We start from the raw sequence: 72,089 nt of genomic DNA, 5'->3' as shown, positions 1-72,089 counted from the left end.
GTTGATCTTATGTCATTAGCTTCTGTTATACATATATGTTGCTTGCTGTTAACCATTTTTATAATTGCCTATTGTCATTCCACCCAGACGCATTGCCTCTGTGCGCTGTCCTGGTCCTGGGGTCGTCGCGGCGTCCGGCTACTGCAGCCACCATGGGGATGAATAGTTTCCTCCCTCTGGTTGTCTGTGGTGCCGGTTGCCGGCGCCGACCCTATGAGAGCAGGATATCACTGAGCATTGCGCCGATTGGTGTATCATGTTGTACTATTCTATACACTGCATTACAATAAGACTATGATAAAACAATCTTATGGGATATTATTATGTTTGTGGCCGGTTGTTCTTATTTCATGCCATTAATTTTTGTTATATAATATACATACATGTCTTTTAATAATTTTTTGTTTCTATTATTCATCGTTCTTTCACCTGGATGCGTTGCTTGTGTGCGCTGTCCTGGTCCCGGGTTTGTCGCGGCGCCCGGCTACTACAGTTGCCACGGGGATGACTCAGGCTCCTCCCTCTGGTTGTCTGTGGTGCTGGACCCCGGCGCCGACCCTCTGAGAGCAGGATATCATGGAGCAATGCGCCAACTGGTGTATTACGTTGTTACTATTTTACATATTTTGCTACATGTGACTACAATGCAGCAATTCCATTGGGTGGTTTCGGCAGGTCCTTCTGTGCACTATGCTTATTCTTGCCAGTCACATGACTATATCATGTGACCGCTTATGAGAAATGGCATTGGTGCAATATTTGTAAGGTCCTTCTCTACCTTCTTTATTTTTTACTTCCTGATATGTAAGCAAATTCATAGGGTTACTATTGGTCCTCTGTTCTAACGATACCTCCTATCTCATTATATGCGCAACATGTTAAACAACGGTCCTCCATTAAATGTTAATTATACGCACTATATAGGGAACTTCTACTGCCGCACTAGCCACGCCTCCTAACGAAGCTCATCGGGCGAAACGCGCGTCGAGGCGCCAGGCAGCTCGGCAGCAGGATCTACCCACCTCTTATAGACCAGCTATGGCCACAGGTATAACAAGCTAACATATTATGGTGTCACTTTTTCTAAATTGCTAAGACAGTGGTGCAAACCAGTTAGCTATTGTTATGAACCCTTTAGTCTATTATGACCCAATAGCCATGGCGGTCTAAATATTCGGTATCCCAGATTGGGGCCGTTTATAGGTACTCCATGTGGTGTGGTTTTTTATCTTGCTTTCGCTGCCTGGCACAGCAGTTATATATTTTCTGCTTCTTTTGTCTGCTACTGGTGCTGTTCACAAGATTATTGTATATATGATGTTACTGTCTAATACTACGCTTAAATAAAGTTTGTTATGTTTATAAACTCTGGTTGTTTTACCTCCATTATGATATATAGTCCTCCTAAAATATTACTTTTGGTATTGGGAGAAATTTGGACTATATTGCTATAGGTTTATATGTTCTCGTGTTGTTTCGGAGGTATACACTAATTTTGGAAGAAAATTTATAGGTTGTGCTGTTCATATTATCTGTTCTTTACAGATCCTTCCACTTGTTTTATGGATTATAAAAAACGTGATAAAGCCTGGGTCTCCAAACTCGGGACAGTATTTGGTGAGAAGTCCGTGGCGGATATTGAAACAGTTGACATAAAAGATTTGAAGCTAAAAATTAAAGAGACTCTAAAAAGGAGAGCTAAAGTGTGGTGGAACAAGGCCGCATTGGAAAATTATTTGCAAAAAAACATAATACCTAGAGGCCTTAGGATACAATTGTTCCCCACCCTTAATTTGGAAGATACAAGTTTTACTTCCAAATGGGTGGAAACTCTTTCTAAATGCTCCCGCACACTTTTGGAATTGTTAATAGGTAATGATAAAAAAACCTTAGAAAACTTGGAACAAGAGATTGAACAAACATGTGAAAAATTACATAATAAATTGAATACTGAGGAATTAAAACATTTTGATACTACATTGGAACAGGATTTAGATAAATGGGAAGTTGAAATTCAACAGAATAAGATAAAGAAATTTCAAAGAGACCTACACGACTATCAGTCAAATAAGGTCTATCGCTGGAAATCTAAGACTATTAAACAGAGAAATCGCTCAGTCTCCATATCGAGTGTTTCATCCACTTCAGAAGGAGAATGTGGAGAAAGTTTTTTAGGCAAACGTTCGAGACCAGGAGAAGAGGATTCACACGTAAATCCGACTTCAGGTCTATATTCTATGACTCCGATAGTCAAAAGACCGCATCGTCCCTACAATTTCAGGGACAAGACACAGCAACCGAAAAAGAAACATTAAAGGTAATCAATTTGTCTAATCATGTATTGACCAAAGCACAATATGGGGTTCTGTCTAGAGGGCTATCCTTTGCTCCCGCTAACAAGTTTGATTATTTTACGGCTGTAAAGGATCTTGAACTGTTTGCACGTAAGCTAATTTAAAAAAAACATTTTAGCCTCGATACTTCTGCCATGACTACTGATACAGAGATACAGGCGCTGTATGATCTGCATGCTCTGGCTAGAGAACATGATGCGGGTGACTCCTCTGATAGCCTCCCAATACCCACGCACCTTTTTCGTAGTTCCCAATCTTTTCCACCATTATCTATTTGTCCTCAAGTGGAGATTTTTGTTAGAATAGTTAAGAGTGAATTCGAACGCCTCCATACCAATATTGACAGAGACAACTTGTCAAATGCCCAAAGAAAGGCCATTAAAGAACTTTCATCCCTCAAGGATATAGTGATAAAAAGGGCAGATAAAGGCGGTAATATAGTCTTATGGCCAGCTTCCACCTATGAAAAAGAAGCCTTTAAACAATTAAACTCCCATATTTGTTACAAACGTCTCAGTTCTAATCCGGTACATCTCTTTAAAGCAGAATTAGATGATATCTTGGAAGGTGGGGTGGAGAAGGGTATTATCACAAATAGACTCAAAGAATCTTTGACACAAATATGCCCAATAACACCGACTTTCTACCTCCTTCCAAAGGTTCACAGAGACCACCAAGAGCCACTCGGGAGACCCATAGTCTCCGGCATTGGGGGTCTCTGTGAACCTATATGCAAGTATATAGACTACTACTTACAAGGATGTGTTGAGACCTTACCATCCTATACAAGAGACACGACTGATATTCTAAGAAAATTGGAAGGTATACACCTGGAGGAAGACATGTTACTAGTGACATGCGATGTGGAGTCCCTATATACCTCTATAGGTCACGACCACAGGATGAGGGCAACAGAATTTTTTCTTACCATGACCAATTTAGATAAAGATCTAATTGATTTTGTGTTATCATTGCTAAATTTTGTGCTTACGCACAATTTTTTTGTATACAAGGACCGCCCTTTCCTACAGCTCCAGGGAACCATAATGGAGGCCACCTGTGCGCCCTCCAATGCAAATTTGTTCCTGCGGCTGTGGGAGAGGGAAGTGGTCCTTGATACCCCTGGTCATGAAAACCTCATCTCGTGGTCGCGCTATATAGATGATATATTTTTCATCTGGCAGGGCTCCACATCGCATCTAAATGACTTCCTCCAGCTGCTTAATAATAATGATTTAAATATCAGACTTACATGGAAATTTAGTGCAACTAGGATGGAATTTTTTGACATTATGATCCTGAAAAGTACAGATGGTATGATAAGTACAGATGTCTTTCGTAAGAATACAGCAACGAACGCATTATTACATGCTGATTCGTCCCATTTGCCTCAATTGGTAAAATCTATCCCAGTGGGTCAATTTTTAAGAGTACGACGTATCTGTTCCGATGGTTCTGCATTTCAAAAACAAGCTGAAAATCTGACGAATAGGTTTAGAGAACGTGGCTATAAAACAAATGACATCAAGAAAGGCTACCTTAGAGCAGCCAATACGAACAGACAATCCTTTTAACCTATAAGTCAGATCAACGACCCCCAAAAAATACTAACTATGAGATGAAACCTCGTTTCATCTCTACGTTTAATTCTAATTGGCAACAAATGAAAGAAATACTATCAAAAAATTGGTCTATCCTTCTTACAGACAAGGATTTGAAATATCATCTTACTCAGACACTTTCCATCACTTGGAGACGTTCTCGTAACCTGGGAGATATTTTAACTCGGAGTCACTATGTCCCGCCTAGAGACAGTCAATATCTGTTTGGTAGTAAAGGTCCACCTTGGGGCTCATATGCCTGTGGAACATGTTCCATTTGCAAATATATCTGTTATGATCCGGTGGTAGGATCTCAAAACTGACCTGATACATATAACCAGAATGTTAGGACAAGTTCTGGGGATGTGGAAGCTATACTGACCGCAATCCTGATCCTATCCAAGACACTAAAGGCAGCCGTGGAGCGTTACCTAAAAACCGAGACGGCACAGCCTGAGAAACTGACTGCCCCTAGAGAGAAAGCAAAGACCTCACTAGCCTCAGAGAAATAACCCCAAAGTTATAGACAGCCCCCAACAAATAATAACGGTGAGTTAAGGGGAAAATACAAACGTAGAAATGAAACAGGTTTAGCAAATGAGGCCCGCTAACACTAGATAGACAGAAAATAGATAGGAATCTGTGTGATCAGTACAAAAACTATCAAAAATTAAGCACGCAGAGAAAAGAAAGAACCCCCACACCGACTCACGATGTGAGGGGCGCACTCTGCACCCCAGAACTAACCAGCAAGCAAAAAATCACATAAAAGCAAGCTGGACTGAACTCATCATATACTGAGAAACGTTTTCAAGGAAATAATGAGCAAAATGAACAAGCAAACTTAGCTTCTCCAGCAGGAGACTGGTCACAAGGAATATTCAGGAGAGCTCCGAATCAGGACTGAATACACCGACAGCAGGCAACAAATGAAGGTCCAGGTGAGTTAAATAGGCCCAGCATAGAAGGAAATGAAGCAGCTCAGCCCAGCCATATCTCTAAAGGCCACCAGAGGGAGCCCAAGAACAAACTCACACAGTACCACTCATGACCACAGGAGGGAGCCCGAGAACGGAATTCACAACAGTACCCCCCCCCCTTGAAGAGGGGTCACCGAACCCTCACCAGAGCTCCCAGGCCGATCAGGACGAGCCGAATGAAAGGCACGAACCAAATCGGCCGCATGGACATCGGAGGCGACAACCCAGGAATTATCCTCCTGACCATAGCCCTTCCATTTAACTAAGTACTGAAGCTTCCGTCTCGAAATACGAGTATCCAAGATCTTCTCCACCACATACTCCAACTCCCCCTCGACCAAAACAGGAGCAGGAGGATCAACAGAAGGGACCACAGGCACCACATATCTCCGCAACAATGACCTATGGAACACATTATGAATGGCAAACGATGTTGGGAGGTCCAAACAAAATGACACAGGGTTGAGGATTTCCAAAATCTTATAAGGACCGATGAAACGAGGCTTGAACTTAGGAGAGGAAACCTTCATCGGGACATAACGAGAAGACAACCATACCAAATCCCCCACACGAAGTCGGGGACCCACACAGCGACGGCGGTTAGCAAAGCGCTGAGCCTTCTCTTGGGACAACGTCAAATTGTCCACCACATGGTTCCAAATCTGCTGCAACCTATCCACCACAGAATCCACCCCAGGACAGTCAGAGGGCTCAACCTGACCCGAGGAAAAACGAGGATGAAAACCAGAATTGCAAAAGAAAGGTGAAACCAAAGTAGCAGAACTAGCCCGATTATTGAGGGCGAACTCAGCCAATGGCAAAAAAGTCACCCAATCATCCTGATCAGTAGAAACAAAACATCTCAAATAAGTTTCCAAGGTCTGATTAGTTCGTTCGGTTTGGCCATTCGTCTGAGGATGGAAGGCCGACGAAAAAGACAATTCAATGCCCATCTTAGCACAAAAGGACCGCCAAAATCTGGACACAAACTGGGATCCTCTGTCAGACACAATGTTCTCCGGAATACCATGTAAACGAACCACATTCTGAAAAAACAGTGGCACCAAATCGGAGGAGGAAGGCAGCTTAGGCAAAGGTACAAAATGGACCATTTTAGAAAAACGATCACAAACCACCCAGATGACAGACATCCTCTGAGAGACAGGAAGATCCGAAATAAAATCCATGGAAATATGCGTCCAAGGCCTCTTCGGGACAGGCAAAGGCAAAAGCAATCCACTGGCACGAGAACAGCAAGGCTTGGCCCGAGCACAAATCCCACAAGACTGCACAAAGGAACGCACATCCCGAGACAAGGAAGGCCACCAAAAGGACCTCGCCACCAAATCCCTGGTACCAAAAATCCCAGGATGACCCGCCAACACCGAAGAATGAACCTCGGAAATAACTCTACTGGTCCATCTGTCCGGGACAAACAGTCTCTCCGGTGGACAACGGTCAGGTCTATTGGCCTGAAACTCCTGCAACACCCGTCGCAGATCAGGAGAGATGGAAGACAAAATCACCCCCTCTTTGAGGACACCAGTCGGTTCAGAAACTTCCGGGGAGTCAGGTACAAAACTCCTAGAAAGGGCATCAGCCTTCACGTTTTTCGAACCCGGAAGATATGAAACCACGAAATTGAAACGAGAGAAAAACAGCGACCATCGAGCCTGTCTCGGATTCAACCATTTGGCAGACTCGAGATAAGTCAAATTCTTGTGATCTGTCAAGACCACCACACGATGCTTGGCTCCCTCAAGCCAATGTCGCCACTCCTCAAATGCCCACTTCATTGCCAACAACTCACGATTACCAACATCATAATTCCGCTCGGCAGGCGAAAACTTTCTTGAAAAGAAAGCACATGGTCTCATCACAGAGCCATCAGAGCTTCTCTGCGACAAGACAGCCCCTGCTCCAATCTCAGAAGCATCAACCTTGACCTGAAAGGGAAGAGAGATATCGGGCTGGCGCAAGACAGGAGCTGAAGAAAATTGACGTTTCAGCTCCTGAAAGTCCTCCACGGCCGCAGGAGACCAATTCGTCACATCAGAACCCTTCTTGGTCAAATCCGTCAAAGGCTTAACCACACTAGAAAAATTAGTGATGAAACGACGGTAAAAATTAGCAAAACCCAAGAACTTCTGAAGACTCTTCACAGATGTAGGTTGAGTCCAGTCATAAATAGCCTGGACCTTGACTGGATCCATCTCAATAGTAGAAGGAGAAAAAATAAAGCCCAAAAAGGAAACCTTCTGGACTCCGAAGAGACATTTAGAGCCCTTCACAAACAAGGCATTGGCACGCAGGACCTGAAATACCATCCTGACCTGCTTCACATGAGACTCCCAATCATCAGAAAAGACCAAAATATCATCCAGGTACACAATCATAAATCTATCCAGATACTCTCGGAAGATGTCATGCATGAAGGACTGAAGCACAGAGGGGGCATTAGAAAGCCCAAAAGGCATCACCAAGTACTCAAAATGGCCTTCGGGCGTATTAAATGCTGTTTTCCATTCAGCGCCCTGCTTTATGCGCACAAGATTATACGCTCCTCGAAGATCTATCTTGGCGAACCAACTGGCCCCCCTAATCCGGGCAAACAGATCGGACAACAGTGGCAAGGAGTACTGAAATTTGACCGTGATGTTATTTAGAAGGCGATAATCTATACAGGGTCTCAGAGAACCATCCTTCTTGGCCACAAAAAAGAACCCCGCACCCAAAGGGGACGAGGACGGGTGAATATGCCCGTTCTCCAAGGACTCCTTTATATAACTCCGCATAGCGGCATGTTCTGGTACAGATAAATTAAAAAGTCGTCCCTTAGGGAACTTACTACCAGGAATCAGATTTATAGCACAATCACAATCCCTATGAGGAGGTAGGGCACTGGATTTGGGCTCATCAAATACATCCTGGTAGTCCGCCAAAAATTCAGGGACTTCAGAAGGAGTAGAAGAAGCAATTGACACCAAAGGAGCATCGCGATGAATTCCCTGGCAACCCCAACTTGACACAGACATTGCTTTCCAATCCAGGACTGGATTATGAGCCTGCAGCCATGGCAGACCCAACACGACAACATAATGCAAATTATGTAGCACACGAAAGCGAATCACCTCCTGATGTGCAGGAGCCATGCACATGGTCACTTGGGTCCAGTACTGAGGTTTATTCTTGGCCAATGGCGTAGCATCAATTCCCTTTAGTGGGATAGGGAATTGTAAAGGCTCCAAGATAAAACCACAGCGCCTGGCAAATGACAAATCCATCAAATTCAGGGCTGCACCTGAATCCACAAAAGCCATAACTGAGTAGGATGACAGAGAGCAAATCAAAGTAACAGACAAAATGAATTTAGGTTGTACAGTACCAATGGTGACAGACTTGGCGAACCTTTTTGTGCGCTTAGAACACTCTGAGATAACATGAGTAGAATCACCACAGTAAAAGCACAACCCATTCTGACGTCTGTGGTTTTGCCGTTCAACTCTGGTCAGAATCCAGTCGCATTGCATAGGCTCAGGTTTCTGCTCAGAAAATACCGCCAGATGGTGCACAGGTTTGCACTCCCGCAAACGCCGATCAATCTGAATGGCCAAAGACATTGACTCACTCAGACCCGCAGGCGTGGGGAACCCCACCATAACATCTTTAAGGGCTTCAGAAAGACCCTTTCTGAAAATCGCCGCCAGGGCGCACTCATTCCATTGAGTGAGCACAGACCACTTCCTAAACTTCTGACAGTAAACCTCTGCTTCATCTTGACCCTGAGAGAGAGCCAGCAAAACCTTCTCTGCTTGGTCTACCAGATTAGGTTCCTCATAAAGCACTCCAAGCGCCAGAAAAAACGCATCCACATTTAGCAATGCAGGATCTCCTGGCGCCAGAGAGAATGCCCAATCTTGAGGGTCACCGCGTAACAAAGAAATAACAATTTTAACTTGCTGAACAGAATCACCAGAGGAGCGAGGTCTCAGAGAAAGGAATAACTTACAATTATTCTTAAAGTTCAAAAACCTAGATCTATCTCCGGAGAACAGCTCAGGAATTGGTATTTTAGGCTCTGACATAGGACTGCGGACTACATAATCCTGAATGCCTTGTACCCTTGCAGTGAGATGATCCACACTAGGAGACAGACTCTGAATGTCCATATCTGCAGCTGAGTTCAGAACCACCCAGAGATAAGGGGAGGAGAGAGACTAAACACAGTGCAGAGAAAAAAAAAAAAATGACTTCAGGATTTCTCTTCTCCCTCTTCTGCTGCATTAACACTTTGTGGCCTGCTGTACTGTTATGATCCGGTGGTAGGATCTCAAAACTGACCTGATACATATAACCAGAATGTTAGGACAAGTTCTGGGGATGTGGAAGCTATACTGACCGCAATCCTGATCCTATCCAACACACTAAAGGCAGCCGTGGAGCCTTACCTAAAAACCTAGACGCCTCTTCACAGCCTGAGAAACTGACTGCCCCTAGAGAGAAAGCAAAGACCTCACTAGCCTCAGAGAAATAACCCCAAAGTTATAGACAGCCCCCCACAAATAATAACGGTGAGTTAAGGGGAAAATACAAACGTAGAAATGAAACAGGTTTAGCAAATGGGGCCCACTAACACTAGATAGACAGAAAATAGATAGTTTTTGTACTGACCGCACAGATTCCTATCAAAAATTAAGCACGCAGAGAATACAAGAACCCCCACACCGACTCACGATGTGAGGGGCGCACTCTGAACCCCAGAACTAACCAGCAAGCAAAAAATCACATAAAAGCAAGCTGGACTGAACTCATCATATACTGAGAAACGTTTTCAAGGAAATAATGAGCAAAATGAACAAGCAAACTTAGCTTCTCCAGCAGGAGACTGGTCACAAGGAATATTCAGGAGAGCTCCGAATCAGGACTGAATACACCGACAGCAGGCAACAAATGAAGGTCCAGGTGAGTTAAATAGGCCCAGCATAGAAGGAAATGAAGCAGCTGAGCCCAGCCATATCGCTAAAGGCCACCAGAGGGAGCCCAAGAACAAACTCACACAGTACCACTCATGACCACAGGAGGGAGCCCGAGAACGGAATTCACAACATATATCCCCAAAACCACTTCCTTTCCAAATGCTAAAGGGGATAAATCCTTCAAGATTGTTCATCACCACATTTCCTGTAATACAGAATGTGTTATATACCACCTTACATGCCCCTGTAATTTAATTTATATAGGCATGACTACTAGAACTCTGAAGGTGCGTATACAGGAACATATACAGGACATTATGAATGCTAAAAAGGCAAATAACGAATATGAGAATCTTAAAAACATCCCCAGACATTTTCATGAGTACCACAGTTGTAATCCAAAGGGCCTTAAAGTCTGTGGCATTGATAGAATCTATATGGGCAATAGAGGAGGTGATGCTAAACGCAAGCTCTTACAAATAGAAACCAAATGGATGGTAACTTTGAATACTGTTGCTCCCTTTGGTCTTAATGAGTCTGTCAGCTTCAAGTCTTTTTTGTGAATATAACTATTGTTAACATCTATGGCACTATTTTAATTAGTTCTCTTTGTTTTTATCTACTTAGCACTGTGTTTTTGCTGTTGTTTTTAACTGTCTGTTATCTTTTATTAGTCTTTCAGATCTGGCACTATCATATTTTTTCATAAAATATTATTCATATTTAAACTTCATCTTCAATCCGGATATATTTATGGTGCTATCTTATATTTTGGAGGCCCATAGAACATTTGGAGCCATTGTCAGTCATTGGACCTATGGAAGCCGCATAAAAAGAAGAACTGTGACTAAATAACAACAGCATTGGTGCTCTATTGGAGCCCAGCATTTTTTGGACTGCTACAATTGATTGTATTTATCAGCATTTCGACTGATCATGTGGCAGTCTACTATATGCTGCCACATTGGTGGGACTCTTGTGCTATTGTTCAATTGTTCAGTTGATCTTATGTCATTAGCTTCTGTTATACATATATGTTGCTTGCTGTTAACCGTTTTTATAATTGCCTATTGTCATTCCACCCAGACGCATTGCCTCTGTGCGCTGTCCTGGTCCTGGGGTCGTCGCGGCGTCCGGCTACTGCAGCCACCATGGGGATGAATAGTTTCCTCCCTCTGGTTGTCTGTGGTGCCGGTTGCTGGCGCCGACCCTATGAGAGCAGGATATCACTGAGCATTGCGCCGATTGGTGTATCATGTTGTACTATTCTATACACTGCATTACAATAAGACTATGATAAAACAATCTTATGGGATATTATTATGTTTGTGGCCGGTTGTTCTTATTTCATGCCATTAATTTTTGTTATATAATATACATACAGGTCTTTTAATTATTTTGTGTTTCTATTATTCATCGTTCTTTCACCTGGACGCGTTGCTTGTGTGCGCTGTCCTGGTCCTGGATTTGTCGCGGCGCCCGGCTACTACAGTTGCCACGGGGATGACTCAGGCTCCTCCCTCTGGTTGTCTGTGGTGCTGGACCCCGGCACCGACCCTCTGAGAGCAGGATATCACGGAGCAATGCGCCGACTGGTGTATTATGTTGTTACTATTTTACATATCTGGCTACATGTGACTACAATGCAGCAATTCCATTGGGTGGTTTTGGCAGGTCCTTCTGTGCACTATGCTTATTCTTGCCAGTCACATGACTGTATCATGTGACCGCTTATGAGAAATGGCATTGGTGCAATATTTGTAAGGTCCTTCTCTACCTTCTTTATTTTTTACTTCCTGATATGTAAGCAAATTCATAGGGTTTCTATTGGTCCTCTGTTCTAACGATACCTCCTATCTCATTATATGCGCAACATGTTAAACAACGGTCCTCCATTAAATGTTAATTATATGCACTATATAGGGAACTTCTACTGCCGCACTAGCCACGCCTCCTGACGAAGCTCATCGGGCGAAACACGCGTCGAGGCGCCTGGCAGCTCGGCAGCAGGATCTACCCACCTCTTATAGACCAGCTATGGCCACAGGTATAACAAGCTAACATATTATGGTGTCACTTTTTCTAAATTGCTAAGACAGTGGTGCAAACCAGTTAGCTATTGTTATGAACCCTTTAGTCTATTATGACCCAATAGCCATGGTGGTCTAAATATTCAGTATCCCAGATTGGGGCCGTTTATAGGTACTCCATGTGGTGTGGTTTTTTATTTTGCTTTCGCTGCCTATCACAGCAGTTATATATTTTCTGCTTCTTTTGTCTGCTACTGGTGCTGTTCACAAGATTATTGTATATATGATGTTACTGTCTAATACTACACTTAAATAAAGTTTGTTATGTTTATAAACTCTGGTTGTTTTACCTCCATTATGATATATAGTCCTCCTAAAATATTACTTTTGGTATTGGGAGAAATTTGGACTATATTGCTATAGGTTTATATAATATTCTACGGAGGTCTGGAGTTGGAATGAGGCTCAAAATCAAAGTGGAAAATGAAGTTACAGGCTGATCCAACTTCAGTGGAAATGCCTCAAGACAAGGAAATGATGCTCAGTAGTGTGTGTGGCCTCCCCGTGCCTGTACTACCTCCCTGCAATGCCTGGGCATGCTTCTGATGAAGCGGTGGATGGTCTCCTTAGGGACCTCCTCCAAGACCTGGACTAAAGCATCCATCAACTCCTGGACAGTCTGTGGTGCAACGTAACGTTCATGGATGGTGTGAAACATGATGTCCCAGATGTGTTCAATCAGATTCAAGTCTGGTGAATGGGCGGCCAGTCCATAGCTTCAATGTCTTCATTTTGCAGGAACTGCTGACACACTCCTTACACATGAGGTCTGGCATTGTGCTGCAATAGGAGGAATAGGAGGGCCAACTGCACCAGCATATGGTCTCACAAGGGGTCTGAGGATCTCATCTCGGTACCTAATGGCAGTCAGGCTACCTCTGGCGAGCACATGGAGGGCTGTGCGGCCCTCCAAAGGAATGCCACCCCACACCATTACTGACCTACTGCCAAACCGGTCATGCTGAAGGATGTTGCAGGCAGCAGATCGCTCTCCATGGCGTCTCCAGACTCTGTCAAGTCTGTCACATGTGCTCAGTGTGAACCTGCTTTCATCTGTGAAGAGCACAGGGTGCCAGTGGTGAATTTGCCAATCCTGGTGTTCTGTGGCAAAAGCCAAACATCCTTCATGGTGTTGGGATGTGAGCACAACCCCCATCTGTGGCCGTCGGGCACTCAGACCATCCTCATGGATTCGGTTTCTAACCGTTTGTGCAGACACATGTACGTTTGTGGCCTGCTGGAGGTCATTTTGCAGGGCTCTGGCAGTGCTCCTCCTGTTCCTCCTTGCACAAAGGCTGAGGTAGCAGTCCTGCTGCTGGGTTGTTGCCCTCCTACGGCCCCCTGCAGGTCTCCTGGTGTACTGGCCTGTCTGCTGATAGCGCCTCCAGCTTCTGGACACTACGCTGACAGACACAGCAAACCTTCTTACCACAGCTTGCATTGATGTGTCCTGGATGAGCTCCACTACCTGAGCCACTTGTGTGGGTTGTAGAGTCCATCTCATGCTACCATGAATGTGAATGCACAAGCAACATTCAAAAGTGACCAAAACATCAGCCAGAAAGCATTTGATATGTGGTCTGTGGTCCTCACCTGCAGAACCACTCCTTTATTGAGTGTGTTTTGATAATTGCCAATAATTTACACCTGTTGTCTATTCCATTTGCACAACAGCATGTGAAATTGATTGTCAAACAGAGTTTCTTCCTAAGTGGACAGTTTGATTTCACAAAAGTTTGATTTACTTGGAGTTATATTCTGTTGTTTAAGTTTTCCCTTTATTTTTTTGAGCAGTGTAGTTAGCAAGGCAGAAAAAAGACATTTGTCCACCCAGTTCAGCATAAATTCCGTCAGAATAAATCCCCAGATCTACCTCCTTCTAAAGACCCTAATAACTGTAAGATACAATATTGTTACGCTCCAGGAAGACACCCTGGCCTCTCTTGAACCCCCCGACTGAGTTCGCCATCACTACATCCTAAGGCAAGGAATTCCTGAGTCTCACTGCCCTAACAGTAAAGAATCCTCTTCTATGTTGGTGGAAAAACCTTCTCTCGTCCAGATGCAGAGAATGCCCCCTTGTGACCGTCACCTTCCTTGGTATAAGCAGATCCTCAGAGAGATATTTGTATTGTCCGCTTATATACTTATACATGGTTATTAGATCGCCCCTCAGTCATCTTTTTTCTAGACTAAATAATCCTAATTTTGCTAATCACTCAGGGTATTGTAGTGCCCCCATCCCCTTTATTAATTTTGTTGAACTCCTTTGTACTTGCTCTAGTACCATTATATCCTTCCTGAGCACCGATGCCCAAAACTGCACACAGTACAAGTGATCCAACCAGGGATTTGTACAGAGGCAGTATAATTCTCTCATCTTGTGTATCCAGACCTCTTTTAATGCACCCCATGATCCTGTTTGCCCTGGCACCTGCTGCCTGGCACTGGCTGCTCCAGGTAAGTTTATCATTAACTAGGATCCCCAAGTCCTTCACCATGTCAGATTTACCCAGTGGTTTCCTGTTCAGTGTGTAATGGTGATATTGATTCCTTCTTCCCATGTGTATAACCTCACATTTATCATTGGTAAACGCATCTGCCACATTTTGGCCCAAGTTTCCAACTTATCCAAATCCATCTGTAGCAGAATACTATCTTCTCTTGTATTGACTGCTTTACATAGTTTTGTATCACCTGCAGATATCAATATTTTACTGTGTAAACCTTCTACCAGATTCTTAATTAATATGTTGAAGAGAATAGGTCTCAAGACTGACTCCTGCGGTACCCCACTGGTCACAGCAACCCAGTTAGAGAATATACCAATTATAATAACCACCCTCTGCTTTCTATCACTAAGCCAGTTACTTTCGGATTAACACACATTTTCCCCAGACCCAGCATTCTCATTTTGTATACCAACCTCTGGTGTGGCACGGTATCAAATTCTTTGGAAAAATCAAGATATACTGATTAGATTGGTTTGACAGGAGCGATTCCTCATAAACCTATGCTGACATAGAGTTAAACAGTTATTCTCATTGAGATAATCCAGAATAACATCCTTCAGAAACCCTTCAAATATTTTACCAACAATAGAGGTTAGACTTACTGGCCTATAATTTCACTGTTGACTTTTAGAGCCCTTTTTGAATATTGGTACCACATTTGCTATGTGCCAGTCCTGTGGAACAGACTCCGTCGCTATAGAGTCCCTAAATATAAGAAATAATGGTTTGTCTATTACATTACTTAGTACTCTTAGTACTCATTGGTGTATGCCATCCTGACCCTGGAAGTAATGTTTCTTAACATATTTCCCAGGAAAATCCATTTTAGTTTAGCTTTTTTATGTTTTATTGTGAGTCTGTAAAAGTGGTGTTAGATTCTGACAACATTGTTCACAGCAGTGACTTGGGAGTCAGAAATGCTTCCAGGAGCTTTCCTCATGCTGTTCCCATGTAATTTAAGCACTGTTCCCATCGATTCCCACAATTACTAGTACCTCTGCAGACTGCCGGGGGGGGGGGGGCACCAAAAAAATGCTCGAGTTTTCCATAGACTTACATTGGGCTCGTTGCTCAGGTTGAGCACCCCAGCATTCCAATTTGCTTGACCTGAGCAACAAGCACCCAAGCATTGCAGTGCTCGCCCATCACTAATAGTCTCATTTAGATGTCCAGTGAAAACTGTTATATTTTAAGCCAATCTGTGAAAAAAAACAGTTAGTATTTATCTCTGTGCTGGTTATCTTCTTTAATGTTTATGTTTTGTTTCTTTTTAGGATGTTAGCGGCATATTCTCTTACAGAATGTACTTAATCCTTTATTTTGTAGTTCATGATTTATTTTACTCACTCTAGGATATCTCTCACACTTTATTTTCTGCAGGTAATTTGCACTATGCTCTGTCCTATGATTTTTTAGTAGGAACATGAAGAGCTTGAAGGCCTTTCAGGCAGCATAGGTCTGAGTTGCTATCGTCAACTCCACCACCTAGGGACCACGAGGTCAGGATCTCTATTCTATAGAGGAACCAGCAGGGTGAGTTGCAGTTTTAAAATATGTTACCTATTTACCTGAGTGAGTTGTTATATAATCGTAACAATAATAAGGATTTTAGGTTCCGGCGGGTTGGGCTGAACAGATAAAAAGTTTGGCTCGGCTACAGAACAATACCTGAACACAAAACCGGACCCCATTCACTTGAATGGGGAACCTGAACATCCATTTCTTGCCATTCTGTAATCTGCATGACAAAGCAGCAAACAGTGCATCTGATCGGCGATAAAATCATTACCGCCTGTCAGAGATCTGTGGTTCCCATGCTGTCAGTTGACAGCATGAGCCCACAGCTGTGACCAAAGGTAAAAAGTTTACCTCCAGTCACAGAAGCAAAGGCAAAGCTGATGGGACTACTAATTCTATCAGCCTACACCTGCTGTCACAGATAACAGCAAAAGCAAGAGCTGGCTGATGGGAATATTCATCACCTAGCACCTTTGATATAAATAAATGTAAAAAAAATGACATGGTTCCCCCTGTATTTTTGATAACCAGCCAGGCAAAACTGACAGCTTCAGGCAACAACCTTCAGCTGTCAGATTTAGAATGGCTGATTATCAAGAGTAGTTGCGTTCCTATGCTCTTTTTCTAATTATTTAAATCATTTTAAAAACTGTGTGGGTTCCCCCAATTTTTGACAACCAGCCAAGCTAATGCAGACAGCTGGGGGCTGGTATTTTCAGGCTAGTAAATGGTCATGGATATTGGCCCTGTTTAGCCTAAAAATAGCAGTTCAAGCCACCCCAGAAAAAGCACATCTCTTAGATACACCAATTCTGGTACTTTGATCAGCTCTTCCGACTTGCCTTGTGGCTGCAGCAATTGGGGTAATATCTATGGGATTGATGTCACCTTTGTATTGTCAGATGACATCAAGCCCATGTCTTAGTAAAGGAGACACGTCTGTAAGACACCTTTTCATTACTAATCTTATAGTCATATTGCAATAAACACACAACAAGAATAAAGTTCTTCATTTGAAATAAAAAGACACACTGTGTTAGGGTTGGCAGATTGTACTAAATAGAAATAAATAAGGCTGCCATCACACTAGCAATATTTGGTCAGTATTTTACATCAGTATTTGTAAGCCAAAACCAGGAGTGGAACAAATAGAGGAAAAGTATAATAGAAACAAATGCATCACTTCTGCATTTATCACCCACTCCTGGTTTTGGCTTACAAATACTGATGTAAAATACTGACCAAATACTGCTAGTGTGACGGCAGCCTAAAAAAAGTGAAGTCGCAACCCGGGGTCCACCGTGAAGAGATGTATAACTGCTGCTAGTGTGAACAATGGCGGAACAAAGCAGAGAGCGTTAACTTTAATCAGACTGCATTAACTCCACACAGTATGAACAGAATGCAAAGCAGAAAGATCAGTTACTTCACTGAGATGTACTGCACTCAATATGCTGAGTACTTTACCCTGCTAAACGTCACAGGGATGGTAGCATGTGGGTTGCACTCACTCTGCAACTAAACTGTGTCAATCGCACACAAGAATGAAGCAGATGCTGAGCTGTTATGATCTGGTGCCTAAGAGCAGCATGAGACGTACTCTGGAGAAGGTGGTACCTGTACTGACCGCAGACCCTGAACTTAACACCGCAACTAGAAGTAGCCGTGGAATGTACCTAGCGCTCCCTAGACATCTCGACACAGCCAGAGGACTAATTACCCCTAGAGATAGAAAAGGGAAAACTATCTTGCCTCAGAGAAAATCCCCAAAGGATAGACAGCCCCCCACAAATATTGACTGTGAGAGGAGAGGGAAAAAACATACACAGACTGAAATCAGAATTTAGCAAAGGAGGCCACTTCTAGCTAAATAGAAAGGATAGGACAGAGTACTATGCGGTCAGTATTAAAACACTAGAAAATATCCACCACAGAAAATACAAAATCTCCACAGCTAACTAAAGATATGGAGGGTATATCTGCATCTCCAGAGATACCAGCTTGGCTAAACAATCCTTATACAGACCAAGCTGGACAAGACAAAAACATGAAAAAGAACTGAACAATAGGATGTTGTGGCATGCTGTGGCATGTGGACAGCAAAAATCAAGGCCAGAACTTATCTTTGTTGAAATGTACTGCAAAGCAGAAGAGACCAGGCAGGGATGTGAATCCTCCAGGAACAATGGACAACTGGCACTGACTAAAGGGTGAAGCAAGACTAAATAGCCCAGTCAAAATTGCAAAAAGTGAACACACCTGATAAATGCTGCGATTCAGAGACAGCAGCGCTACCACTTACAACCACCGGAGGGAGCCCAAGAGCAGAATTCACAACACTGAGCTAAAGGAAAGAACTAATGTGACACTAGGTTCAAAGTCCTGACGCTTTCCCTGAAAGGTGTAGCCTGAGAGTTGGACTTGCTCTGTGACTCAGCTGTGCTAACCACACACATGAATGAAACAGATGCTAAGCTAAGGGTTAACTACCCAATCCTAACCCTACCTTGCTAATGAAAGAACTCTCAGTGTATACAGCGTCACGTGCAAACAGAGTGGTAGCGTGTCCACTCACAAACACCATACTTAAGTGATACTGTTCCTCTGAGATCCTTTTAAACCATCGGCTCCACCCCAAACACTCACGCACAGCAAGCCATGACATCGCTGGTGGGACAATCCTCAGCCGCCACATCACCAAAGCAGCTAACGTCCGACCACCAATGAAAAGATGCCACATCATAGACATGCTTAGTAAGGTGATCTCTGGACTTAGACTCCGTAGTGCAAGGCTGCACCAGAATATTACTGATTCCCATAGACTTGGCTGGAGAGCCAGCAATAACCAAGTGAATATCACGAGCCTGAGTAAGATGCTGGGACTAATGTCTGCGCTGAGCAGCACCTACCTTGGCTGGACCTGAATGGGAGACCACAGCATCAGGCAATGCTTGGGGTCTATTCCGCGCAGTGGGAAAATCCTGACATCTAACACACCATGTTAAATTTTTATTTAACCCTACAATGCGTATCGGGGGCCTTTTAGGCCCCGGTGCTTACTTTTTTCCTATTATCTGCAAAATTACTTTAGTTAGAATTTTGAAACTCTAGGTATTCCTCAAGTATGTCGTTGGTAATATCCAGTTGTTCATATAATTGCTTTGATATGCATTTTGGTGCAACAATGCTTTTTTGTGCTTTTTGGGGGAAAACCGCATCTGTACGGAATGGGGGCCTTTTAGGCCCCTGCTATTTTTATCATGTACTCAGTGTTTGTGTCTCAAGTTACTATATTTGTAGTCAGGGTTGCAGATGGAGTGGCCGGGGGGTGGATCATGCCATGTGAGGATGTCATATGATTTTGGGAAGGAGCGATAAGGCCATGACATTATCTCAGGTATCTTACAAAGCGAAGGAGAAATCTATTATATTTCTCAGTACCATGCATCATGATTGCAGTATTGACAGCAATGAGAGGAAATTGAAGCCAGAAATCATCCTGCATTACAATAAAACTAAAGGAGGTGTAGACAAAATGGATGAAATGGTGGGAGAATATTCATGCAAGAGGCAAACAAGACGTTGGACTGTAGTAATTTTTTCAAATACGCTTGATGTAGCAGCCCCAAATTCATTGATTATTTATGCAGAAACTCATCCAGAATTCCATGCAAGAAAGAAGGACATGAGAAACCTATTCTTGAAGGACCTTTGCCATGAACTTGTAATACCTCACATGATGGAGCGAAGCAACATGAAATGCTTGCCAAAGCAAACTAAAGAAGCAATGTAACGGTGTGGCGTACAGTTTCAGGATATTCTAGGGCCAGGAGAAAGAAAATGAAAGCGTTGTTTCATTTGTCCAAGAAACTTAGAGAGTAAAACTGAGCGATATTGTGCCACTTGTGGGGAAAATGTCTGTAAAGAACATTTTTCTGAAAAGATAACGTGAAAATTGTTTGGAAGACCAATAAAATTGAAAAGAAAAAGTTAGAAAAGAAATGTAGCTGCAGCTAGTTTACTCTAGATTTATATACCTTTGTATGCTTTTCATGTCTTTGTTTGAAATTTGTGAAAAAAATTTTTGGGGTGTTTTCTGCAAAAAATTATAAATAGAATGTTGTGCATTATTCATATCTTATTTTGCAATTTTGAAATGAACTTGTAAAATTTATTTATGAGTTTCTTCATATGATTTTACACGTTACGTAAGACTGTAGATTTGTGACATCACGCATGCTAGGGTTAAAAAAACAAACAACATTATATTCATCTAATGCCCATTCCATTGAAGCCTTTGTCCCTGTAAAACCATAAAATAATACACAACAACAATAGTCAACTAATGCCCATTCCATTGAAGCCCTGGTCTTCTGTAAAACAAAACAAAACAAAAATAACCATATCCCTCATCTGTCTGATGTCTTGTCCCATATAGTAATCTATGTTTGTGAAAAATGGTTTTCAACCTAGATGGTGCCAAAATTCAACTGTCCAGGTTGAAAACCTCAAGAGAATGAGCTGCTGCGAGCACAGCGTCATCAAGATTACTGCAAGTCACTGAGGCTGCATTCCAAGCATTGCCAATGAACTGCGGTGACCTCAGTGAAATCACCACCACTCGCACCGTGAGAATAAGTCCAATGGTGCATTGCTGATCTCAGTGAATTCAACGTGAATTCAAAAGTGACATTTACCCCAAAAATATTACCCACTTGTCACCGCCAAAGGCCAAATGGAAAGAGCCAGACAAAGCTCCAGAATTGGTGCATTTAATAAATGCACCTTTTCTGAGGGGCTGCAGGTTGCTATTTTTTGGCTGGGGGCAATACGCTTGTCCCAAAACAAGCCTGAGAATACCAACCTTCAGCTGTCTGCTTTAGCTTGGCTGGTTGTCAAAAATGGGGGGACCCCACTTCATTTTTTAAATGATTTATCTAAATAATTTAAAACAAAACCAGGTTGGGACCCTTCTAACCATTTACCTCTGGTCACAAGTGCGGGCTTATACTGTCATTGACAGCATGGGAGACATAGTTCTCTGACTGGTGGTAATAATCTCACTGCCGATCAGAGCAGCCGATGTTCGGGGTGCCCAACCTAAATAGTACCACGGACTTCCTGGAGAACTTTACTGTTTTGGTTTGCCCATCTCTATTTGTATGTGACAAATTCATTTATCTGCACTAGTCCAAATGCAGTAGGGTGTGCCTGCTCTGACATTATAAGATAAAGGCCAGGAGCCTTCTAGTGTTATATAGTGAACACTGCAAAGGATTGTGGGAGCTTCCATGTGTGAAAAAGGTCTTAATTAACATTAACATCCTTTCCTACTCTCTGTCAACTAGTCCATGGCTGACAGCTCTTGAAGAGAAGTCCCTCAGCCTCAACCAGTCGTGCTGGTTTTTGAGCTGCATCCCTCATGTGGGGGGCTCTTGGCTCCGTCGCATACCTCCATCACACCGCTTGTTCTGGGCCATGTGAGCACATCATGCACAGAGGGACACAATTCCAGTGACATCATCAAGTGCGCAGTCAGTGGAACAGAGGCCTGGTGTGCACTTCCAGTGATAAAGGCATAATCCGCAGCACAGCATGCTTTCTAAGGGTGGAATGTAGAGGAATTGGGGCTGGTTATGAAGACAAAGTAGTATGAATGCATTATGTGTGTCTATAGAGCTTGCTAGTACAGCTGACAGGCATTGGAAAATTCTGGCCATTCGGAAGCCCCATCAGAGCAGACCCTGTCACATGTGAGTGATTTAAAATGGAGACCGTTACACTTAGTGTACCCCATTCTATGTATTTTAAGGACACAAGAGCCTCTACTGCACCAGTCTCAGTACCTAAAAGGAAGACAAGGAAAACTTCAGCAATGTCAATCAGAGGCATATGGGAGAAAATTATGTGCGGACTGCACTTCTAAGATTGTTTAGGAGGAACAGTCCTCAATTCTATTTTACACACGTGGTCAAAATTGTTGGTACTCCTTGTTTAATGACAAAAAAACCCCACAATGATCACAGAAATAACTTGAATCTGTCAAAAGTAATAATAAATAAAAGATCTATGAAAATGAACAAATGAAAGTCAGACATTGATTTTCAACCATGCTTACATAGAATTTTAAAAAACAAAACTCATGAAATAGGCCTGGACAGAAATGATGTTACCCCTGAAAATGATGTGGCGACAGGGATATGTTAAATCACGGTGTGTCCATTAACTATCATCACAGGTGTCTTGAATCTTGGACTCAGTGAGTGGGCCTGTATATAGGGCTACAGATACTCACTGTGCTGTTTGGTGACATGGTGTGTATCACACTCAACATGGACCAGGGGAAGCGAAAGAAAGAGTTGTCTCAAGAGATTAGAAAGAAAGTTATAGACAAGTAATAGACATGTTAAAGGAAAAAGTTATAAGACCATCACCAAGCAGCTTGATGTTCCTGTGACTACAGTTGCGCATATTATTCAGAAATGTAAGCTCCATGGGACTGTAGCCAACCTCCCTGGATGTGGCCGCAGGAGGAAAATTGATGACAAACCAAAGAGACGGATAATACGAATGGTAACAAAAGAGCCCAGACTTGCAAACAGAAAAAGCACAAAAAGAGGATTCGGAGATCCTCCAAAAATTGAAAAAACAGCAACAAAAGGCAGAGATTCTTACCTGCCTAGGCCTCCAAACAAATGTACTAACAGGATGCAGTGGACCCATGTGGTTAAAATGGAAAAAACACAGGTGCAGCATAACCGATAAGGCAGCCACTCACCAGCTACCAAACTAATGGAGGGGGTGGCTGCTTGGCACATTGCTGCACATAAAAACTTGTATGTGGCGCTGTTCACACAATGGAGATGCACAGCATCCAGGCAGGCCTAGTAGTGACACCCTTCTATTAGATAAGGTGGGCCTGCCCAGCGCTATCCAAATGCACCCCATGTGCACAGACACCACAGTTTACAAGTAAAAATGGGCCCAACTGCACCCCGAAAAAAGTGCAAAAAACACATAGAAAAATTACTATGTGAGGTATTAGTTATATTCTGGCCAAATTACACAAGCTCATAACCCACGTCAAGGGTCCTCATGCTTATGAGTCCTATCTCTAAACAGCAAAAGTACAAAAAGAGGATTCGGAGATCCTCCAAAAATAGAAAAAACAGCAACAAAAGGCAGAGATTCTTACCTGCCTAGGCCTCCAAACAAATGCACTAACAAGATGCAGTGGACCCATGTGGTTAAAATGGAAAAAACACAGGTGCAGCATAACCGATGAGGCAGCCACTCACCAGCTACCAAACTAATGGAGGGGGTGGCTGCTTGGCACATTGCTGCACATAAAAACTTGTATGTGGCGCTGTTCACACAATGGAGATGCACAGCATTCAGGCAGGCCTAGTAATGACACCCTTCTATTAGATCAGGCAGGCCTGCCCAGCGTTATTCAAATGCACCCCATGTGCACAGACACCACAGTTTACAAGTAAAAAATGGGCCCAACTGCACCCCGAAAAAAGTGCAAAAAACACATAAAAAAATTATTATGTGAGGTATTAGTTATATTCTGACCAAAATACGCAAGCTCATAACCCACGTCAAGGGTCCTCACACTTATGAGTCCTATCTCTAAACAGCAAAAGCACAAAAAGAGGATTCGGAGATCCTCCAAAAATAGAAAAAACAGCAACAAAAGACAGAGATTCTTACCTGCCTAGGCCTTTTGTTGCGTTTTTTTCTATTTTTGGAGGATCTCCGAATCCTTTTTTTGTGCTTTTGCTGTTTAGAGATAGGACTCATAAGCGTGAGGACCCTTGACGTGGGTTATGAGCTTGCGTATTTTGGCCACAATATAACTAATACCTCACATAATAATTTTTTTATGTGTTTTTTGCACTTTTTTTGGGGCCGAGACCCCAAAGAACATGATCGGGGTCGGTTTGCACCGACCCCTGCTTTGCGATCGCCGGTAATTGACAGTTTACCGGCGACCGCAAAAAAAAAAAAAAAAAAAAAAAAGCGATCAGTTATTTCTCTGTCCTCTGATGTGATCGCACATCAGAGGACAGAGAAATAGGGGGATTCGGGGACCCTATCATACTCACCCGGGGTTCCTGGGTCCTCTTCTGTCTTCTCCTGCCAGCCGGCTTTTTCATCATGGCGGGCGCATGCGCAGTGCGCCCGCCATCTGCTGCCATCTGCCGGCCGGCAGGAGAAGACAAGTTGGGGCTAAAATTAGGGTTAGGGTTAGGGTTAGGGTTAGAGTTAGGGTTAGGGTTAGAGTTAGGGTTAGGGTTAGGGTTAGGGTTAGAGTTAGGGTTAGGGTTAGAGTTAGGGTTAGGGTTGGGGCTAAATTTAGGGTTAGGGTTAGGGCTAGGGTTAGGCTACTTTCACACTAGCGTTTTTTGGCTTCCGTCGCAATGCGTCGTTGGAGAAAAAACGCATCCTGCAAAAGTGCTTGCAGGATGCGTTTTTTCTCCATTGGCTTGCATTAGCGACGCATTGCGACGGATTGCCACATGTCGCATCCGTCGTGCGACGGATGCGTCGTGCTTTGGCGGACCGTCGACACAAAAAAAACTACATGTAACTTTTTTGTGCGACGTGTCCGCCATTTCCGACCGCGCATGCGTGGCCGGAACTCTGCCCCCGCCTCCCCACACCTCACAATGGGGCAGCGGATGCGTTGAAAAAACAGCATCCGCTGCACCCGTTGTGCGGCGCTTACAACGCTAGCGTCGGTACGTCGGCCCGACACACTGCGATGGGCCGAGTTCGACGCTAGTGTGAAAGTAGCCTTAGGCTTCTTTCACACTTGCGTCGGTACGGGGCGGTCGCAATGCGTCGGCCCGATGTACCGACGCACGTTGTGAAAATTGTGCACAACGTGGGCAGCGGATGCAGTTTTTCAACGCATCCGCTGCCCAGTCTATGTCCTGGGGAGGAGGGGGCAGAGTTACGGCCACGCATGCGCGGAAATGGCGGACGCGACGTACAAAAAAAAGGTTACATTGAACTTTTTTTGTGACGACGGGGGCTAAAGTTATGGTTAGGGTTGGGGCTAAAGTTAGGGTTGGGGCTAAAGTTAGGGTTAGAGTTGGGATTAGGGTTAGGGTTTGGATTAGGGTTGGGATTAGTGTTACGTTTGGGATTAGGGTTGGGATTAGGGTTAGGGTTGGGATTAGGGTTAGGGGTGTGTTGGATTTAGGGTTTTGATTAGGGTTATGGTTAGGGTTGAGATTAGGGCTGTTTTGGGGTTAGGGTTGTGATTATCGTTAGGGTTGTGATTAGGATTAGGGATCGGGTTGAGATTAGGGTTAGGGGTGTGTTGGGGTTAGGGTTGGAGTTAGAATTGGGGGGTTTCCACTGTTTAGGTACATCAGGGGGTCTCCAAACACGACAGCCAATTTTGCGCTAAAAAAGTCAAATGGTACTCCCTCCCTTCTGAGCTCTGCCGTGCGCCCAAACAGTGGTTTACCCCCACATATGGGGCATCAGCGTACTCGGGATAAATTGGACAACAACTTTTGGGGTCCAATTTCTCCTGTTACCCTTGTGAAAATAAAAACTTGGGGGCTAAAAATCTTTTTTGTTGGAAAAAAAATATTTTTTTATTTTCACTACTCTGCATTATAAACTTCTGTGAAGCACTTGAGCTTTCAAAGTTCTCACCACATATCTAGATAAGTTCCTTAGGGGGTCTAGTTTCCAAAATTTGGTCACTTGTGGGGGTTTCTACTGTTTAGGTACATTAGGGGTCTGCAAACGCAACATAATGCCCGCAGACAATTCTATCAAAGTCTGCATTCCAAAATGGCGCTCCTTCCCTTCCGAGCTCTGCCGTGCGCCCAAACAGTGGTTTACCCCCACATATGGGGTACCAGCATACTCAGGACAAATTGGACAACAACTTTTGCGTCCAATTTCTCTTGTTACCCTTGTGAAAATAAAAATTTGGGGGCTAAAAAAATCTTTTTTGTGGGAAAAAAATATTTTTTATTTTCACTACTCTGCATTATAAACTTCTGTGAAGCACTTGGGCATTCAAAGTTCTCACCACATATCTAGATAAGTTCCTTGGGGGGGTCTATTTTCCAAAATGGGGTCACTTGTTGGGGGTTTCTACTGTTTAGGTACATTAGGGGTCTGCAAACACAACATAACGCCCGCAGACAATTCTATCAAAGTCTGCATTCCAAAATGGCGCTCCTTCCCTTCCGAACTCTGCCGTGCGCCCAAACAGTGGTTTACCTCCACATATGGGGTACCAGCATACTCAGGACAAATTGGACAACAACTTTTGGGGTCCAATTTCTCTTGTTACCCTTGTGAAAATAAAAACTTGGGGGCTAAAAAATCTTTATTGTTAAAAAAAATATATTTTTTATTTTCACGACTCTGCATTATAAACTTCTGTGATGCACTTGGGCATTCAAAGTTCTCACTACACATCTAGATAAGTTCCATGGGGGGTCTAGTTTCCAAAATGGGGTCACTTTTGGGGGGTTTCTACTGTTTAGGCACATCAGGGGCTCTCCAAACGCGACATGGCGTCCGATCTCAATTCCAGTCAATTTTGCATTGAAAAGTCAAATGCCGCTCCTTTGCTTCCAAGCTCAGCCATGCGCCCAAACAGTGGTTTACCCCCACATATGGAGTGTCGGCATACTCAAGACAAATTGTACAACAGCTTCTGGGGTCCATTTTCTCCTGTTACCCTTGGTAAAATAAAAATTTGGAGGCAAAAAGATCATTTTGGTAGAAAAAATGCAATTTTTTTATTTTCACGGCTCTACGTTATAAACTTCTGTGAAGCACCTGGGGGTTTAAAGTGCTCACCACACATCTAGATAAGTTCCTTAAGGGGTCTAGTTTCCAAAATGGTATCACTTGTGGGGGGTTTCCACTGTTTAGGCACATCAGGGACTCTCCAAACGCGACATGGCATCCGATCTCAATTCCAGCCAATTCTGCATTGAAAAAGTCAAACAGTGCTCCTTCACTTCCAAGCTCTGCGGTGCGCCCAAACAGTGGTTTACCTCCACATGTGGGGTATCGACATACTCAGGAGAAATTGCACAACAACTTTTGTGGTCTAATTTCTCCTGTTACCCTTGTGAAAATAAGAATTTGTGGGCGAAAAAATCATTTTTGTGAAAACAAATGCGATTTTTTATTTTCACGGCTCTACGTTATAAACTTCTGTGAAGCACTTGGGGGTTCAAAGTGCTCACCACACATCTAGATAAGTTCCTTGGGGGGTCTAGTTTCCAAAATGGTGTCACTTGTGGGGGGTTTCCACTGTTTAGGCACATTAGGGGCTCTCCAAACGCGACATGGCGTCCGATCTCAATTCCAGCCAATTCTGCATTGAAACAGTCAAACGGTGCTCCTTCACTTCCAAGCTCTGCGGTGCGCCCAAACAGTGGTTTACCTCCACATATGGGGTATCGGCGTACTCAGGAAAAATTGCACAACAAAATTTGTGGTTAAATTTCTGTTTTTACACTTGTGAAAATTAAAAAAAATGGTTCTGAAGTAAAATGTTTGCAAAAAAAAGTTAAATGTTCATTTTTTTCTTCCACATTGTTTTAGTTCCTGTGAAGTACGTAAAGGGTTAATAAACTTCTTGAATGTGGTTTTGAGCAGCTTGAGGGGTGCAGTTTTTAGAATGGTGTCACACTTAGAAAATAACCATCATATAGACCCCTCAAAATCACTTCAAAGGTGATGTGGTCCCTAAAAAAAACATGGTGTTGTAAAAATGAGAAATTGCTGGTCAACTTTTAACCCTTATAACTCCCTAACAAAAAAAAAAATTTCTGGCCAGGCCTATTTCATGAGTTTTATTTTTTTTTTTTATTCTGTGGAAGCATGGTTGAAAAGTAATGTCTGACTTTCATTTGTTCATTTTCATAGAGCTTTTCTTTATTATTACTTTTGTCAGATTCAAGTTATTTCTGTGACCATTGAGGGTTTTTCTGTCATTAAACGAGGGGTACCAACAATTTTGACCACATGTGTACATGAAGTCCATGATTAGAGAGGAGGTGCAGGTCACAATCTCTTCTCTTGTTTGGCAGTAAACATCTCAACCTGGTTCCCATTCTAATAGACTGAGATGGGAGATGGAATTGAGTTCTAGAGAGGGCAAACAGTCTCCTGGGTCTGATCAGGATGAAGTAGGGGAAATAGCTACGGACCTCCCCGTGGAGCAGAACAAATATTATATCTCCTCTGAGAATACAAATGAGCTCCTAAAGGTACCTTCACACTAAGCGACACTGCAGCGATATCGACAACGATGCCGATCGCTGCAGCATCGCTGTGTGGTCGCTGGAGAGCTGTCACACAGACAGCTTTCCAGTGACCAACGATGCTGAAGTCCCCGGGTAACCAGGGTAAACATCGGGTTGCTAAGCGCAGGGCCGCGCTTAGTAACCCGATGTTTACCCTGGTTACCAGTGTAAATATAAAAAAACAAACACTACATACTCACATTCGCGTCCCCCGGCGTCCGCTTCCCTGCATTGTGTGAGCGCCGGCCCTAACAGCAGAGCGGTGACGTCACCGCTGTGCTTTGCTTTCCGGCCGGCACTGACGCACTCAGTGCAGGAAGCTCTGAGCAGCAGCGCGGACGCCGGGGGACGTGACAGACAGCAGAAGGTGAGTATGTAGTGTTTTTTTTTACTTTTACAATGGTAACCAGGGTAAATATCGGGTTACTAAGCGCAGCCCTGCGCTTAGTAACCCGATATTTACTCTGGTTACCATTGTAAAACATCGCTGGCATCGTTGCTTTTGCTGTCAAACACGACGATACACGCTGATCTGACGACCAAATAAAGTTCTGAACTTTCAGCAACGACCAGCGATATCACAGCAGGATCCAGATCGCTGCTGCATGTCAAACACAACGATATCTCTATCCAGGACGCTGCAACGTCACGGATCGCTATCGTTATCGTTGTAAAGTCGATTAGTGTGAAGGCACCTTAAGAGCGGTCACGAACACCATGCAGGTTGAAGAGTCTGAAAAGATCCATTATATTCAGGATGAGATGTTTGGAGGCCTCACATCCTAAAGGAAACGTTTTTCACATTAATAATCACATTCATGCCATGATTATAGAACAAAGGTAGGATGCTGAAGAAAGAGTTATTATATCCTGAGACTTTGGGATCCGTCTACCCTTTGAACCGGAGGACGTAAAGGCTTGGGAAAAGATCCCAAAGCTTGATATTCATGTACCCAATATTTCCCAGAAAACTTTGATTCCGTTTGAGGCTTGAGAGAGCTTGGGAGGCCTCAACAGTTATAATGTGGTAAAAATATAGCTGTTACTTCAGTAGCCAGGTCCATGCATCTATGGATAGATGACTAGAAGATCATTTGAGAAATTAGATGTCTAGGGAGGTCATTTTAGGTTTCTTTCCATTGCTTAAATTAGCCACAGAGTTTATAACAGATGCATCTGTGGAATCAGCTAGATTTGCTGTCATAAATAATGCGCTTTCAGATGCTGCTTGTTGCGCTATATGGTTAAAGACTTGAGCTGAGCGAACCTTTTAAGGTTTGATGTTTCTTGCATCGGCGACCTTCCCGATGTTCAATGAACATAACCAAACCACACTGAATTTAATTGGAGGTAAAATCAGACACACAAACAACACATTCAGGGGGGCCCAAAAACTGCCAAAACAGCTCAAATTAGGGGCATACACCAGGACAAGTGGCATCAATTGACCCAGAGTACAATTAGTATAGTTGTGCAACATGTATGGGACAGAGCCTGCGACAGGGCTTGGACCTGCATTTCTAGCATTTATCATTCAAGCATGTAGCATTTTATCATTAATCAGTAACATGTGGATAAGTGACAGGTATAGGCCTGGTGCTCTGAGAGCCCTGCTAAATTCAGGCAAAACACATGAAGGAGACCCAACTGTGAGTCCAAACATTTCCAAACACTAGGAGTAGACATCAGTAAAAGTGGCATTCATTGACCCACAGTAGAAGGGTTATAATAGCACAGCATGGATGGATGGGACAGGGTCTGGGCCAGCATTTCTAGCTTACAAATTGATCAGTAAGAGGTGGATGAGTTAAAGGTGTAGGCCTGGTGCTCTGAGACCACTTCCACTACAGGCAACCCACCAGATGGAGACCCAACTTTGAGTCTCCACATTTCAAAAAAATATCTGCAAGGCATACTGCTGTCCGGCTGTCAATGAAAGGGAGTCAAGTAGCACATCCAGTAACAGAAATTGTCAGTTTTCTTAGAAAAGGATGAGACAGCATTTGTTCAGTAGAGCTTTCAGTAACTCTACCACCTATCCCACCTACACCTTAAACATCAAGCCTATTCCCCCTCTCAATATGCCCTCACTATTTCCCCACTCATGTTGGATGTACTCTTCTCATCTTTTAACCAGCTGTTTCACAACCCTATGCCCAGACCTGTCAGTGACCTGTCACTAAATTACCGTATATACTCGAGTATAAGCCAAGATTTTCAGCCCATTTTTTTGGGCTGAAAGTCCCCCTCTTGGCCTATACTCGAGTCATACCCGGGGGTCAGCAGGGGAGGGAGAGTGGGGGCTGTCTAATTATACTCACCTACTCCTGGTGCGGTCCCTGCATGTCTTTTCCCTGGTGCCGGCAGCTTCTTCCTGTACTGAGCAGTCACATGGTACAGCTCATTACAGTAATGAATATGCGGCTCCACCTCCCATAAGGGTGGAGCCGCATATTCATTACTGTAATGAGCGGTAATGGTGACCGCTCAGTACAGGAAGAAGCAGCAGTGCTGGGGAAGCAGGGACCGCACCGCGCCAGGAGCAGGTGAGTATAGTGGGGAGGGGGAGCGCTGCGCTGTACGATATTCACCTGCTCCCCATTCCAGCCGCCGCTCTGTCTTCAGCATCTTCTGCAGTGACACTCAGGTCAGAGGGCGTGGTGACGTGGTTAGTGCGTGCCCTCTGCCTGAGCAGTCAGTGCAGAAGACGCTGAAGATGAAGCGGCTCCGGAACGAGGAGCAGGTGAATATTGAAAGTGTCGGGGGCCTGAGCGACGGAGAGGTGAGTATGTGATTTTTTATTTTTTTTAAAAAGCAAATGGGGCAAGTGTCTGTATGGAGCATCTTCTGGGGCCATAACGTTTGTGCAGCACTATAACGGGGCAAGTGTCTGTATGGGGCCATAACGATTGTGCAGCACTATATGGGGCAAGTGTCTGTATAGAGCATCTTATGGGGCCATAACGTTTGTGCAGCACTAAAATGGGGCAAGTGTCTGTATAGAGCATCTTATGGGGCCATAACTTTTGTGCAGCACTATAATGGGGCAAGTGTCTGTATAGAGCATCTTATGGGGCCATAATGTTTGTGCAGCACTATATGGGGCAAATATCTTTATGGAGCATCTTATGGGGCCATAATCAACATTTGTGCAGCATTATATTGGGCAAATGTGTCTATGGAGCATCTTATGGGGCCATTATTAACCTTTATGCAGGATTATATGGGGCATATTTTAATATGGAGCATCTTATGGGGCCCATCATGAACTTTATGTAGCAATATATGGGGCGTATTTTGTATGGAGCATCTTATGGGGCACATCATGAACTGTCTGGAGAATTATATGGGGCTCCTGATTCAATACGGATATTCAAAAACATTTAACCTACTGATGTCTCAATTAATTATACTTTTATTGGTATCTATTTTTACTTTTAACATTTACCTGTAGCTGCTGCATTTCCCACCCTAGGCTTATACTCGAGTCATTAAGTTTTCCCAGTTTTTTGTGGCAAAATTAGGGGTGTCGGCTTATACTCGGTTCAGCTTATACTCGAGTATATACAATAACAATCAGTATTTGTTTGCCGAGATGAGTATGGGTGGACCACAGAATTAGCACAAAAGATTTATATGCTGAATTGTGGACTGGTGGCTGGACACACAGTTAGCACAAAGGATTTATATGCTGAAATGTGAACTGGTGGTTGTACCACACAAATAGCACAAAGGATTGATATACTGAAATGTGAACTGGTGGCTGAACCACACAATTAGCACAAAGGATTTATATACTGACAATTTGGAATGGTGGTTGAACCACACAATTAGCGCAAAGGATTTATATGCCACAGTGGTAACTGGTCACTGTACCACAGTGTCAGCAGCACTATGGATTAATATGCTGAAGTAGCAATTTGTGGCTGCACCACAGAATTAGCACTCCAGATTTACAGTGGGGAAAAAAAGTATTTAGTCAGCCTCCAATTGTGCATGTTTTCCCACTTAAAAAGATAAGAGAGGCCTGTAATTGACATCATAGGTAGACTACAACTATGAGAGTCAAAATGAGATAACAAATCCAGAATATCACCTTGTCTGATTTGGCAAGATTTATTTTGCAAATTATGGTATAAAATAAGTATTTGGTCATTAATAAAAGTTCATCTCAAAATTTTGTTATATGTGCTTTGCTGGCAATGACAGAGGTAAAACATTTTCTGTAAGTCTTCACAAAGTTGGCACACACTGTTGGTTTTATGTTGGCTGATTCCTCCATGCAGATCTCTAGAACAGTGATGTTTTGGGCCTGTCGCTGGGCAACACGGACTTTCAGCTCCCTCCAAAGGTTTTCTATGGGGTTGAGATCTGGAGACTGGCTAGGCCACACTAGGACCTTCATATGCTTCTTATGAAGCCACTCCTTCATTGCCCTAGTGGTGTGCTTGGGATCATTGTCATGTTGAAAGACCCATCCACATTTCATCTTCAATGCCCTTACTGATGGAAGGAGGTTTGCTCTCAAAATCTCATGATACATGGCCTCATTCATTATTTCATGTACATAGATCAGTCATCCTGGTCACTTAGCAGAGAAACAGCCCCAAAGCATGATGCTGCCACACCCATGTTTCACAGTAGGTATGGTGTTCTTTGGATGCAACTCAGCATTCTGTCTCCTCCAAACACGACGAGTTTTATTTCTACCAAACAGTTCTACTTTGGTTTCATCAGGCCATATATGACATTTTCCCAATACTTTTCTGGATAATTCAAATGCTCTCTAGCAAACTTCAGATGGGCCCAAGCATGTACTGGCTTAAGCAGGGGGACACGTCTGGCACTGCAGGGTCTGAGTCCCTGGTTGTGTAGTGTGTTACTGATGGTAGCCTTTGTTATGGTGATCCCAGCTCTATGCAGGTCATTCACAAGGTCCCCCCGTGTGGTTCTAGGATTTTTGGTCACCGTTCTTGTGATCATTTTGACCCTATGGGATGAGATCTTGCATGGAGCCCCAGATCGAGGAACATTATCAGGTCTTGTATGTCTTCCATTTTCTTATTATTGCTCCCACAGTTGATTTCATCACACCAAGCTGCTTGCCTATTGCAGATTCAGTCTTCCCAGCCTGGTGCAGGGCTACAATTTAGTTTCTGGTGTCCTTTGACAGCTCTTTGGTATTCACCATAGTGGAGTCTGGAGTGTGATTGTTTGAGGTTGTGGACAGGTGTCTTTTATACTGATAATTTGTTCAAACACGTGCCATTACTACAGGTAATGAGTGGAAGACAGAGGAGCCTCTTAAAGAAGAAGTTACAGGTCTGTGAGAGCCAGAAATCTTGCATGTTTTTAGGTGACCAAATACTTATTTTCCACCATAATTTGCAAAATAAATCTTGCCAAATCAGACAAGGTGATTTTCTGCATTTGTTTTCTCATTTTGACCCTCATAGTTGTGGTCTACCTATGATGTCAATTACAGGCCTCTCTCATCTTTTTAAGTGGGAGAACTTGCACAATTGGTGTCTGGCTAAATACTTTTTCCCCACTGTATAGCAGGATGGGCGACAGATACCAGGATGAAGGAGCCATATAACAAGGGTAAGGGACATATACCAGGATGGGGGAAAATATACCAGGATGAGGCCATGTACCAGGATGGGGGCCATATACTAGGATAGGGACCATATAACAGAATGAGGTCACATAACAGGATGAGAGCCATATACCAGGATGGGGCCAAATATACCAGGATACTCATTTAAATAATTAAAAATATGGCGTGGGGACCCCTCTATTCTTGATAGCCAATCTTGCTAATGCTGACGGCTGAGAGTTGAAGCCCCCAATGTGAGTTTTGCCTGGCTGGTTATCAAAAACACAGGGGATCCTATCCAGGTTTTTTTAAATTATTTATTTACAGCACAGGAGCGGCTGCTGAATACTCCCATCCGCCGCTCCTGCTCTCACTGTTATTAGCGGCAGCAAGTGTCAGCTGATGGGAGCTGTAGTCCCATCAGCTGACAGCAGTGACCGGAGGAAAACTTTTTACCTCCGATCACAGCTGAGCGTTCACACTGTTTTCTGACAGCATAGGGACCATGGCTCTCTGACTGGTGGGAATGAGTTCACCGTCAATCAGAAGCATTACGCCTGTGTTTCCCATGCTGTCACACAGCTTGGGAAACACCGGCTTTTGTGCTGTGTATGTTCACCTATATTTGGCGATTTAATCAACAATTAAATCTGCGAATATTGCAAGTTCGGCAATCGTGAGCAAAAGCGAACATTGAAATATTCGCTCATCTCTAGTCTCAACGCGTTTCCTCTGGCAGCAGTTTCCTTAGGAGTAACTTATGCTAAATTATGGGCGACCATCCCATCTCATTCGCACTATGTCAATGCTGATGTCTGTAGCTGTACAGTGTGTATGGATCAGTGCTGTCTTGTCTTTAAAATTGCAGCGTTCATCACTCATCATGGCATCATTTCCGGTAGTGTCCGTGTCACATCCGATATGTGGAGAGCATCAGCCAGCAGTGACACGCATATGTCATTTCCAGTCAGCGTAGCCTTCAGCACAGAGTTCATAGGCATGAATAAACATCAGGGGCGGTACTAGAGGGATATGAAACTGCTCCCCACAAGCCCTCTCATGCAGACACCTGAGACAGTGTGCGCATTGTCAGCTGCTCTTTTATTCAGGATGTTTATGCTGTGACACCTGAGGGCTTAACAATTCTTGTGTCCTTGTGTAAGTGACTCTGTATAAAAGAGCATGTTAGAGAGGCAGAGTCTCTCAGAAGCAATGATAGTCAGATGGCCACCAATCTGTGAGCAACTTTGAGTAAAGCTGTATAAAAATTTCAGAAAAATATTCCTCAAGATAAAATTGCAAAGATTTTGAATATTCCACCATCTTTAGTACATAAACTTATCAAAAGATTCTGGAGAAATCCATATGCACAAGAGGCAAGGCTGATAGTCAATATTGGATATTCATGATATATGGGCCCTCAAATGGCACTGCATTAAAATCAGGCATGATTTAGTCATGCAAATCACTGCAAGATGCTTCCAGAAATCATTGCTTCTGGATACAATTTGCCATGCAATCTGCAAATGCAAGTAAAATTTATATCTTGCAAAAAAGACGCCATATATCAACACAATCCAAAAAAGCCACCATCTTCTCTGGGCCAAAGCTCCCTTTAAATCGACTTTACACAAATTGGAAAACTGTTCTGTGGTTAGATTAGTCAAAATTTAAAATTCTTTACATGGAAACCCCTGAGGTGGTGTTCTGCAGACTCAAGGGGAGAGTGACCATCCAACTCAATTCAGCACACAGTTTAAAATTCTTTGCAAATATGCAGCTGCACGGAAAATGAGGACTCAGAAGTACAATGAAACAAGCGGTAGTTTAATAACTACATAGAATTCAGAGGGTTAACATGCAATATCAAGTAATAGATAATGAGAAAGTTACTGGCAATGAATTATAACAAAATTCTTGAGGTCTTTGTCTACCTAGCAGTTATTGTCTGTCCCTAACTCTGCCCCATAGCTCTAATCACTGATCTGTAAAATAATAAAACTGGCACTACCACACTTAGAGGTGTGACTATTCATCAACTAAGGATTCTCTAACTTCTCTTAGGACAGATAACATCTGACATATGGAAGGCAAGCGGATTTAGTAATATTAAGGAGTATAAACTGGTTCATCTACTTTCACAGTCTGAGTTGGATCAATAATGGCCTCTTCTCAGCCTCTCAGTCCTCCAATAGCGGTTACTGCTCCAGGACCTCATAGAACCAACTCTCAACTCCTGCTTGACCACAAACTTGCATTGCAGGTTCAGTTCAGTTTCTCAGGCCACCGTGCCTGTTGCTTACTCGATCGGGTGGGTCCTGAAGCAATCTCAATCAGAAGTTCTATACTATTGATCATGCCTTCGTGCTTGTTGCTCAACCGATCAGGACAATCAGACTTCTTGCTCTTCAAATAGGCTCTGCATCCCTAGACTAATTCACCACAGGTGATAGATAACGTTTTGCTGGCTTTCTATAGTTCAGCAAAATGGTGGCCGCAATTGACTGCCATTATGCTGATTTCGTGTACAGTGAATTACAAAAAAAATGAAACTTGGAAGCTACGAGTTTTGTAAAAATTGAGTAAAATTAAATTCCACTCAAATAAATTCACTCATATCATCATTAGGCACAGTTGCTTGAAAGAGACCTGAGTAATGTCAAAAGATTGCTCTTAGTAATATTTTCAGTTAGCCTTCAAAAAATATCAGCCACTGATGACTTTCAATTTAGACTAAATCTCTACATTTTTTGACCATATTTTCTTTAGAATTTGAATAATCCATTGAGTTCTGTGGTTTATGCCTTTAAATCACCCATTGAGCTATTTTGAGAAGTCCAAAGAATTGCTCTATTTTTGGGCCTACATCTAACCCTTTGTTGCAGTTTTTGATTAGTAGCAATAATCACTAATGGACTGATGGCAGAAAAAGAACAAGCAAGCATTATCCTTGCATCATTCATGTCAGAACTTACATTAGACATAGTCAGTGTATAAATCCACATGGAGTTATCCAGGCCAAAGAGGACAACATATAATGCAACAAGCATGATGACTGCTCTTGAAGCTTTGTATTCCACTGATTTCCTTTTCCTTTTGTCTAAGCTCCTAATTTCTCTTACAGACCTTTCATGGTTTATCAATAGGTATACTATACAGCCACTTGTCAATGTCATTAGCCCCACAAAAATGAAATCTCTCGAGGCCATAAATGCACCATTTAAAATATAAGAGAAATAATCTTTAAAATCAATATTGCAGAAAACCACATGAAGTGTGAATGGAGAGGTTGTGAAATTCCCTTTGGCTCGTGATATAGACATGCTGTATGGGTACATTATGAGAATAATAAGCCATACTGTGGATATGATGATAGACATGTTTTGTGAAACCTTTTGCTTCAGAAAAAGCCACCCTCTAGAGTTTGGGGCAATAAGAATGCACTGGTGACAGCTTAGCATACTAGTGATGGCGATACACATGGCTCTGCTCACTCTGTAGGTGTATATAATCAGCATGCACTCTGCATCATTAAATAAATTATTCAGTCCAATTGCCTCCAAAGACTGAGGTAAAACTCGAGAAAAGAGAACAAGAAGATTTGCCAGAGCCAAAACGACAAGCATGATATTTGCTGGAAGAAGCTTCTTTTCTATGATCTTCAAACAAATAAACTGAATCAAGATGAAGACATTCCCTGGTATACCAATAACCATCAAGAAGAGAAAGCCTGCAGCTTTAAGAAGGACTCGAGGATCCATCATTTAGCAGTTATCAGATATCTGAGGGGAGAAAATAATATTAAAACATGACTAAGTGGACATTTATGAATCGAGTCAGATGTAAGTAGCTTTCGCGTTCCACACACGGTTTCCAGGAGGCAGCACCCAGTACTGTAACTGTGATGGTATGGTTCCGATTATGGACCAAATTTACGCCTTTCTGAAAACTTGGTCAAACATTTCAATTAGTGATTTTTACATTTTTCACAAATTCATAATTTGAACCGTTATAAAATTTTTCTTTTGTTGTTTTGCTAGTTTTCTGATTTTTACCTTAATGTGGCTTTTTTGAAAATTTGGGGCAAATTTACTCTACTGTCCCCTTGGAATGATTTTATCTATGTTAGTTTTTTGGCACAATGGTTATTTAAAAAAAAAAAAAAGAAAACTAGCAAAACCTGTCAAAGACAAGAAAATTCTAATTTTTCTTTCACAAAGCACATAAGTCGTTTTGTAAAATTCAGTGTAACAAATGATGAAAACCAAAAGACAAAAAGAAAAATGAATTTAAAAATGCAAATTATATATATTGCATTTATCTAAACAAAACTGGAAACAGATACTGACTTTGCTTCATTTTTTGACCCAGTTTCACAGACTATGGCGGCTGCTCAAAAAGAGAACCTAAGATTCATTTAAATATCTACTGCATACATGAATTAGTTATATATATAAATAATAATTAATGAATAAAGTTTTTCGCTTAAATTACTGCAGCTTTTGTCAACTGTGATATAGTAAAGCAAAGTGCTCCAGATGAAAGTAATAAGTGAAGAAAGCAATTAAGGAAAAATACTTTGTTCAGTTTTGGATTTGATTAACCTATTTTTGTTTTGAAGACCGGAAGAAACATCAGTTATATAAAGTTTTTGTTACATTTAAAACAAATCAAATTTATTTTGAAAAAACTTTTCTGAGATCAATTTAATTAACATATTAACACGTTTATTATTTGTAAAAAGTGCGTGATTTAGTTGATAACCACATATAATTTAGTGCCCTATTATCATGGTGCTAGCTTTTCATTTATAATTGGTGAATTTAAAAAAAAAATAACAATAAAAACTTTAAATATCTTTTTTCAAACATTTGTTCTTTGAATATTATGTTTTCTGTTCTGGCCGAACGCCATATTTAATAAGTCCTAATTCTTTATTCTAGCCCTAGTATATTATCAGAAAAAGGATGTGGTGTATAGCTGCTTGTAATAAAATTTGCAGTGATATCCGCAGCATGCAGTATATTCATATATTGTAGGAGATGATTACAATCCTATAGTATCTGATAATGTAACCAATGTATTTTCTTGGTGGCATGTGCATCAGATTTCTTAAAATTTCACTTACGTCACAGTTAAACACATTAACCTGGATCTTCTTGCTAATTATTCTATTAGCGGGCTAACTGTTATAACCAATGACTATTTTAGAGAACCCATTTATAATAATACTGGTTATGGTATTCACATTTAGCTACTTAAAACTAAATAAACTCATGTGGGAAGTAGTAATAAAGCTGCAAGTCACAAGTCAAGCCGCCATCTATCTTTTTACCCATAACCATTCCAATATCTATAGTGCTCCAGTGCAATCATCTTCAAGACCTGCGTGCAACTATTGATGGTAGAGCCAAATTGATGGTAGAACCAAACTGTACAATGTTATTACCCTGGGAATAGAGAAAAATCTTCTAAAAGTGACTGTAAATCTATACTTTTAAAACTCAGCAGTATGATGTCCACATAGAATCATTGACTCATAGAATGTTAGACTTGGAAGGGACCTCCAGGGCCATCGTGCCCAACCGCCTGCTCAATGTCCAAGAAATATTGCAGATTCATAGCAATGTGTTGTCAAATAAGTGCAGTGTGGTAATTAGCTATGGAGAACACTACAATATGTATGACTGTCGCCTAAACCTAACATTTCAATAAAAAGTATATTAGTATTTTTTAATACCAGATTTTTGGCTATGAACCGCTAGTCAAGCATTCACTTTCGCATTTTTCTCATTTATTAGTGTCCTTGAGAACTGTTGTAATATATACTTGCTTTTCCACTCCAGATTCATTCATTGCTTTATAGTCACATAGGGATTTACGTTCAAAATCTTCCAGTTTTTTCCACAGAGGTTTCTATACAACATAGTATATAGATGGTTAGTCATGGGTTCTGTCCTATGAAAGACATAAAATAATGAGTTGGTTATTGATGCAAGCAATCTTTTATTATCTTCCTTTGAATAAAATGAAGCTCGCAAACTTAATTTGGCCCAAATGTCTTCACAACATCTTGCAAAAAACATAGAAATAACCCAATACAGAAAAATATAGTATACATTTTCTGCACACTGTGTTGACCTTATCTTACCTTACATCAATCTGTACCAATTATGGAAGTGCACTAAATTAGCAAACCATTGACATTTATACATTGTTGTTGCCCGGTAATGATCCACGAGGAATTAATTATGCTATATCATTTAGTAAATGAATGACTGTGAAAGCCTTTAATCCTTGACTAGCATAATCTTAATTAACATTAAACTAATCTTGTTAGCTTGATTAAAAAGACAATAATTACTATCCAGTATTATGATTATTTTTTTGAAAAGTTCTCATGCTAAAAAGTGAAAAGTGCTATTAGATTGAGATATTGCTAATGGAAGATTTTTTTTTGTATTGAATTTCGGTAGAAAATATACTAAAAGAAAACTAACATAATTTCAAAATATATAAACCAAGAAAGAGTATTAGGAACATGCAGACCAAATATTTATTGTAAGCATATATAATTTATTAAATCTTCTAAATAAAGTGCAATTGTTAACAACATAGTATAAAAAGAGAAAAACAAGCAAAGAAAAAAGTTGTAGAACGCCTTGAACAATTTTTTCTTTGCTATTTTATACATGTTCAACAAGATAGCAGATTTACCATTGGTCTAGTGTTAGGAATTGTGGTTCCTTTCACCCAACTGGGAACAGATCGGGTCCAGTGCTATACTACTCCGGTCGCAAGCACCACCATTGTCCTGACCCTGGAGACGGAGCTACCATGCACATAGTGAAACCATTCCAATCTTATGGAGCCTTGCGCCCTGGAGTAACAGGATGTGTGGGGATGTGGGATGCCATATCTCCCATGGATTTCACTGCCCATGGAATATGGCACCCTGTGTTCCACAGTTGCCAGGCAGTGGAGAATGCTGCTTTGTCTGGTACTAGGCAGTGGTGGGATTGCATTTATTCTGCTGTGCCAGTTAGCAGAAACTAGTTGTCTGGGGATCAATGGGTGGTAGTCAACATATGATCATTTCCTTCAGCATAAGGTGGGCTATTTAACCCTGTTCCCAGCTCAGGCCATTTTGGTTTATTGCAGTTCCTATGTGCTTTGGAGGTGAGTGGTGCTGGCAATATTGGTTCCTATCTATCCAGGTTCTTTCTTAGGGTTCATCTCCCTGTCTCTTTGTGTTAGACTTCCAGGGGTTCTTGCAGAGGTACCCACCTGGTTCTTGACTAGACATCCCCGCGTCATCAGATGCCAGCGACCCCGCAACAGTGGGCCTCGGAAGGGTTCTGCCAAAGTCCCCATTTCATCTCTGGGAGTTGGGTGAAGAGTATTCTTGGCATATAGGAGGTAATATAGTTTTTTTTGTCTTAGTTTCAAAATAGTTTCAAAAACTAAATTAATAAAACTGTACACTTTTTCTGCATGCAAATGTAGCAAAATAAATGTTTTACAGTAGTAGGATATACACAAAATATTAAATTACAGTAGTTTGGGAAGTATATTAGGCACTTTCGTTTGTACAGTAATCCATAGACTGGAAAAAAAATATTTTAACAGATAATAGAATGCAAAAGTTTTATTTTTTTATAAAAAAAAACTATTTCCGTGACGTACAACATTTATTACTAGCAAATGACTTTACCATGAACTGATTTTGAAATTATTATTCACGTATAACTGCAAAACCCATGCAATTTTTAGCAGCCCCATGCCATTTTTAAATACAGTATTTTTTCTAACCCAGCATCAATAGTAATTTGTATAGAAAGAGAAAGTATACTACATTTACAAATTTTTGGAATGCATGCATAAAAGGTTTGTATGTATACATATGCATGAGATTAAACCTAAAGAAAAAAACCTGAACATAAGGTCAAAGAGTAATAGGACAAATAGAGAAATTGTTACGAATAAAATACCTTTATTAATAGTGGTAAATAGTACTACACACACATGAGGTGCCCGCACAGATAAAAACACAAAAATAAAATATATGATATCGATATGTATATTTATCTAATGTCCGCCTCACCAGGAGAAAAATGCTACACAGTTAGATAATAATAGGATAAAAGTAGATATACAGTAAATAACAAAGGGCCCCAGAGTACACCTGCTACATAACGTTACCAAATTATATATGCAGTAGCAGCTAAAAGGCTGAAAATGGAGTGAGACAGCACTGTATGAACAACCAAATGTGCAATAAAATAACAAATTGAATAAGATATATTAAAGCATTATTATATGTAAAAAAAATCATAAAAATAGAATGACAATCTAAAAAAAGTGTGGCAATTTATTGTGCAAAGTGCTCAGTGAAATTGCAGAGCATGTGAAAAATAGCTGGTTTAAAAATTTTGCTAATTTATTAAAAAAGTAAAATTGAAATATCACAAGGTCATAAGTATTCAGACCCTTTGCTCAGTATTCAGTAGAAACACCCATTTGAGCTGGTACAGCCATGAGTCTTCTTAGGAATGATGCAACAAGTTTTTCACATCTGGGTTTGGGGATCCTCTGCCATTCTTCCTTGAAGATCCTCTACAAATCTGTCAGGTTGGATGGTGAATGTTGGTGGACAGCCATTTTCAGGTCTCTTCAGAAATGCTCAATTGGGCTTAGGTCAGGGCTCTGGCTGGGCCAGTCAAGAATGGTCACAGAGTTGTTCTGAAGCAACTCGTTTGTTATTTTAGCTGTGTGCTTAGGGTCATTGTCTTGTTGGAAGGTGAACCTTCAGCCAAGTCTGAGGTCCAGAGCACTCTGGAAGAGGTTTTCATCCAAGATATCTGGCCGCATTCATGTTTCCTTCAATGACAACTAGGGTTGAGCGACTTTCATTTTTTTAAGATCGAGTAGGGTTTTGGGAAACCCGATTTTGTCCAGAGTCGAGTCGAGTGCAGTCGGCCGATTATCGCTAAAAGTCGGGGATCGACCGAAACACGAAACCCAATGCAAGTCAATGGGGAAGCATAGTCGGCAGTGAGTGGAGGCCAGGAAAACACCTACAGTGCCCATTTTAATGCCAAAAACATCCATTCTTGTTTCTGAAGCTTGCCAATCTTAATTAACTGTATAATAATAGTTGGGCATAGGGAATTGGGGGAAAGTTGTGGGGGGAGTAGGGCTGGCTCAAGTTTTTCGTGGGCCCAGGAAATGCGGACTACGTCACGGCGGTGTTGCAGGGAAAGGTAAGTATTTAAAAGTTGCAAGTGCTGTGATCCTGAGCAAGCAGGGGGGGGGCCCACTCGTTCGCATTGCCACTGGCACAGGGCCCCTCAAAGTACGGCGGTGTGTTTGCATGGCGGGGGCGCCTCCCACCAGCAGCGACACTTTTGCGTACTCTGAGGGGCCCTGTGCCAGTGACGTCGCCAACGAGTATGCCCCCCCACCTGATGAAGGAACCTGCACTTTCATCTGCACCTTCCTCTTTGTCCCTGTGTAAGGTGGTATAACATGCGGGAAGGGGAACCTTACTTTCAGCAGGGACAGATTCTGGCTGTGTAGAGTACAAGGGGAATGTAGTGGTCTAGGTCAATGTACCAGCAGACTCATTTAGCAGTGGCTGGGCAATGGGCAGGATGAGGAGGAAACAGATATAGGGCCAAAGAATAAAGTAGGCTACATGCAGTTCAAAATTGGTAACAGGACTAAACAGGCGGCATTGCTTTGTTCAGTGGAGTAGCAAACCCAAGAGCAGCAGACACTGTTTCAAGGGCCTAACCACACTAGTAGGCCAAATGCAGTTTAATATCTGATAGTATAGGGCGAAAGCCAGAATGTGGAAGCTCAGCTTTGTTCAGTTGAGGACAACACCAGGGAGGGGCAGACACCTTTAGTAGGCCGGAAAAGCCTATTGCATTTTTTAAAATGGTAATTTGGAGCAGAAGGTTGAAGCTCAGCTTTATTTAGTTGAGGGCAACACCAGGCAGGGGCACACAGACAGACACCTTTAGTAGGCCGGAAAAGCCTATTGCATTTTTCAAAATGGTAATTTGGAGCAGAAGGTTGAAGCTCAGCTTTATTTAGTTGAGGGCAACACCAGGGAGGGGCAGAAGCCGTTAGTAGGCCCTAACCACCATTTTTTTTTTTAAAACCACTTAATGAGAGCCGGAAGGTTGAAGCTCAGCTTTATTTAGTTGAGGACAACACCAGGGAGGGGCAGAAGCCGTTAGTAGGCCCTAACCACCATTTTTTTTTTTTAAACCACTTAATGAGAGCCGGAAGGTTGAAGCTCAGCTTTATTTAGTTGAGGACAACACCAGGGAGGGGCAGAAGCCGTTAGTAGGCCCTAACCACCATTTTTTTTTTTAAAACCACATAATGAGAGCCGGAAGGTTGAAGCTCAGCTTTATTTAGTTGAGGACAACACCAGGGAGGGGCACACAGACAGACACCTTTAGTAGGCCGGAAAAGCCTATTGCATTTTTCAAAATGGTAATTTGGAGCAGAAGGTTGAAGCTCAGCTTTATTTAGTTGAGGGCAACACCAGGGAGGGGCAGAAGCCGTTAGTAGGCCCTAACCACCATATTTTTTTTTTTAAACCACTTAATGAGAGCCGGAAGGTTGAAGCTCAGCTTTATTTAGTTGAGGACAACACCAGGCAGGGGCACACAGACAGACACCTTTAGTAGGCCGGAAAAGCCTATTGCATTTTTCAAAATGGTAATTTGGAGCAGAAGGTTGAAGCTCAGCTTTATTTAGTTGAGGGCAACACCAGGGAGGGGCAGAAGCCGTTAGTAGGCCCTAACCACCATTTTTTTTTTTAAAACCACTTAATGAGAGCCGGAAGGTTGAAGCTCAGCTTTATTTAGTTGAGGACAACACCAGGGAGGGGCAGAAGCCGTTAGTAGGCCCTAACCACCATTTTTTTTTTTAAAACCACTTAATGAGAGCCGGAAGGTTGAAGCTCAGCTTTATTTAGTTGAGGACAACACCAGGGAGGGGCAGAAGCCGTTAGTAGGCCCTAACCAAAGTTGAAGGCCAAATGCAGTTTAATTTCTGATACTATAGGCCGAAAGCCAGAAGGTGGAAGCTCCGATTTAGACAGTGGAGGACAATTTGAATTAGGGACTGCAGACAGACTTAGTAGGCTGTCCCCTGTGGACCATGCATCCACCACATTAACCCATTGCGCCGTAATGGACACGTAATCTTCCGTGGCCATGCCTACAGGTCCATGCGTCTGTTGTCAGGTGCACCTTTGTACTCACAGATTGCCAGAGTGCATGGACAATGCGGTCTTCTACATGCTGGTGGAGGGTTGGGATGGCTTTTCTCGCAAAAGAAGTGTCGACTGGTTAGCTTGTAGCGTGGTACAGCGTAGTCCATCATGGCCTTATTAATAGTAAATAAAATATATAACTAGGCTCTATGAACTTTTAAATAGGTTCCAGGGGTACACGGGCAGCATTGGTGTGGTCAGTGGAGGAGTATTGCAAGTAGGGGCCGCAGACAGGCTATCAAAGGCCTAAAATAACAAACAGTAGGCAGTCATGGCAGTTTTACATCGGTTACATGGATACACAGGCAGGCACTCCAGGCAGCATTGTGGTCAGTGGAGGAGTATTGCAAGTAGGGGCCGCAGACAGGCTATCAAAGGCCTAAAATAACAAACAATAGGCTCATTGCAGTTTTACAGCGGTTACATGGATAGACGGGCAGGCAGCTTGGTGGTGAGTGGAGGAGTATTTAAAGTAGGGACCGCAGACAGGCTATCAAAGGCCTAAAATAACAAACAATAGGCTCATTGCAGTTTTACAGCGGTTACATGGATAGACGGGCAGGCAGCTTGGTGGTCAGTGGAGGAGTATTTAAAGTAGGGACCGCAGACAGGCTTCAAAGGCCTAACATAAGAAAATGGGCTGGCTGTAGGCACTTTATAATTGGTTCCAGGGGTACACGGGCAGCAGTGGTCTGGTCAGTGGAGGACTAGTGGAAGGAGGGACCGCAGACAGGCTTCAAAGGCCTAACATAAAAAAATGGGCTGGCTGTAGGCACTTTATAATTGGTTCCAGGGGTACACGGGCAGCAGTGGTCTGGTCAGTGGAGGACTAGTGGAAGGAGGGACCGCAGACAGGCTTCAAAGGCCTAACATAAAAAAATGGGCTGGCTGTAGGCACTTTATAATTGGTTCCAGGGGTACACGGGCAGCAGTGGTCTGGTCAGTGGAGGACTAGTGGAAGGAGGGACCGCAGACAGGCTTCAAAGGCCTAAAATAACAAACAATAGGCTCATGGCAGTTTTACAGCGGTTACATGGGTACACGGGCAGCAGTGGTCTGGTCAGTGGAGGACTAGTGGAAGGAGGGACCGCAGACAGGCTTCAAAGGCCTAACATAAGAAAATGTGCTGGCTGTAGGCACTTTATAATTGGTTCCAGGGGTACACGGGCAGCAGTGGTCTGGTCAGTGGAGGACTAGTGGAAGGAGGGACCGCAGACAGGCTTCAAAGGCCTAACATAAAAAAATGTGCTGGCTGTAGGCACTTTATAATTGGTTCCAGGGGTACACGGGCAGCAGTGGTCTGGTCAGTGGAGGACTAGTGGAAGGAGGGACCGCAGACAGGCTTCAAAGGCCTAACATAAAAAAATGGGCTGGCTGTAGGCACTTTATAATTGGTTCCAGGGGTACACGGGCAGCAGTGGTCTGGTCAGTGGAGGACTAGTGGAAGGAGGGACCGCAGACAGGCTTCAAAGGCCTAACATAAAAAAATGGGCTGGCTGTAGGCACTTTATAATTGGTTCCAGGGGTACACGGGCAGCAGTGGTCTGGTCAGTGGAGGACTAGTGGAAGGAGGGACCGCAGACAGGCTTCAAAGGCCTAAAATAACAAACAATAGGCTCATGGCAGTTTTACAGCGGTTACATGGATACACGGGCAGCTTGGTGGTGAGTGGAGGAGTAGTGCAAGGAGTGTCTGTCCCAGTACTCCCAAAATATAAATAGATGTTAATGTCTCGCAAAACAACCAAAACAAAAAAAAAGGTGGCATACTTAGGTACAGGGGTGGGCTCATCTGCTGAGTTTCTGACATAGTAATTTGGCAGTAACTATTTAATGGTGCCAATATAGGACACAGACACAGACTACTTTAAGTTGCATCGTAGATGTCTACAAATTTGTATTGTCAGTGCCAGACATTGAATGATGTCAGCGAATAGACTAAAGATTGGTGGAGCTGTGCGACATAATTTTGCATGTGGTAGAGCACATTTTGAGCTGGGGTAGGGGGGAACTCTCTAGAGGCCGGCGGGACCGCCCCAGGGCCCCTCATGTTACAACGGTGTGTCTGACGTTGGGTGTGCACCACCACCGCCAGAGACACTACATTGTACTATGAGGGACCCAGTAGCAATGCCGTCAACCAAAAGCGAGCACACCCACCTCTTCAGACAAACAGCAGTCTCACGGGTGCTTGCGCCAAGTCGCGATACCACGGCCCCGTGTGGGGAGTTTGGCCATTTAGGGAGGTGTAAACATGTCGTATGCTGTACAATCAGCTGCAGCAAATTAGACATTAGAAAAGTAATTCACAGGCAAGAGCCTTTCATAGGAAAGCTAGGTGTCGGCCGGGCAAGGTGGGGCAAAAGATTTCGAAATCCAGTTGTGGTTCATTTTAATGAATGTTAGATCGTCAACATTTTGGGTAGCCAGACGAGTCCTTTTTTCGGTTAATATTGAACCTGCAGCACTGAATACTCTTTCTGATAGGACACTTGCTGCCGGGCAAGCAAGCTCCTGCAATGCATATTCTGCCAATTCTGGCCAGGTGTCTAATTTGGAGGCCCAGTAATCAAATGGGAATGACGGTTGAGGGAGAACATCGATAAGGGATGAAAAATAGTTAGTAACCATACTGGACAAATGTTGTCTCCTGTCACTTTCAATTGATGCAGCAGTACCTGTCCTGTCTGCGGTCATAGCAAAATCACTCCACAACCTGGTCAGAAAACCCCTCTGTCCAACGCCACTTCTGATGTGTGCACCCCTAACACTCCTAGTCTGCTGCCCCCTGGAGCTCGTGTGAGAACGATCACGTGTGCTGTGTGCTGGGAATGCCTGAAGCAAACGGTCAACAAGAGTTGATTGTTTGGTTGCTAATATTAGTTCCAAGTTCTCATGTGGCATAATATTTTGCAATTTGCCTTTATAGCGTGGATCAAGGAGGCAGGCCAACCAGTAATCGTCATCGTTCATCATTTTCGTAATGCGTGTGTCCCTTTTTAGGATACGTAAGGCATAATCCGCCATGTGGGCCAAAGTTCCAGTTGTCAAATCTCCGGTTGTGATTGGTTGAGGGGCAGTTGCAGGCAAATCTACGTCACTTGTGTCCCTCAAAAAACCAGAACCCGGCCGTGACACGCAACCAATTTCCTGTGCCCCCGGGAAAGGTTCGGCATTAAAAATATACTCATCCCCATCATCCTCCTCGTCCTCCACCTCCTCTTCGCCCGCTACCTCGTCCTGTACACTGCCCTGACCAGACAATGGCTGACTGTCATCAAGGCTTTCCTCTTCCTCTGGTGCAGACGCCTGCTCCTTTATGTGCGTCAAACTTTGCATCAGCAGACGCATTAGGGGGATGCTCATGCTTATTACAGCGTTGTCTGCACTAACCAGCCGTGTGCATTCCTCAAAACACTGAAGGACTTGACACATGTCTTGTATCTTAGACCACTGCACACCTGACAACTCCATGTCTGCCATCCTACTGCCTGCCCGTGTATCCTCCCACAAATAAATAACAGCACGCCTCTGTTCGCACAGTCTCTGAAGCATGTGCAGTGTTGAGTTCCACCTTGTTGCAACGTCTATGATTAGGCGATGCTGGGGAAGGTTCAAAGACCGCTGATAGGTCTGCATACGGCTGGCGTGTACAGGCGAACGTCGGATATGTGAGCAAAGTGCACGCACTTTGAGGAGCAGGTCGGAGAACCCAGGATAAGTTTTCAATAAGCACTGCACCACCAGGTTTAAGGTGTGAGCCAGGCAAGGAATGTGTTTCAGTTGGGAAAGGGAGATGGCAGCCATGAAATTCCTTCCGTTATCACTCACTACCTTGCCTGCCTCAAGATCTACTGTGCCCAGCCACGACTGCGTTTCTTGTTGCAAGAACTCGGACAGAACTTCCGCGGTGTGTCTGTTGTCGCCCAAGCACTTCATAGCCAATACAGCCTGCTGACGCTTGGCAGTAGCTGGCCCATAATGGGACAACTGGTGTGCAACAGTGTCATCTGCCGATGGAGTGGTTGGCAGACTGCGTTCTGTGGAAGAGCTGTAGCTTCTGCAGGAGGATGAGGAGGAGGAGGAGGAGGGGGTGCGAACGCCTACAGCCAACTGTTTCCTAGACCGTGGGCTAGGCACAACTGTCCCTAAATTGATGTCGCCTGTGGACCCTGCATCCACCACATTCACCCAGTGTGCCGTGATGGACACATAACGTCCCTGGCCATGCCTACTGGTCCATGCATCTGTAGTCAGGTGCACCTTTGTACTCACAGATTGCCTGAGTGCATGGACGATGCGCTGTTTAACATGCTGGTGCAGGGCTGGGATGGCTTTTCTGGAAAAAAAGTGTCGACTGGGTAGCTCGTATCATGGTTCAGCGTACTCCATCAGGGCTTTGAAAGCTTCGCTTTCAACTAACCGGTAGGGCATCATCTCTAACGAGATTAGTCTAGCTATGTGGGCGTTAAAACCCTGTGTACGCGGATGCGAGGATAAGTACTTCCTTTTTCTAACCAGAGTCTCATGTAGGGTGAGCTGGACTGGAGAGCTGGAGATCGTGGAACTTTCGGGTGTGCCGGTGTACATGGCAGACTGAGAGACGGTTGGAGACGGTATTGTTTCCGCCGGTGCCCTAGACGCAATATTTCCTCCTACAAAACTGGTGGTTCCCTGACCCTGACTGCTTTTGGCTGGCAAAGAAACCTGCACAGATACTGCCGGTGGTGCGGAAAATGGTGGCCTTACAGTGACGGAAGGGATGTTGCGTTGCTGACTAGCTTCATTGGCCGAGGGTGCTACAACCTTAAGGGACGTTTGGTAGTTAGTCCAGGCTTGCAAATGCATGGTGGTTAAGTGTCTATGCATGCAACTAGTATTTAGACTTTTCAGATTCTGACCTCTGCTTAAGCTAGTTGAACATTTTTGACAGATGACTTTGCGCTGATCAGTTGGATGTTGTTTAAAAAAATGCCAGACTGCACTCTTCCTAGACTCGGATCCCTTTTCAGGGATTGCAGACTGAGCTTTAACCGGATGGCAACGCTGTGCTCCAACAGGTTTTGGCTTTGACACGCGTTTTGGGCCAGATACGGGCCCGGCAGATGGAACCTGTTGCGATGTTGATGCCTGCTGCGGCCCCTCCTCCACCTCCGCTTCTGAACTACTGCCGCCTGCACCCTGTTCCCCCAATGGCTGCCAATCGGGGTCAATAACTGGGTCATCTATTACCTCCTCTTCGAGCTCGTGTGCAACTTCGTCTGTGTCACTGTGTCGGTCGGTGGTATAGCGTTCGTGGCGGGTCAACATAGTCTCATCAGGGTCTGATTGTGGATCTGTACCCTGAGAGGGCAATGTGGTGGTCTGAGTCAAAGGAGCAGCATAGTACTCTGGCTGTGGCTGTGCATCAGTGCACTCCATGTCAGAATATACTTGTAATGGGCATGGCCTGTTAAATGTTTCACTTTCTAAGCCAGGGACGGTATGTGTAAAGAGCTCCATGGAGTGACCCGTTGTGTCGCCTGCTGCATCCTTCTCTCTTGTTGTAGTTTTTGCTGAGGAGGACAAGGAAGCGACTTGTCCCTGACCGTGAACATCCACAAGCGACGCGCTGCTTTTACATTTACCAGTTTCGGAAGAGGAGGCAAAAGAGCTAGAGGCTGAGTCTGCAATGTAAGCCAAAACTTGCTGTTGCTGCTCCGCCTTTAAAAGCGGTTTTCCTACTCCCAGAAAAGAGAGCGTTCGAGGCCTTGTGTAGCCTGACGACGAAACTGGCTCCACAGCTCCAGACTTAGGTGGAATATTTTTATCCCCACGACCACCTGATGCTCCACTACCACTACCATCATTACCAGCTGACAATGAACGCCCACGACGACCTCTTGCACCAGACTTCCTCATTGTTTTAAAATCTTAACCAAAGTAACTTTATTTGTTGCTGTCAAACAACTTACACGGTGAGCTATAACTTCAGTATGATTTCAATATCCCTTAACAGGTTGGTGAGACCACAAGGAAAATCAGGCACAATGTTACACACTCTGTTTTCTGTGGCACAAAATCACAGAGATGACACACACGCAGGACTGTCACTCAAGCACTAATGTCAATATTAATCTCCCACCTAATTTATTTTTTTTTTTTCTCAGGGAGACTTTAGAAACCAAATAATATTAAAAAAAAAAAAAAAAAAAAGGCTTTCTATGGCCCACAATTAGAGAGAGAGAGGTGGCACACCCAGGAGTCAAGACTGGCGCACAAGCTGAAAGGGCAATATTACTCTCCCACTGTTTTTTTATGTATTTTTTGTTTTTTAAGGGAGACTTTAGAAACCAAATAATATTAAAAAAACCAAAAAAAAAATAGCCTTTCTATGGCCCACTGAATGAGAGAGAGAGGTGGCACACCCAGGAGTCAAGCCTGGCACACAAGCTGAAAGGGCAATATTACTCTCCCACTGTTTTTTTATGTATTTTTTGTTTTTTAAGGGAGACTTTAGAAACCCAATAATATTTAAAAAAATAAATAAATAGGCTTTCTATGGCCCACTGAATGAGAGGGAGAGAGGTGGCACACCCAGGAGTCAAGCCTGGCACACAAGCTGAAAGGGCAATATTACTCTCCCACTGTTTTTTTATGTATTTTTTGTTTTTTAAGGGAGACTTTAGAAACCCAATAATATTTTTTAAAAAAAATAAATAGGCTTTCTATGGCCCACTGAATGAGAGGGAGAGAGGTGGCACACCCAGGAGTCAAGACTGGCACACAAGCTGAAAGGGCAATATTACTCTCCCACTGTTTTTTTAGGTTTTTTTTTTTTTTTCAGGGAGACTTTAGAAACCAAATAATATTAAAAAAAAAAAAAAAAAATAGGCTTGCTATAGCCCACTGAATGAGAGATAGCACACACAGCAGTGGCACACAAGCCCTGACTGAGGCCAATATTTTTCTCCCACTGATTGATGTAGTGTTTTTGTGTTGAGGTAGAATTTAGAACACAAATCACGGAAAAAATAAATAGGCTTTCTATGGCCCACTGAATGAAAGGGAGAGAGGTGGCACACCCAGGAGTCAAGACTGGCACACAAGCTGAAAGGGCAATATTACTCTCCCACTGTTTTTTTATGTATTTTTTGTTTTTTCAGGGAGACTTTAGAAACCCAATAATATTTAAAAAAAAAAAAAAATAGGCTTTCTATGGCCCACTGAATGAGAGGGAGAGAGGTGGCACACCCAGGAGTCAAGACTGGCACACAAGCTGAAAGGGCAATATTACTCTCCCACTGTTTTTTTAGGTTTTTTTTTTTTTCAGGGAGACTTTAGAAACCAAATAATATTAAAAAAAAAAAAAAAAAAATAGGCTTGCTATAGCCCACTGAATGAGAGATAGCACACACAGCAGTGGCACACAAGCCCTGACTGAGGCCAATATTTTTCTCCCACTGATTGATGTAGTGTTTTTGTGTTGAGGTAGAATTTAGAACACAAATCACGGAAAAAATAAATAGGCTTTCTATGGCCCACTGAATGAAAGGGAGAGAGGTGGCACACCCAGGAGTCAAGACTGGCACACAAGCTGAAAGGGCAATATTACTCTCCCACTGTTTTTTTAGGTTTTTTTTTTTTTTTCAGGGAGACTTTAGAAACCAAATAATATTAAAAAAAAAAAAAAAAAATAGGCTTGCTATAGCCCACTGAATGAGAGATAGCACACACAGCAGTGGCACACAAGCCCTGACTGAGGCCAATATTTTTCTCCCACTGATTGATGTAGTGTTTTTGTGTTGAGGTAGAATTTAGAACACAAATCACGGAAAAAATAAATAGGCTTTCTATGGCCCACTCAGTGAGAGATGGCACACACAGGGATGGCACTGTAGCAGAAATGCCAATCTTAATCTCCCACAAAAACAAACAAAAAAAAAAAAAAAACTGTCCTACAATTACTATCTCCCTGCAGTAATGTAAGCCAGGTATGGCAGGCAGCAATAGGAGTGGACTGATGCACAAATTAAATAAAAAGTGTGGACAAACAAAAAAGATAGCTGTGCAGAAAGGAAGGAACAAGAGGATATGTGCTTTGAAAAAAGCAGTTGGTTTCCACAGTGGCGTACACACAGCAATACAGCTATCACGGAGCCTTCTAGGGCAGCCCAATGAGCTACAGCGCTGAGGGGAAAAAAAAAAAAAATAGCTTCCACAGTCCCTGCACACCGAAGGTGGTGTTGGACAGTGGAAATCGCTGCAGCACAAGCGGTTTGGTGGTTAGTGGACCCTGCCTAACGCTCTCCCTGCTTCTGACGAAGCGGCAGCAACCTGTCCCTAAGCTCAGATCAGCAGCAGTAAGATGGCGGTCGGCGGGAACGCCCCTTTATAGCCCCTGTGACGCCGCAGACAGCAAGCCAATCACTGCAATGCCCTTCTCTAAGATGGTGGGGACCAGGATCTATGTCATCACGCTGCCCACACTCTGCGTTCACCTTCATTGGCTGAGAAATGGCGCTTTTCGCGTCATTGAAACGCGACTTTGGCGCGAAAGTCGCGTACCGCATGGCCGACAAGCACAGGGGTCGGATCGGGTTTCATGAGACGCCGACTTAGCCAAAAGTCGGCGACTTTTGAAAATGATCGACCCGTTTCGCTCAACCCTAATGACAACCAGTCGTCCTGTCCCTGCAGCTGAAAAGCACCCCCACAGCATGATGCTGCCACCACCATGTGGTGTACATTAATGTGAAAAAAATGAACTTTTTTTGAATTTACCAAATGGCTTTATTAATTAGCTTAAAACATCAGAGGAAGGAGAGTCGTATGTGGAGCTCAAAGGGACGATGGCCATTTTGCGCACCATGCGCTTATACTGGTCTTCAAGGACAGAGGCCTTTCCTGCCTCTGATGTTTTAAGCAACTTAATAAAGTGGACTTTTAATTGGGATGGTGATTGCCACCTGCATTCTTCTTTTTCACGTACTGTCCAGATATACATGGTCCCCATCCCCATTCTGGTATCCATGGCCACCATCACCTTCCTGGTATCCATGGCCATTATGCTCATCCTGGTATCCATTGCCACCATCCTCATCCTGGCATACATAGCCCCCATCCCCATCCTGGTATACATGGCCACGATTCCACCATTTTAGCGTGCAACAGCACATGATTTCACTGCCATGCACACTCACACACCGAGATCAGCTGCCGGAAAATTCACTGCTCCCCTCACCTGAGCCAATGGGAACAGCGAATATTCATTCTGTATAATAGCGGCTTCCTGCGGCAGCAGGGCGATCACGTGTGTCTGCTATTAAACAGAATGAATATTCACTGCTCCCCACACCTGGGCCTTTGGGAGCAGTGAATATTCATTCTGTTTAATAATGGGTACACTGTTAGCCACAGCTGCCAGCTTCCTGCAGCGGCTGGGTGATCATGTGTGTCTGCTATTAAACAGAATGAATATTCACTGCTCCCCACCTATAGTTCCTCCCACCTCTCGGCACCAGCTTGAATGCATAGAGGTGGGAGAACCTGATTATAGGCATGGGGAGAAGTGAAAATAGGAAATAGAAAAAAATCCAGCTCAACGAGGTGGTGAAAAAGCAAAGTCTTGGTACTTTATTCACTTCATATCAAAAAATAGAGGATAAAACAACAGCACAATATAATTAAAAACACTATCTACGCGTTTCTGGTGACATAGCACCCTTAGTCATGGTGCTATGTCACCAGAAACGCGTAGATAGTGTTTTTAATTATATTGTGCTGTTGTTTTATCCTCTATTTTTTGATATGAAGTGAATAAAGTACCAAGACTTTGCTTTTTCACCACCTCGTTGAGCTGGATTTTTTTCTATTTCCTGCATTCCTCACGCCTTGACACAGTGTTTCCGTGCTCCGAGCCTCCAGGGACTACAACTATGGTGAGCTGGATTTTTTCTTTTGAGAAGTGAAAATGCAACACCCGCTAGGGCTGTGGGGTACTCGGAATGGGTCGGATGGTTCTTAAAGGGGTCGTCACAGCAGAAGTGACCCGGTCCATGGCCCTGGGTGCACAATTAAAAGGGATGAGGGAATGTATATAGGGGATTGTTCATGACGCCACCTGTGGTATTCAGATATAGATGGCCAATGCTGCTTAAAGGGACTGCTGGGGCCAATGGTGGTGCAGCTAGGATGGTCCTGCTCCCCACAGGAGGAGCAGGGCCCCAGGGCTATAATACCAGTCTATGAGGGGTTGTGGAAGTTGGGGTGCAGGAATGATTGGCGGACACAGACTGTAGTTTCTTTACCTTTAATTGTAGGTACAGTCTGGAGCACAGGTACAGATGGCATTGTAAATCCGTGCAGCCTGGAAGCAGTTCAAGATCCTCCTAGCCAGGTGGGGTTGGAAGCCTCCCTACTGTGCTTTTCTTTAGGTTCTTGATGCTTTAAGCTCTCTTCAAGTCCCTCTCTCAGTCTGTCCTTTAAGTGGAACACTACTCACATGGCAGGCAGCTCGAGCCTTTTCCTAATGTCACTCCCTTGTGGTGGCTCCAGGCTCTCTAGTTTTCTGCTGTGCCTTCATATGTCAGATGTGGCCAGGAGACCTGCAATCTCCTGTTCTCCAGATTCAGTTGCAGGGCATACAGTTCCCACACAACCATGGACTCCGGTGTCCGGTATGTTGCATTCAGTCCTGGGGTGAGCTCTATTGCAGCTCCTATCCCCAGCTTCTCTGCACCTGCTTCCTCTATATTCACTGTCTCTGACTAAGTTACTAACCCCACCTCCAGACCACAACTTATCAGGGAAGCTCCCCTGAAATTGAATTTCCCCTTTCTGGTCTGGAGTCAGGAAAGTGTTGCATGCTACTGTTACCTGTTAAAGGGATCCCTTCTTGCTTCCAGGCATGGCATTACCCCCTGTGAGGGAGGCATTGTCACTGTGTCATCCGGACTCCTGGGGTGCCACAAATATTAATTTTCTTTAGCAGCGGGCACAGTGTTAGCTGCAGCCGCCGGCTCCTTCCTCCTGTTACCCGCTGCTGCACCACTCCACCAACCCATCCATAGCCAGACTATAAGATAAGCTTCATCCATACTATAAGACACACTCCCAACTTTTTTCCAAAATTTTGGAGGAAAAAAGTGCATCTTGAAGTCTGAAAAATACAATATTTCTCTCAGAAAATTATTGCATTATTTTCTTTGTGTGTATTGCAACAACAGAAAAACAGAGGCAAAAAGGGGAAACTGGACATAATTTCACACTAAACTACAAAAATAGGAAGGAAAAAAAATGCTCTCACCCACAGGGATGGTGCAATAAAGAAAAATCAACAATAAAACTGTAAAATATGAAAGTAAATTATAAAGGTTTGATATTTCTACTTTTAAACTGGAGAACTGGAGAAAGCACCTGCTGAAATTTTCCATGAAAACCTAGTGCACAACTAGCTCACATTATGACTGACATGATCGGAATCTGCTCACTTGTGTGTGACATCACCCCTTTCCAATCTTTTTGGGTGTTTGTAAAAGGATAAGAAAGAATGAAATTTAGGATCACAGTGAAGATCCATTTTGTTGGTGACTGCAAAGTGATAATGACAAGTAGACCGTCACCAACGACGGCTGGTAGCACAGATTATGTTAGTTGCTGCTGCTCGCTGTATCATAGTAACATAGTTATTAAAGTTGAAGGAAGACTTTAAGTTCATCTAGTTCAACCCATAGCCTAACCTAACATGCCCTAACATGTTGATCCAGAGGAAGGCAAAAAAAACCCCCATGTGGCAGATAGTAAGCTCCACTTTGGGGAAAAAAATTCCTTCCCGACTCCACATTCGGCAATCAGACTAGTTCCCTGGATCAATGCCCTAACAAGGAATCTAGTATATATACCCTGTAACATTATACTTTTCCAGAAAGGTATCCAGTCCCCTCTTACATTTAAGTAACAAATCACTCATTACAACACCATACGGCAGAGAGTTCCATAGTCTCACTGCTCTTACAGTAAAGAATCCGCGTCTGTTATTATGCTTAAACCTTCTTTCCTCCAGATGTAGAGGATGCCCCCTTGTCCCTGTCTCAGGTCTATGATTAAAAAGATCATCAGAAAGGTCTTTGTACTGTCCCCTCATATATTTATACATTAAAATAAGATCACCCCTTAGTCTTTGTTTTTCCAAACTAAATAGCCCCAAGTGTAATAACCTATCTTGGTATGGCAGACCCCCCAGTCCTCTAATAACCTTGGACGCTCTTCTCTGCACCAGCTCTAGTTCAGCTATGTCTTTCTTATACACCAGAGACCAGAACTGTTCACAGTATTCTAAGTGTGGTCGAACTAGTGACTTGTATAGAGGTAAAATTATGTTCCCCTCATGTGCATCTATGCCTATGTGCATCCCATTATTTTATTTGCCTTTGTAGCAGGTGCCTGACACTGGCCACTGAATATGAGTTTGTCATCCACCCATACACCCAGGTCTTTTTCATTGACGGTTTTGCCCAGAGTTTTAGAATTAAGCACATAGTTATTCATCATATTACTTCTACCCAAGTGCATGACCTTACATTTATCCCCATTAAAGCTCATTTGCCATTTATCAGCCCAAATCTTCTAGTTCACATAAATCATCCTGTAATATAAAATTGTCCTCCTCTGTATTGATTACCCTGCAGAGTTTAGTGTCATCTGCAAATATTGAAATTCTGCTCTGAATGCCCCCTACAAGGTAATTAATAAATATGTTAAAAAAGAAGAGGGCCCAATACTGACCCCTGTGGTACCCCACTGCTAACCGCGACCCAGTCCAAGTGTGCTCCATTAATAACCACTCTTTGTTTCCTTTCCCTGAGCCAGCTCTTAAACCCACTTACACATATTTTCCCCTATCCCCATTATTCTCATTTTATGTATCAACCTTTTGTGTGGCACCGTATCAAAAGCTTTTGAAAAGTCCATATACACTACGTCCACTGGGTTCCCTTGGTTCTGTCCGGAACTTACCTCTTCATAGAAGCTGATCAGATTAGTCTGACATGAATGGCCCCTAGTAAACCCGTGCTGATACTGGGCCATGAGGTTATTCCTCTTCAGATACTCCAGTATAGCATCCCTTAGAATGCCCTCCAGGATTTTACCCACAGTAGAGGTTAAGCTTACTGGCCTATAATTACCAAGTTCAGTTTTTGTCCCCTTTTTTAACCCCTTCACCCCCAAGGGTGGTTTGCACGTTATGGACCGGGCCAATTTTTACAATTCTGACCACTGTCCCTTTATGAGGTTAACTCTGGAACGCTTCAACGGATCCTGGTGATTCTGACACCGTTTTCTCGTGACATATTGTACTTCATGATAGTGGTAAAATTTCTTTGATATTACCTGCGTTTATTTGTGAAAAAAATGGAAATTTGGCGAAAATTTTGAAAATTTCGCAATTTTCCAAATTTGAATTTTTATGCAATTAAATCACAGTGATATGTCACACAAAATACTTAATAAGTAACATTTCCCACATGTCTACTTTACATCAGCACCATTTTGGAACCAAAATTTTTTTTTGTTAGGGAGTTATAAGGGTTAAAAGTTGACCAGCAATTTCTCATTTTTACAACACCATTTTTTTTTAGGGACCACATCTCATTTGAAGTCATTTTGAGGGGTCTATATGATAGAAAATACCCAAGTGTGACACCATTCTAAAAACTGCACCCCTCAAGGTGCTCAAAACCACATTCAAGAAGTTTATTAACCCTTCAGGTGTTTCACAGGAATTTTTGTAATGTTTAAATAAAAATGAACATTTAACTTTTTTTCACACAAAATTTACTTCAGCTCCAATTTGTTTTATTTTACCAAGGGTAACAGGAGAAAATGGACCCCAAAAGATGTTATACAATTTGTCCTGAGTACGCCGATACCCCATATGTAGGGGTAAACCACTGTTTGGGCGCATGACAGAGCTCGAAAGCGAAGGAGCGCCATTTGACTTTTCAATGCAAAATTGACTGGAATTGAGATGGGACGCCATGTTGCGTTTGGAGAGCCACTGATGTGCCTAAACATTGAATCCCCCCACAAGTACACGATTTTGGAAAGTAGACCCCCTAAGGAACTTATTTAGATGTGTTGTGAGCACTTTGACCTACCAAGTGCTTCACAGAAATTTATAATGCTGAACCGTGAAAATAAAAAATCATATTTTTTCACAAAAATGATATTTTTGCCCCCAATTTTTTATTTTCCCAAGGGTAAGAGAAGAAATTGGACCCCAAAAGTTGTTGTACAATTTGTCCTGAGTACGCTGATACCCCATATGTGGGGGTAAACCACTGTTTGGGCGCATGGGAGAGCTCGGAAGGGAAGGAGCGCCGTTTGACTTTTCACTGCAAAATTGACAGGAATTGACATGGGACGCCATGTTGCGTTTGGAGAGCCCCTGATGTGCCTAAACATTGAAACCCCCCACAAGTGACACCATTTTGGAAAGTAGACCCCCTAAGGAACTTATCTAGATGTGTGGTGAGCACTTTGACCCACCAAGTGCTTCACAGAAGTTTATAATGCAGAACCGTAAAAATAAAAAATCATATTTTTTCACAAAAATGATCTTTTCGCCCCCAATTTTTTATTTTCCAAAGGGTAAGAGAAGAAATTGGACCCCAAAAGTTGTTGTACAATTTGTCCTGAGTACGCTGATACCCAATATGTGGGGGTAAACCACTGTTTGGGCGCATGGGAGAGTTCGGAAGGGAAGGAGCGCCGTTTGACTTTTCACTGTAAAATTGACAGGAATTGAGATGGGACGCCATGTTGCGTTTGGAGAGCCACTGATGTGCCTAAACATTGAAACCCCCCCACAAGTGACACCATTTTGGAAAGTAGACCCCCTAAGGAACTTATCTAGAGGTGTGGTGAGCACTTTGCCCCACCAAGTGCTTCACAGAAGTTTATAATGCAGAGCCGTAAAAATAAAACAAAAATTTTTTCCCACAAAAATTATTTTTTAGCCCCCAGTTTTGTATTTTCCCGAGGGTAACAGGAGAAATTGGACCCCAAAAGTCGTTGTCCAATTTGTCCTGAGTACGCTGATACCCCATATGTGGGGGGGAACCACCGTTTGGGCGCATGGGAGGGCTCGGAAGGGATGGAGCGCCATTTGGAATGCAGACTTAGATGGAATGGTCTGCAGGCGTCACATTGCGTTTGCAGAGCCCCTAATGTACCTAAACAGTAAAACCCCCCCACAAGTGACACCATTTTGGAAAGTAGACCCCCTAAGGAACTCATCTAGATGTGTTGTAAGAGCTTTGACCCCCAAGTGTTTCACTACAGTTTATAACGGAGAGCCGTGCAAATAAAAAATATTTTTTTTCCACAAAAATTATTTTTTAGCCCCCAGTTTTGTATTTTTCCAAGGTTAACAGGAGAAATTGGACCCTATATATTGTTGTCCAATTTGTCCTAAGTACGATGATACCTGATATCTGGGGGGGAACCACCGTTTGAGCGCATGGCAGAGCTCGGAAGGGAAGGATCATCATTTGCAATGCAGACTTAGATGGATTGGTCTGCAGGCATCACATTGCATTTGCAGAGCCCCTAATGTACCTAAACAGTAGAAACCCCCCACAAGTGACCCAATATTGGAAACTAGACCCCCCAAGGAACTTATCTAGTTGTGTTGTGAGAACTTTGAACCCCCAAGTGTTTCACTACAGTTTATAACGCAGAGCCGTGAAGATAAAACAAATAAAACATTTCCCCAAAAAATTATTTTTTAGCCCCCAGTTTTGTATTTTCCCAATGGTAACAGGAGAAATTGGACCCCAAAAGTTGTTGTCCAATTTGTCTTGAGTACGCTGATATGTAGGGGGGAACCACCGTTTGGGCGCATGGGAGGGCTCGGAAGGGATGGAGCGCCATTTGGAATGCAGACTTAGATGGAATGGTCTGCAGGCGTCACATTGCGTATGCAGAGCCCCTAATGTACCTAAACAGTAAAACCCCCCCACAAGTGACACCATTTTGGAAAGTAGACCCCCCAAGGAACTCATCTAGATGTGTTGTGAGAGCTTTGACCCCCAAGTGTTTCACTACAGTTTATAACGCAGAGCCATGCAAATAAAAAAAAAAATTTATCCCACAAAAAAATTATTTTTTACCCCTAGTTTTGTATTTTCCCAAGGGTAACAGGAGAAATTGGACCCCAAAAGTTGTTCTCCAATGTGTTCCGAGTACGCTGATACCCCATATGTTGGGGTAAACCCCTGTTTGGGCGCACGGGAGAGCTTGGAAGGGAGAAAGCACTGATTTACTTTTTCAACGCAGAATTGGCTGGAATTGAAATCGGACGCCATGTCACATTTGGAGAGCCCCTGATGTGCCTAAACAGTGGAAATCCCCAATTATAACTGAAACCCTAATCCGAACACACCCCTAACCCTAATCCCAACGGTAACACTAACCACATCTCTAACCCAGACACACCCGTAACACTAATCCCAACCCTATTCCCAACCGTAAATGTAATCCAAACCCTAACCCTAACTTTAGCCCCAACCCTAGCCCTAACCCTAATGGGAAAATGGAAATAAATACATTTTTTAAATTTTTTTAATTTTTCCCTAACTAAGGGGGTGATGAAGGGGGGTTTGATTTACTTTTATAGCGGGTTATTTAGCGGATTTTTATGATTGGCAGCCGTCACACACTGAAAGACGCTTTTTATTGCAAAAAATATTTTTTGCGTTACCACATTTTGAGAGCTATAATTTTTCCATATTTGAGTCCACAGAGTCATGTGAGGTCTTGTTTTTTGTGGGACGAGTTGACGTTTTTATTGGTAACATGTTCGGGCACGGGAGATTTTTTTGATCGCTTTTTATTCCGATTTTTGTGAGGCAGAATGACCAAAAACCAGCTATTCATGAATTTCTTTTGGGGGAGGCGTTTATATTGTTCCGCGTTTGGTAAAATTGATAAAGCAGTTTTTTTCTTCGGGTCAGTACGATTACAGCGATATCTTATTTATATAATTTTTTTTATGTTTTGGCGCTTTTATACGATAAAAGCTAATTTATAGAAAAAATAATTATTTTGGCATCGCTTTATTCTGAGGACTATAACTTTTTTATTTTTTTGCTGATGATGGTGTATGGTGGCTCGTTTTTTGCGAGACAAGATGTCGTTTTCAGCGGTACCATGGTTATTTATATCCATCTTTTTGATCGCGTGTTATTCCACTTTTTGTTTGGCGGTATGAGAATAAAGCGTTGTTTTTTGCCTCGTTTTTTTTTTTTTTTTTTTACGGTGTTCACTGAAGGGGTTAACTAGTGATATAGTTTTATAGGTGGGGTCGTTACGGACGCGGCGATACTAAATATGTGTACTTTTATTGTTTGATTTTTTTTATTTAGATAAAGAAATGTATTTATGGGAATAATTTTTTTATTTTATTTATTTATTTAGGAATTTTTTTTTTATTTTTTTTTTACACATGTGGACATTTTTTTTTAACTTTTTTACTTTGTCCCAGGGGGGGACATTACAGATCGGTGATTTGACAGTGTGCACAGCACTCTGTCAAATCGGCGATCTCACTTAGAGTGCAGCAAGCTTACCAGCGCCTGCACTGAGCAGGCACTCGGTAAGCCACCTCCCTCCCTGCAGGACCCGGATGCCGCGGCCATCTTGGATCCGGGACCTGCGGCGAGGAGGGAGGTAGGAGACCCTCGGAGCAACGCGATCACATCGCGTTGCTCCGGGGGTCTCAGGGAAGCCCGCAGGGAGCCCCCTCCCTGCGCGATGCTTCCCTATACCGCCGGTACACCGCGATCATGTTTGATCGCGGTGTGCCGGGGGTTAATGTGCCGGGGGCGGTCCGTGACCGCTCCTGGCACATAGTGCCGGATGTCAGCTGCGATAGTCAGCTGACACCCGGCCGCGATCGTCCGCGCTCCTCCCGTGAGCGCGGCCGATCGTGCTGGACGTACTATTCCGTCCTTGGAAAGTAGGGCCCACTCCACATGGACGGAATAGTACGTCTAATGACAGAAAGGGGTTAATATTGGCACCACATTTGCTATATACGCCAGTCCTGTGGTACAGACCCTGTTATTATGGAGTCTTTAAAGATTAAAAATAATGGTCTATCAATGACTGTACTTAATTCCTGCAGTACTCAGGGGTGTATCACATCTGGGCCTAGCGATTTGTCAATTTTAGTGATTTGTAGATGCCGCTGTACTTCCTGCTGGGTTAAACAGGTGACATTTAATGGGGAATTTTTGTTATCACTGATCATTTTGTCTGCCATGGGATTTTCTTGTGTAAATACTGATGAAAAAAAGTAATTTAGCATATTGGCTTTCTCCTCATCCTCATCCACCATTTCACCCAGACTATTTTTAAGGGGGCCAACACTATCATTTTTTAGTTTCTTACTATTTACATAGTTAAAGAATATTTTGGGATTATTTTTACTCTCTCTGGCAATGAGTCTCTCTGTCTCAATCTTAGCTGCCTTGATTTGCTTTTTACAGAATTTATTTAATTTTCTGTATTTATTTAATTAATGCCTCATCACTACCTACTTCCTTTAATTCTCTAAATGCTTTCTTTTTGTCCCTTATTGCGCCCCTTACAGCTCTATTTAGCCATATTGGTTTCCTCCTATTTCTAGTATGTTTATTCCCATACGGTATATACTGTGCACAGGTCCTATCCAGGATGCTAATAAACGTCTCCTATTTTCTTTGTGTATTTTTATGTCTCAGGATATCGTCCCAGTTAATTGCACCAAGATCATCTCTCATCCGTTGGAAATTTGCCCTCCTGAAGTTTAGTGTCCGTGTAACCCCTGTACTACACATCTTATTAAAGGATACACGAAAACTTATTATTTTGTGATCACTATTCCCCAAGTGACCCCCAACCCTTATATTTGATATGCGGTCTGGCCTGTTTGTTAATATTAGGTCTAGTAGTGCCCCCGTTCTTGTTGGGTCCTGAACCAGTTGTAAAAGGTAATTGTCTCTCATAGTTGTCAAAAACCGATTACCTTTGCTGGAACTGCAGGTTTCTGTTCCCCAATCTATTTCAGGGTAGTTGAAGTCCCCCATAATAATGACTTCTCCTTGAGTCACTGCTTCATATATTTGCTTTACGAGGATATTCTCTGTTGCTTCCATTATTTTTGGAGTCTTATACCAAACACCTATCAGTAATTTATTATTTTTTCCCCCTCCCCTTATCTCCACCCACAGAGACTCTACATTTTCATTAGATTCACCTATATTATCACGCAGGATGGGTTTTAAGGACGATATAAGGACGATCATAAGCTGGGGTTAAAAAGGTGAAGTGTATCACGTGCGGCAATTGATTTCAGCATGTCTTACACTCCTTATGTCTAGATACTGGGCTTAGTGTATTGTATCACAAGATGAGATTAGATACTTGGGTCTGGGGCATATCACCCATGCCCATGATGGGATTAGATACATGAGTCTGGAGCATATCATGCATTCCCTCTATGGGATTAGATTCATGGGTCTGTGGCGTATTACCCATGACTACACTGGTAATACATACGCTGGTCATGGGCATATCATGCATGCCCATGATTGGATTAGATACACACATCTGAGGCATATCACCCATACCCATAATAGGATTAGATACACGGGTATGAGGCATATCACACATGACAAAAAACAGATAACACAGTGATAATGTGCTGATATCTGTTGACTGATTAATCTTAGGAACACAGATATCCAATGTGTACAAGGGCTTTAACCCCTTAAGGACAGGGTGATTTTTCATATTTGCACTTTTGTTTTTCCTACCCTTTTTCCAAAGCCATAACTTTATTAGTTAACCTAGCCATGTGAGGGCTTGTTTTTTGCGGGATGAGTTGCAATTTTGAAAGAAATCATTTTTCTTATCATGTGATGAATTGGAAAGCAAAAAAAAATCCAACTGTTTCAAAATAGCAAAAAGAAAAGCAATGTGCAATTGTGTTTTGAGTTTTTTATTTACAGCATTCATTGTGCTGTCAAAATAATCTAGCAACATGATTCTCCAGGTCAGTCTGATTACGCAGGTATCAAACAAGAATAGTTTTGTTTCATTTAACTCCTTGACCCCTTCATGACCTGAGGTATTTTCATTTTTGCACTTTTGTTTTTTGCTCCCCTTCTTCCCAGAGTCATAACTTTTTTTATTTTTTGGTCAATATGGCCATGTGAGGGCTTGTTTTTTGTGGGACCAGTTGTACTTTTGAACAACACCATTTGTTTAAACATATCATGTACTGGAAAACAGGAAAAAAAATTCAAGTATGGTGAAATTGCAAAAAAGTGCAATTCCACAATTGTTTTTTTTTTTGCTTTTTTATTATGCTCAATAAATGCTAAAATTGACCTGCCATTATGATTCTCCAGGTCATTATGAGTTCATAGACACCAAACAGGTCTAGGTTCTTTTTGATCTAAGTGGTAAAAAAAATAAAAACTAAAAACAATGCGCCATTTTCCGATACCCGTATCGTCTTTATTTTTTGTGATCTCAGGTTAAGCGAGGAATTATTTTTTGCATGATGAGCTCATGCTTTTCAAGATACAATTTTGGTGCAGATACAATCTTTTGATCTCCCATTTTTGCATTTTAATGTAATGTTGCAGAGACCAAAGAAACATAATTTTGGCGCTTTGACTTTTTCTCATCACGCCGTTTTGCAATCGGGTTATTTCATTTTTTATATTGCTAGATTGGGTGATTCTAAACACTGCAATATGAAATATGTGATAATAAGGGAGAAAAATGAGTCAAATGCTGGTAATTTACAAGAATTAACAAACTTTATTAAATATCAATGTAGATAAAATTAGAACCATTAGTGTACATACACACAGTTCATTGAGCAATCAGCATATAATGTAGCAATATGAGGTACATGACAAAATTCCAACTAAGTGAGCTCCGGTAAAACATGCCTACCCAGATGGGCTCTCATTAGGTGGTAAAGTGAAAGATGGTCACTGTGGCGCAACAATGCACAATATAACGCCACGGTTGCATAAGTGAATAAGGCTGAATAGTATAATAAGTGAACAGAGGGCTTGAAAGCAGTACAGGTCCCTGTGAATACTAACTGCTCCTAATCTTATCCACTCTGAACAACCCAAAATATATAATGGCCTATATCGGCCAGTTTAGCAACCTGCTGACATCAACAGCGTGAACCACAGCAACATATAGTTACAGACAGTAATTACCGATATTGTGTCAGGCAGGCATCCCGGGCCTCACTCCCCAAAGCACGTTTCCGTCCGAGTTCACCTTCTTCAGGGGGTGTGGCTTCTATAGTAACTAGTCCCTCCCTATATATCCGGCGTGCAGGGTCACCTGATACAAAAGCACCAATACAGGTGATCTTAACACGCCGGCGCTCAATCTAGTGTCCGCAAGCAGCAGCCGCGCATCCATGTTGTCATCCCCGCAGCAGAGTCACGTGGGGCGGCCGGCGCCAACCCCCACCACGCAGCAGAGCAGACGGAGAGGAGGCAATGGAACGTGGCGGTAAGCGGACACAGAAGAGCCTGGCGCATGAGCGCAAAAGTGTCACAGCAGCATCAATCCGCATCAAAGTGCATAGATACTAGGTCCGTATATAATCAAACACCATAAGTGGGGCAATATATAATACAAACATAGATCAGATAGAGACACATAAGATTCCAACATAGATACCCTAGATGGATCCATTATATTAACACATAGCAATCGTAGCCCACAGATAGACGCACATCTGCCTAACCATCCTGCAGGATAGGTCACATGGAACGGCCGGCGCCTAGCCGCTACCATGCACCGGACCAAACAGGAAGGGTGGCAAAGAGGCGCGCCAGGCCGTAAGTGCCAAAGATCACATTGAAGCATACAGTACATAAATCGTAATATTATTAAAAATGACAGTAATCATTAGCAATATACTAATAAGACCACATAAATTACATAAATGGACAACGTCGGTATAATGTCACTTCACCAAGTGATTAAATAAACTGCCATAAATTCAATCATAGAGATTGCAGTATACTGGTATGATTATATAATATTGATCAGTCCATATTGAAGTCTCACATCTCTTCATTGTATGCTGGAATGGATATGATCGGGACAGCTCTTCATATAGATTAAAGTGCAGATCGTCCGCAGGATAAAAGGATGCATCTTAAATGGATATGTCATAGATGTTGAAACCTATATGTTATATATAATTGATCACTAAACCGACAAAGGAAGAAACATAAGTACCCAGTTAAAAACAAAAGTCAAAATTAAAAGCCAACTAAAATCACAGAGCAACGGTGGACAAAAAAGGGAACATGAGGCAACAAATAGACCAGATATAAATAATACCAACATATGTGTATGTTTGTTTTACTTTGAATGTGGCAAAGTGGGGTAAATTGAACTTTTTTTTTCATTTTTTTGAATATTTAGAAAAACATTTTTTTTTTTACTTTTTTCACTTTTTAGTCTCCATGGGAGACTAGAAGCTGCCATAACCCGAATGCCTCTACTACATACAGGCGATGATCAGATCGCCTGCATGTAGCAGAGTTGCTCACTTGCTATGAGAGCCGACCACCAGGTGGTGCTCATAGGAATCCGGCAGTGGCAGTTATAAAGGTCTGCTGGAAACCTCTGGTTGTCATGTCAACCTATTGGCGACCCGCGGCTGTTAGCTGTTGAAAACAGCTGACATGTGCCGGAAAACATATGGGCTCACCGCCGGAGCCCATATTAAAGGGAGGGTTTCCAACATCGGCGTATTATTACGCTGTTAGGGATAGCAGAACGCACCAAATAAAGGGATAGATACAAGGTGCGTTCACAGCCCGGGGTCCACCGTGCAGAGATGGTACCTGCTGCTATGTAAAGGCGGATGGACGCTGAACTCAAACGTGGGTTCGACTTCACCCCATGTTAAATAGTAGCGAGCTCTGTTGCTTCACAGAGTCGCAAGATACTCAGAGAGTAATACCCTAACTAGGGTTGTGCGTGCTCTGGAACTCTTTTGTGCTAACACATGAAGGAACCAGATGCTAAGCCAAGCGGCTAATTGCCCCCACTGACGCTAGCTGCCTGCCTGAGTGTACAGACCCAGATCTAGACACACCACATGTAACCAGAGTGGTAGAGCATCCACTGGCATTAGCCATAAACAAATGATACTAGCGCATGGCCATGCGGCCATGCAAACCTTTTATAGTTGCAGTTTCTTCAGGACCTTCTGAGTGGATCAATAGGAGCTGCTACAGGACCTGAGTGTGCGATTCCTGACCTCCAATGAGAGGTCTTACCTTGGGCATGCTCAGAAGGAGAAAAGCAGGACTTAGTCCCAGAAGCATCTGCTCACCGCTGACAGGTACTAGCTACAATGGCTGAGCCTGGAAGGGCAGCAGTAACCAAACGCAGAGTATCTGCCTGAACCAGAGGCTGGGACCAACATCTCCGCTGAGCAGGCTCCACTGCGGCTGGAGAAGGATGGAAGAATGCAGCAGAAGTGATTTGAGATTCCTCCTGTGCAGTGGCGGGAACTCGACACCTAACATTACCCCCATCCTAGGGCCCCCCTCCTTGGACCTCGCTCCGCTCAAAGGCAGCAATGAGCTGCGGAGCTCGAATGTGCTCAGCAGGCTCCCAGGATCTGTCCTCTGGGCCATAACGCTTCCAATCCACCCAAAAAAAAAATTTTGCCACATACCACCTTACACCCCAAGATAGCATTCACCTCACAATCTTCCGCAGATGAACCCGATGTCCAGGCAGATGACTCGGAAAACCGGGACATGTTTACGTGCTTTAAGAGGGACACATGAAAGGTTTCTGTGATGCCTAGGTATGGAGAAAGAGCCAGACGATAGACCACAGGGTTAACCTGTTCCAGGACCTGGAAACGACCCAAGTATCGAGGTGCAAACTTAGTGAACTCAACTCGCAGCCTGATGTTACAGGCAGAGAGCCACACCAGGAGCAAAGGTCGGAGCGGGGCACCGATTTGCATCGGTGGAGGACCTCATTCTCTCCTTGGAGGCCCGGATGGCATCCTGAGTGGGGTCCCAAATATCCCGTACCTCCACAGCCCAGTCTGCCACCCTGGAATCGGCGGAAGACACGGGCATAGGCACTGCCCAGTGGAGTCGGCTACGGAGTTGTTCAGTGCAAACTCCACCCATGGTAGCAAGGATGCCCAGTCATTCTGCCTGGCTGAAAAAAAATGTCACAGATATGTGACCAAGGTCTGGTTGGCCCTCTCTCTTAACCCATTCATCTCGGGATGTAAGCTGAAGAGAGATTCAGCTCAATGCTGAGTGGATGACAAAGCTCTCTGTTGTGAACTCCGTTTTCAGGCTCCCTCTTGTGGTCACAGATGGTATTGTGTGACTTTGGTTTTTTGGCTCCCCCTGGTGGTTTGGTTTATTATCCTGCGGGTCTGCTGGATCAGCTGCCTCGTTATTCACCAGGGAGGCTCCTATTTAGCTCTGCTTCACTTCCACTTGTTGCCGGCTGTCAATGTATTCAGTGCTATTCTGATTACTCCTGATTATCTCGTTTTCTGCCTCTTCAGGATAAGCTAAGTTCTGTTTGAATATTTTTTGCTCATCTGCCTGCAATATGATTTCTGTGTATGATGAGTCTAGTCCAGCTTGCTAACATGTGATTTCTTTTTGCTGGTAAGCTCTGGGGTACAGAGTTGCTTCCCCCACACCGTTAGTTGGTGCAGGGGCTCGAGCAATCTCTGCGTGGATATTTTGAATAGGGTTTTTTATTGACCGCACAGTTTCCTTCCTATTTTCTGCTATCTAGTATTAGCGGGCCTCATTTGCTAAATCTGATTTCATCTCTGCGTTTGTGCTTTCCCCTTAACTCACCGTTAATATTTGTGGGGGGCTATTCTATATCTTTGGGGTCTTCCACTGAGGCAAGTGAGGACTTTCTTTCCCTCCAGGAATAGTCAGTTTCTCAGGCCGTGACGAGACGTCTAGGATTTTTAGGTAACGTTCCACGGCTGCCTATAGTTGTTTGCGGATAGGATCAGGTTGCGGTCAATCTAGTTACCACTTCCCCAGAGCTAGTAGTCTGTTCAGTTACTTAGCTAGTCCGACCTGCGATCCTTGCCACTAGGATCATAACAGTACAGCCGGCCTATAAAGTGTTAATTGCATGGCAGAAGCAGGAGAAAAGAAGCTTGGAGATATATATATTTTTTTTTTTGCTGCCGTGTGTCTATCTGCTGTGTGTCTGGCTTCTCTCCTCCTCTTAATCTTGGTGTGGCTCTGAGTTCAGCTGCTGATATGGATATCCAGAGTTTAGCCTCCAGTGTAGATCATCTTGCTGCAAGGGTACAAAGTATTCAGGATTTTGTTGTGCACAGTCCTATGTCAGAGCCTAGAATACCTATTCCGGAGTTGTTTTCTGGAGATAGATCTAGGTTCCTGAATTTTAAGAACAATTGCAAGTTGTTTCTTTCTTTGAAACCTCGTTCCTCTGGGGATTCTGTTCAGCAAGTTAAGATTATTATTTCTTTCTTGCGTGGCGATCCTCAAGATTGGGCTTTCGCATTGGCTCCAGGGGATCCTGCATTGCTCAGTGTGGATGCGTTTTTTCTGGCCCTTGGATTGCTCTATGAGGAACCTAATCTTGAGAACCAGGCTGAAAAAGCGTTGTTGGCCCTCTCTCAGGGGCAAGATGATGCAGAGGTGTACTGCCAGAAATTTCGGAAATGGTCGGTGCTTACTCAATGGAATGAGTGTGCCCTGGCTGCAAATTTCAGAAAAGGTCTTTCTGAAGCCATTAAGAATGTCATGGTGGGGTTCCCTACGCCTGCAGGTTTGAATGAGTCAATGATTCTGGCCATTCAGATTGATCGGCGTTTGCGGGAGCGCGAACCTGAGCACCATTTGGCGGTGTCTTCTGAACTGACACCTGAGTCTATGCAATGTGATAGAATTCTGACCAGAAGTGAACGGCAAAATTATAGACGGCAAAATGGGTTGTGCTTTTACTGTGGTGACTCAGCTCATGTTATCTCAGCATGCTCTAAGCGCACAAAAAAGATTGATAAATCTGTCACCATCGGTACTTTACAGCCTAAGTTTATTTTGTCTGTTACCCTGATTTGTTCCCTGTCATCTTACCCGGTTATGGCTTTTGTGGATTCAGGTGCTGCCCTGAGTCTGATGGATTTGTCATTTGCCAGGCGCTGTGGTTTTGTTTTGGAGCCTTTAAAATTCCCTATTCCACTAAGGGGAATTGATGCTACACCATTGGCTACGAATAAACCTCAGTACTGGACACAAGTGACCATGTGCATGACTCCTGTTCATCAGGAGGTGATTCGCTTTCTTGTATTGCATAATTTGCATGATGTTGTCGTGTTGGGCCTGCCATGGTTGCAGACTCATAATCCAGTCCTGGATTGGAAAGCAATGTCTGTGTCAAGTTGGGGTTGTCAGGGAATTCATGGCGACGCTCCTGTGGTGTCAATTGCTTCATCCACTCCTTCTGAGGTCCCTGTGTTTTTGTCAGATTACCAGGATGTATTTGATGAGCCCAAACTCAGTTCTCTACCTCCTCATAGGGATTGTGATTGTGCTATAAATTTGATTCCTGGTAGTAAGTTTCCTAAGGGACGACTTTTCAGCATGCTGCTATGCGAAGTTATATAAAGGAGTCTTTGGAGAAAGGACTTATTCGCCCCTCCTCCCCTCTTGGTGCGGGGTTCTTTTTTGTGGCTAAGAAGGATGGTTCCTTGAGACCTTGTATTGATTATCGCCTTCTAAACAAAATCA

General features: G+C 43.1%; 1 protein-coding gene across 1 annotated transcript; it reads right to left on the bottom strand.

Moving 5' to 3' along the window:
- Positions 1-36,734: 36,734 nt before the first annotated feature.
- Positions 36,735-37,697, bottom strand: LOC143817651 (olfactory receptor class A-like protein 1). The gene has a single exon (XM_077299144.1). It carries the CDS (start codon positions 37,695-37,697, stop codon positions 36,735-36,737), a length of 963 nt encoding a protein of 320 aa, XP_077155259.1.
- Between the last annotated feature and the right edge of the window lie 34,392 nt (positions 37,698-72,089).

The sequence above is a fragment of the Ranitomeya variabilis genome, chromosome 3, assembly GCF_051348905.1.
Source record: "Ranitomeya variabilis isolate aRanVar5 chromosome 3, aRanVar5.hap1, whole genome shotgun sequence".
NCBI lineage: Eukaryota > Metazoa > Chordata > Amphibia > Anura > Dendrobatidae > Ranitomeya > Ranitomeya variabilis.
This window is presented reverse-complemented; position numbering and strand designations above follow the sequence as displayed.

Coding starts and splice junctions, on each gene's coding strand:
- LOC143817651 (XM_077299144.1), bottom strand. CDS start 37,697: ATGGATCCTCGAGTCCTTCTTAAAGCTGCAGGCTTTCTCTTCTTGATG.